Source organism: Amaranthus tricolor, chromosome 12 (genome assembly GCF_026212465.1).
Source record: "Amaranthus tricolor cultivar Red isolate AtriRed21 chromosome 12, ASM2621246v1, whole genome shotgun sequence".
NCBI classification, from domain to species: Eukaryota; Viridiplantae; Streptophyta; class Magnoliopsida; order Caryophyllales; family Amaranthaceae; genus Amaranthus; species Amaranthus tricolor.
This window is the reverse complement of record NC_080058.1, coordinates 8,211,561-8,283,649: the sequence shown is the minus strand read 5'-3', so window position 1 is coordinate 8,283,649 and position 72,089 is coordinate 8,211,561. Positions and strand designations below refer to the sequence as shown.

Here is a 72,089-nt window from a genome sequence, read left to right as displayed (position 1 = left end):
ATTCTTAATCTATGCTGATTCTTAAGTTTTAATTTAAAATACTATGATTATTATATGTTTTATCTTATAATTCATGTGTAATTTATGAATTCTAAATTTCATGTATGATTTTGGGATGTATTTTTCTATTTAAATTGATAAAGAACGTTTCTTTTTAGAGTTTTTAGATATGAATATATGTGAAGAATAGCATTGGTTTGTGTGATTGGTGATTTTGAAATTTATATATAAATATGAATGTTCATATAAAAAAAATGTGCGTGTTTTTTTTATATTTGGTGGAAAAGTAATTTATTTTATTGGCTAATATGAGAAATTTATAATTTTGCTAGGAAAAAAAAATATATACAAATATGTATAAAGAAATTATTGTTGAACAATGAATTTAATCTCAAAGATGGTTCATAAGAATTATATAAATTTGGTAATTGATATTTAATAGGCAATGTACCATTTGGAATTCATTTATTGGTGAATTTTGGTGAATTCCGTAGGGTTAGGAAAATGGTAAAAAAATTTGTTTTTGGAATACTTTTTGGCTTGAAAATAGGTTAAAAATACTTAGAGTACATTATGAATTATGAAAACTGGTACCCGGGGGTTTTGACGCCTTCCGGACGCAACGGTGAAGTCGGAATTTGAGTTTGACAGTGTTAACATACTGTTCTGGACAGAATACTAAATCTGAATTCTATTTGATGTTATGTTGTGATGAAGTATGTTGTGTGATCATGAATTGTTTGCAAGTGTGGCTTGATGTTAGACGTGTGTGTGTGTGTGTGTGCGCGTCTTGATTGTGGTTTGAGAAAGTGTGAATATATGCTTATTCCTGTATGTACGATTGAATCGTGTAGGAAGTCGATTCGTGACGGGAAGTTGATAGGTTCATTTAAGATTTGCTTTTGCTTTCTTAAGGTACGTACACGCAATAAAACTTTGTACATCGTGGATTGGTTATTGTAAAGGAATAATAATAATAATATATTCAATAAAGCGTGAAGGTGACGTTATGTTTTCTTAATCAAGAGATATGATTTCAATAACTTGATGAGTGGAGGTAGTATGACCTCACTGACTTTAAAGTAGACGTAGTATGACGTCAATTGGTGAAAAGATTTTACTCGCGGTTTATGGGGGCATTATGAGCCACCGCGGGGGTATGCATACTTAACCATAGGCACCGAAATAAGGCTTGTTGCCTATGGTAGAGACTTGCTTAGGGGTTAGCTCCCCCTAATGTATTGTCTCACTCTTGAAGTTTGGGGTTTGGTCCGGCAGTATGGCTAGGAAAGTACAGCAGTATGGTTGACTGAATCAATGAATCATTTGAAATTTATTTAAAATTAATTATTGAACTGTAGTCGAGATATGGTAGGTTGCCATTGTGCTTTATGTTATAATGTTAATCTTATAAGAGATGTTTTGCTGACGTGTACCTTTGATCTTAACGATCCTGCGATGATGCAGGCTGGAAAGTGAGGATTACACCTGAAGAATAAAGTAGATAGAGTACAGAAGGATTTTAGTTTTGAACTTTATTAGCTTTTTAGGAATGGATTTGTTTAAGAGGCGACTTCGCTCTCGAGATGTACTCCTTGGACTTTTGATTTCATATCTTTCATCCGCTGCTAAGACTATGTTATCACTAAATAATCTACAATAACTCTAGTAGAACTCGATCCGCAAGTTTTAACTTTAAAAATTTCGTTTTCTCGTCCCTTTATGACATCTTGGTTTAACTCGGGTCCTGCTTAGTTTTCTTTTAAAATATAAAAATCTCTTTTTACGATCTGAGTTTTTCCAGGATGTTACATGGACGATAAGCAATCGATTTTTTTAATAAATCGTGGGTTGAGCCCTAACGTGTAGGAGTATCTAATTACCATAAAATTTTTTTAGTTGATATTGGTCACATGATTTCTTATATCTTGTCTTTACCTGTCCAACTCTAAGCCACTTCACTATGTTTTTAATGGGATCTAATAAATCATTTAATTGTTTAATACTTGCTTGGCAAGATAAGTTTACTATATGAGCACAACAACGTACGTGTAATAATCTACCCCCAAGGATAATACAAAAGGCAGGTTTGTTATACAAAAGTTCGATGCATTTAATGTTGGCGGTTGCATTATCGGTAGAACAACAAAATATCTTATCTAACAAGTTCTATTCTTTACATAACTCTATTAATCTGTATTTTATGTTTTCACCCGTATGTCTTTCGAGCATTACCTCAAAAGCAATTATTCCTTTTTGAATAATTCAATTTTGATCTATCCAATGTGCTGTTACACACATATAAGCTTCTAAATGTGGGAGAGCAGACCAAATATCAGTTGTTATGCTAACCCCACTATTAAAAGATTTAAACATTTCTACTAATTCATAGCGCATTGATCCATATAATTTAATTATACGTCATTTAAGAGTGTTCCTAAGGATTGCTCTATATTGTAGTTGCAATGTTTTTCTAGTGTAATGCTCGTATGCCCTACTTTCACCATGGTTAAATGGCAATTCATCACAAATTACATATTTAAAAAATTCATCAATTATGTCATTACGATTATATTTAAAAGGCGTACCTCTGCTGGGAATGTCCCATTGTCGGCTTCCACTTGTGGTCCCGCTGCCACTTGCTGCATGAGTTTCTTTTGTGATTTTATGATTCTTTGTCAAATGTTTGTTAAAAGATCCTGTACCCCCACCTAACACGTATTCTCAAAACACAATAAATGAATTTTTAATACATTCTTGATTTAAAAAATATGAATATCATGTATGTATAAAAGCTTAAAAAGTATTCACCTCGGGTGAAATTGTATGAAACTAAGGGATTTGCTCCTTGACTTTCACAAATTTGACAAGTGCTTAAGAAAACATTTGTATTATTGGTTGGTTCTTTTGTAAAATACGACCACACATGTGAAACAACACTACCACTAGGAGGTGGCATTGCCGGATAAGGTTGTCAAACTGGTTCATCTTCATCTAAATTTAAATATAAAGACATACTCAAATACCACAATATATAAATAAATAATAATTGAAAATTTAATCAATTTGAAGAATAAAATTATAAACTAACCGATAGTTTGGAAATTGAATCGTTTACCACGAGCTTGTCTTTGTTGTTGTTATTGTAGTTGTTCTTCATGTGATCTTGTTGATGACTGTGGAGATCTATGTATCCAAATAGGGGTTGTCGGTTCCTCTTCTTCTTCTTCTTCTTCTTCTTCTTCATCAATTTGTATTTCTCTTTCCACTTCTTCTGCATAATCGTGTAATTCTTGGTCGTACCCTTCTAGATAATTTGGTTCATAATTATAATTACTAATCAAAGGTGTTGTTGATACTGACGGAGTTGAAGTGGCCTTTCTTTTGGAGCTACAACCTCCCAATGATTTTGCCACTTTAGTAACTTTTTAGAGGCTTTTTTCAAAAAAGAAGACATGATAATATTGACATAATAATTTCCATTAAGAAATAAATAATTAATTAATAGACTAATTATGTAATTAACTAAATTAAGAAACAATTAAAAGGCTAATTATGTAATTAAGAGAATAATTACGTAATTAAGTAGAGAGAGTAGGAGAAGAGATGAATTGTGAATGAAAATGATTGAAAGTGATGTGTATTTATAGTAAATATCACAACGGCTACTTTTTGGACGGTTCCAAAGAACCACTGGGCCGGTTCACCTGGCCGGTTCCGGTGGGTTGGTTCACCCGGACCGGTTCCGGTTACAAGGAACCATTGGGTTCGGGTGAACCGGCCCGCGGTTCTTAGGTCCTGTTCAAGCAATTTTTTCAGGCAGTTTCACATTTCCGGCAATTTTTATTCCGGTGGTTTCATGGTTCCGGGACGGTTTCGAACGGTTCGGGACCGGTTCGGTCCCGGGTCTCCCACTCCGTGGCCATCACTATGTACAACCATACATGTCATCAATGAATTAACATAAAGAACTCTTAGTTGAGAAAGTGCTAAACTATTTTCAAATCATGAAACAATAACAAATCTTTACATGACAATAAAAGATCCATCCCATTACATATAATCATCTATATTCTAATTAGTCAAACCTGCTGAGAATTTAACACCAGTTGCTGGCAACCATGACATGCCATCAATAAATTGTCCAACAGTAAAGAAAACAGCCTCATTTACATCTTTTAAGATATGAAACCCGGGCCACTTAACCCGGGTCACTAAAGATGCCCCAGGCCCATAATTCCTATACTCTCCATAATACAAAGTATTCAGTCCATAGTTTCCAGACCACTCCAACCAACCCCTAGGTTGAATTGTAGCACTCATAAAACAATTCATATACACCACTCTAGAAAAGGGCTTCCAAGGCCGGCCCAAATAAGCGGGCTCATTTGCATAAATATTACTGCTTTGGATTGAAAAGCCCGTACTTTGATGTGGGCTTTTTCGACCTTGGGCTGTGATGGTTACTTTTTGGAGTGGAAGTGGGGTCCGAGAATAGATATTACAATTTTGTAGCACGGCAGCTCCATTACCAAATATGAAATCGATGGTGCCATATATGTTGCAATCTCTATAGAACTGACGTAAGGAGTGAGCGTATAGTGTGTCTTGGTATCCTTCCATACTACACCTGTAAAATGCTGATTGGTCGGAATCGACTCGAAGGGCTACTGCTTGGTGGTTTTTTGGGCCTGCTGTGTTTCTAAATGTTATGTCTTTTGCTATGAACCCTTTTCCTGAGACAGCTGCATAATAACATAGATAATGTTACTAAGAAGATTAGTAAATTATCTACACTAGATTCAGTTATACAAAATATACTGAAAAAAAAAAAAAAACTTTTGACTTTTTTTAAGTATATTAAGGTTGGAGTAGAATTATTAGTATTAAAAAAATGATTTGCAAATTAAGCTCTAAAGTTTAGCACTTTTGCGAATTATAGTCTTAATGTTTATATTTTGCGAATTTCAGCTACAAAAGTATCAAAGTTTACAAGTTCAGGCCAAAAACACAGAACTCCGACCTAAAATTCCGACCACCAAAATGGTCAGAATTTGTTTTTTGGTTTGACCTGCAAACTTTGATACTTTGGTGGTTGTAATTCGCAAAAAATAAACATTGAAATTGGATTCGCAAAAGTGCTAAACTTTAAGGCTGGAATTCGCAAATTAGTCTTATTAAAATTGCAAAATCTAAGTCAGACCAATCGATTGGAATTGGTGTTAGCCAACATTGTTAGATTCGGTTAAAATACGATCCTACATTAATTATAACGATCATTTTTGTTGAATATATGAGTTCAGTTGATAACTAAAAAAGTGAAAAATAATTCTATTAACATTCAAGCGGATAACTATAACAAATAAACATAATAGCACATATTTATTAAACTTTATTATTTTTAAGGTTTTATTGACATTTACTTGTAAATAATTCTTCACTTGTGTCAAAATATAAATTATAAATAAAAATAATTCTCAGCTTGTGTTAAACTATAAATCTTTTTGCAGTCATTATCTATTTCAAACAGTTAAAATGTAAGTTGGATTTATCCAGGAACATCCAAATAATTCAATAAAGATTATATTTATTGATTTCAGAAAATAGAAATTGAAAATAAAAAAAAAATATTTATAATACAAAGAAATACTAACCAAAAGTAGCACTTCTGAAGGTTGTCCATCCTTGCATAAAATTTCTATTACTAGAAATGATAGTAGCTCCAATTCCATCACCAATGAGCATAATATTAGTCTTCTTTTTCTTCATATCAACATTTTCATTATAAATTCCCTTCTTTACATAAATAATATACCTTTTATTGCTATGATTTGGAGCATCATCAATTGCTTCATTAATTGTTCTATATTTCCCACTTCCATCTAATGCAACAATAGCATCTACTTGTATTCCCTTACTTGTACTTGAAGAAACCACATGTTCTCTATCACCCTCACTCATCCACTTTGGAAAATAATCTTGATCAATTATTTTTTTCCTATTATTATTATTATTATTATTATTGTTGTTGTTAAAGTAATTATGTCTAGGAGGTGTAAATGGCAAGGCATGTAATTGTGTATACAAAGTTAAAACATTACTTATAAGTTGTGTGACTTGTGTTAAACTACCCTTGATGTAGTTCTTAACATGTTGGTTTGTACCCTCAAACCCTTCTAAGCATGTATCTTGGTTACTAATAGCGGCACTTAACCATGCTTGAAGGTCTCCTCGAGAATCATGAATAGATCCATGACCTCGAAGCACTCTCATTTCAGAAAGAGACCAAGTAAGTTCCGTGACAGAGAAGTCAAGGAGCTCTTTACAATCCTCCACTGCTATCTGTTCACGTATAGTGGAGGAAGAAAGAGAACTAAAATCAAAAATCTTTTTTATAGCTTGTTGAACTTGATCAACAGAGGCTTCCAAGGCAGCCCTCAGAATAGTAGTAACATTCCTAGGGCCGTTTGGAAGCCTAGATTCAACATCAGAAAAACATGACATTTCATCTTCAATGTTGGCACATGCTTGAGATATCATATTTTCCAAAATTTTTTGTGGGAGTTGGTTATAATTAGTTTTTTGATTGTATAGGGCATCGTTAAGAGAAGGCAAAAGCAAGAGTAAAATGAAATATGTTAATATCTTAGACATTTTTGTTAAGGACAAGGTGAACCTTGGCAAGCTTATTGCATTGTGACCAAAATTATGGTACAATTATAGGCAAAAAGTGTTGGAAATTTAATTATGGTACGTGGGTGAAGTAAAAATATGGAGGAATGTTTGCCAACTAAGGAAAGTGATCCTAATAAGTGGGGTCATGATCATTGTAAAAAGTTATGCTTTTACCCATATCAAAGTTTAGTTTATTCGTTATATGCTTATATTAGCAAGGTAAAACTTTAAAGGTAGTCAATTTTATACTTTGCTTGATGCCTTGATGAGAATGGTTGCCTATATATTATTGGCTTCGTGCTCCTAGTAACTTTCAATATCATTCGTGTAGAACTTTCATTTCAATTTATTTTCTTTAATTAATTGTTTGACCGATATTATACTTCTTAATGAAATCGTCCCATTAATTGAAAATCGAATGTTTTCAATTTCAATGAATTTGTTATATTTACTATATCTAGCTTTCATGTTAAAAACGCAATTGTCGTAAATCTAATGTGATGAAGGAGTATTCCACATAAGGATTCAAAGAACTTTAAATTTCCTTTCCCAAACATATAAAGGAAGTTGATCATTGAAAAAAAAAATCGATCAAATATTCATGATCATATTGTTTTGTCGACCAGATATTGCGACCAAACGCAATTGTTCGCCATTAATTACGACTAAATCAAAATTAAAAATGGTTGGTCGGTTATAAGAATGTTGTGACATGTAAGTCAAACGAAAATAAAAAGAGGATAACCTAAAATTACTTAATTTTAAACCCTAATCCCATCTAATTTTACAACCTCTCAACCAAAGAAAATGAAGTAATTCAGGGGAAAGGGAGGATTTAAGAGATCCAAGTAACTTAAGTTTTTTAAGTTGAATGCAACATGCTCTTAGGGCTACCTCAAACCCTCTAGCTGATACATTATTAAGGTGAACTAACTTTGCATCTTGAAGACATGTTAGGTTACTTAGCATCATCCATAGGCCTGCATCTGAGATTCCACAATTGCAAAGGTTTATCTGATAACAACATTCGAACAATTATAACATTAGAGGATATCAAATAATTCAATTATATTATGTGAAACATTCAAATCAATACTTATGCCGTTGACTTTTGTTCTTCTTATTACTTTTATATGATTTTCAAAGCAAATTTATAGGTTCCATAAAATCATAAGAGAGTGAAGGTTTGGAGAAATAGCCTAAGACCCTAACAGGTGAAGGAAGGTTTAGAGAAATAGCCTAAGACCCTAACAGGTGAAGGAGGCAAATTATGAAGACATAACCTAGACGGCAAATCGTCTCATCAGACCCATACATCAAGAGCTAAACTCGCCGTCCAAGGAAAAATAGAATAAACAAGCAAAACATTAACATAAGCTACGAGACCCTGTTACATAAGCTACGAGACCCTGTTACATAAGCAATGACTCGTCGTCAATCTAATGAAGTCGACATTTTGAGGCAGAATATAAGCGACGATTCGCCGCTGTCTGAGCTGCGACTTGCCGCCCTTCTCTGAAAACCTCTATTTGGGTTTGCGAGCAAGCAACGAGTCACCGCTATTCTTATCGGCGGCTTTACGCGTCTTTTACCACGATTTAGTTAGTTTTTTATTTTCCTTTTTTATTTTTATTATTTTTTATTTTAGATTTTTGGGTTATTGGAATGATTATTTTCCATGTAACTTTCTTATATAAGAAGGGGAATTTTAGGCTTAGGAAAGAATAGTAGTTTTTCAAATTTAGAGGTTTTTAGCGACACTTTATTTTCTCGGTTTCTTAGTGAATTTTTTTTATTTTCAATCAGTTTTCCTTCACACGTTGTAGTTGATTTCTTCAGTTCAGTTAAGTTTATATTGTCGGTGATTCAAGTAAGTTTTCGTTATTGCTTTTATAATATATTCATGTTATTTAGATTAATAATTTATTAAATTTCTATATGCATACTAACAATTATGCCTAGGCTTTCATGTTATTAGATATTTTGAAATTGAGCTTTCATTTCTTCATGTTTCGTTCTATATTTTGTTATTTATATTAAATTGTAGACAAAATTAGTTTATGTTATTTATTCCTACTATTATTATTCAAATCTAGAAGCATGTTTAGGGTTTCATGTCTATTAGAATGATTAGTGAGTAGCTTAGGAAACTCTAATTAAATCTATATCTAGTGAACCTAGAAGTGAACATCTTTTATAACCTACTCAATATAACGAAAATTTGAGGTTAAGAGTAATTTAGGTTTAGGGACTATTTAGGTTAAATTCTATTAATTCGGCCAGTATAATAAAAATTTAAGGTTAACAAAGATCACATTTAGTTAAATTGATGAGAAATAGTCAATATCCGTTATGCAAATTATGTGATTATTAATGCCCTAGACGCTTTTAATAATTGTTAGAACCATAATTTCTACTTTAGTTTATTTTAATAGCAATCTGGCTAATTTTATCATATTGATAGTTTTTTTAAAACATTAACCGTTCAAATATTTCCGTTCTATATTATGTGATAATGTGAATAAGTAAATCAAATTGAACAAGTTTTATTGAGTTCGACCCGTTAACATACACCGCGCACTTGCTATAAATAAAATTTTCTATAATCAACGAATGAAACAAGGGACATTATTATTATTATAGAACATAAGACATGATACTTTAAATACCTCACGCATGTTCTTTGAGTTGTTAGCAAGCGCCCAAAATCCAGAATCTAGAATGTTCTGACAGTGCTTTAGATCTAACACTGATAGCTTCGTGCATCCAACCGCAACAGCTTGTAATCCAAAAGCAGTTACACTAAGTAGCCCTCGCATTTCTAGAACGTACAATTCTTCCAATTTTCCGATGTGTTGTACTCCCTTGTCAGTCAAACTAGTACAATATGACACATTAAGCTTCTTTAACTTTTTGCACCCATTTGATATTGTCTCCATTCCTTCATCTCCTATATTAGCACAACTGCATCTAATAGTTTTAGAAAATTTCTCAATTGAGACGATTTTATTGTAAAACAATTTCTATTAGATTTGTTCAATCTATACTTACTGTATTCAAGTGATCACTTATAATCTTAAAGTGATCAATTAAAAAATTGAGCTTACTATATGAGTTCGTATTACAGTGAGACGATCTCATACAAGAATTGCTGGTAGTTTTAAAATACCTGGTGTTATTAGCTAGACTAGGTAGGGATGATTTGAACTTTTCACCGATTTGTTTGAATTTGGATTTAGGAATTTCTAAACCGAAATTTTTTGATTTGGATTACGTTTAACCTTATCAAAGACCGAAAATTAAAACTTCGAACCGAACTAAAATAGAAACTCACTCTCACGTTAATAGCTAGGCGACATTAAAAAAACTTAAAAGCACTCTTACAAAAAAAAAAAAAAAGCCTTTAATCAACAATTTAAAATTTATTTTTTCATAACTACTTTTGCTACTATGACTTGTAATTTTTTAATTCATTATTTTGTTTTTCATATTTGATTTGCAATTGAGATTTTTTTTTAAAGAGCAAATTTTGTTTGGATATATTGAACTTAAAAAGTTTAGAGCGAATTAATTTGGTTTGGTTTGGTTTGCATTGTGACGAAAATTTAGTTTGAAAAAAAATCAAAAAGCGAATTAAATTTAGTTTTATTTGATTTTGCGTAAAAATCAAGTCTAGCTGGGGTTCAAACAGTAGTGACAGATCCAAAATTTTAACTATAGAATATAAAATATTATGAATCAACAAATTGCACGTCCTTGAAACTAATGTATATATATATGGACAAAAGTGAGAAGGGATTATACCGGTACAAATCAAGTTCAGATATCTTCTTACAATTAGAAGCAATATTGAACAATCCCTTGTCAGATATGTTGTCGCAAAGCCCTAGCTTTAGCAACCTTAGTTCTGAACACCTAGACAAGTAACCAAGTGCTGCAAAGGCAATACACACTAATGTTATAAACTTTGTGAAGCCATTTTGGTCTAAAATTTGTTATATAACGGAAAATAATTTTGAAGTGGACAAATTTTTATAAATTGTCCGTTATAGAAATGTACTCCCTCTGTTTTATTAAATTTGCATTATTTTTCATTTTGATCCGTTCTATTTAATTTGCATCAATTTTATTTTTGGACAATGGTCTGTCATTTTCTTTTAATCTCACCAATACATTTTAACTCTCTTTTAATTTCATTTACACAATTCATTCTCTCTTTTCATTTATTATCACTTTTTTAAAACTTACCCCACTTGCTCTTTGATGCAATTCAAAGAGGACAGATGAGTAGACAATAATAAGGAAACGAAAGAAATAAATAATTTGAGCAGTTTCGAACATCTGAATATAGGCAAACAAAAATTAATACCAGTGTCGTTAATGCCAGAGCAATCAGTGAGATCTAGTTCCTGAAGACCGACGCAGGAAGAGCCGAGAAGATGGAGATTTCTTTGAGTTATAGAATTACATGACTCCAAGTTCAGGCATTGTAGTTTCTTGCATGAAGTTGCTATTGCTTCAATAGCATCATCCGTAACAGCAGGACAACATGAAAGATTAAGGGTTTTTAAGTTGCCACAACCGGTTAGTAGGCGAGTGATATAAATGTCTTTTAATCCAATGCATTTACTAAGCCCGATTTCAGTAAGAGATGTGCAGTTTTTGGTGATGGTTTCGATTGTGGCTTGAGATACTCGAGTTCCATCTGCTTTGAACACTTTTAGTGATTTTAATCTCTTCAATGCACTAAGGACATCGGAAGTGAGATCCTGCGAAATTGTATTCAAAAGAGTTTCATTAGAGGATTATGTCAAGGAATCAACTCAACCAAAAGCTTAAGCTTACGATTAAGGCTCCACGTTTAAATACTCTAACATGCGCCTCACACAAGAGTCTTTGGGACTAAGTGTAGATACAACACAGGCGCTGCTCATACCTGGCGCTGAATTTTTCATTTTAAATGAGAGGTGATTGAGATTCGAACCCGTGATCTCTTGTCATGCCAGTTTCTGACACCGTGATAAGAGGTCAAGGGTTCGAATCTCAATTACCCTCATTTAAAGTAGAATATTCAACACCATGTATGATGAGGGTTTGTGTAGCATTCATACTTCTAGCTAGCCTAAAGAGCTTTCATGTAACGGGACGTGTTAGGATATATAACATATTTTAGGACTTCAACCATCAGCTTTATCTCTTGGTTAAGTTTGTTCCTTGATAATTTATAGTTAGAAGGGAAGGAAGAGTAACAAAGGATGTAGATTAGAAAGGTATCCCACAGTTTGTGTAGTGTACTTACGACCTTACAATGGCTTGCATTCAACTCTTGTAGTCGGTGATGTCCTTTAATTACTGAGCACAAGCCAGCTGAAGTAATGCCATCGCACCGTGACATATCTACTACCTAGAGAGACCATTGTAATGTAATTTGTCAGTTAATTCGCTTTTTGAATTTATAATTTACTCAAAATAACCATGAAATAGCCCAAAATCGACTATAATTCGCTTTTTCATTTGCGATTCGCAAGAGATTAGTAAATCTTGTGAAAGTAAGAGAAACCACAGCATCAAAAGCCTTGTTTTGATTTAAAGAATATAATTCTTTTAGTTGAAACACAATTAGTTCGAACTAGGATGTCATGACACTCTAAAGGTAAAAGTCTTCTATAGATTTGGTCTACGCTATTTTAGTGTTGACCAACCTAATAATAATAAGTATTTTTCAATAATTATGTACTTAATTATACTTTTTATGTAAAAATAAAATCGTTGGTTCATACAAAAATAATATGATCAATCAAGTGCATACAAGAAGTTCTTAACCTAGGTGTTTGATTAAAAATCTAAATATCTTCTTACCGGGATCACACCATAATTGTGGCAATCTTTGTTGATAAATTAAGTGAAACTTCAGTTGTACTTAATTTGTTTAAATATACTTTGATTTTTACGCAATTTAATATATTATTTTAATTATTTATATATTGATGGGATATTTTATATGGAGATAAATACGTTTAATCTCTATTAAGTTATGGTAAAAGTCATAAATGCCCCTAATAAATCCCAAATATAAAGTCTAACTTAACTGAAATGAAACTTAACGGAAATGTTATTGTAGCTAATTTTCTAAGAGTTGAGTATTATTTTGTGGAAAAAATTTAAGGCATTTATATAGCGAGTATTTTAGAACGAGAGAAGTAAAAAAAAGTATCAGATGCTAATAAATAAGCCTGATACAATGCAATATGCGGAACAGAAATAAGACTAACCTTGAGAGAAGGACATCCTTTAGCGATTGAATATAAGCCTGTATCATCCACCAAACCACATCCCACCATAACCAATGTCTCCAATTCATTTAACGCCGCTATTGAATGCAAGGACTCACTTGTTACCTGCTTAAACAACATTCCATTTACATCATTTAAAATCAATTCTCAATCTAATACTTATTTTTCCATTTGGTAGACATATAAACTAAATTTCAATGGGATTTTTTATTTCCTTGGAGCTTAATTTCTTGGTCAAATTCTTAAAAGTTGATTTTTTTTTTTTTTTTTAATTTGGTTGAAGATAGAAAGTTACAATATACACAAAAATTTAGATTTACTTATCCTTCTCTTTGAATTTATAAAGAATTTTTTTTATGTTTGGTCAAATTATGTCAACCAATCAACTACTTAATAAACAACCAAACAACCTTTAATTTGATTCTCAATCCATACTTATCAATCTACTAATTAAATTTCTATTTCTATAATTGTATATAAATTTTAAAAAATTAACATTAGAACAAATTAAACAAATCTCATTTGACTATAAGTCTTAAAATAAAAATAAGATTAATTGATCAACATTGTGATAGGAAAGAATATCATTTTGCAAAATATTCTATCCAATTTAGATCAATTGTTCCATTTAATTTTCTGACACCATGAGATAATCAAATTTTTATAATTTTTAATTATATACAATTTAAATATTTAGAATTGAATTAATATATTGAATAATGCGTCAAAATTAAATGGGACAATTAATGTGAATTGGAGAGAACATATTGAAAACACATTTAAAAAAAAAAAAAAAAAAAAAAAAAAAAAAAAAAAAAAAAAACCTTGAGGGAAGAAATGTCGAGAAATTTGAGGTGCAAGCACTTGTTAGCAAGAAGACGAATACCGAGATCAGTAATCTCCAAGCACCATTTCAAGCTAACCTTCTCCAATTTTACGCACCCAACAGCAATGTGCGCCAACCCCACATCGCCAACACTCAAACACTTATCCAATGTCACCTCCTTCAATCTCACCGCACATGATATCCCTAGCGCTTCTCTGTCCCCAAATCTATTGCACCAGTACGACACGTCCAGCCTCTCCAGCTTCTCGCACGCCCGTGCGAGTCTCTCGAGTCCCGCACATGTCAACCCGGACGCACGGCTGAGGGAAAGTGTTTTCACTTGGGTGCCCAGAAGTGGGGATAGGGCGGAAGCGAGGGAGTCATCCACACACGGGCACAGAGAGAGGTCAAGCGTGTGAAGAAGAGTGAGTTTAGGAAGGATAGAAGGAATGATGGATGGGTGAAGTGGGCGGAGGTGGGTTTGACTCAGTGAGTCAACTCGATAAAAGGTGCGGCAAACGAGTCGGAACGATTTCCGATCGGTGGGGTCCAGTAAGTGGGATTGGATTCGAGCTAGGAGGTCGTCGGTTAGTAGAGAGAGGAGTAAAGAAGAGCATTGTTGATGAAGGTATGAGTTGATCATTATTTGATTAATTATGCTAGGATTATAATATTGTTAATTAATTGTGAATTAATTTGATGGGAATTAAAATGGAAGAGTAGAGATAGTTTTTTTTTTTTTTTGGGGGGGGGGGGGGGGGGGGGGGGGGGAGTTCTTAATATGAAGAGAAGGTTGAAGAAATGAAAATAAGAAGCTAATTAATCATCCTATAAGCTAGTTGGAAGAAAAAAAAGAGATTAGTTGGAAGGTTGTATGACGTGGAACATGGTCATATTGGGTTTATAATTAATTAATTATGTACTTCTATGATGATGGTTTTGTTTAGTAGATTGTCAAAGTACATCAACACGCTTTTGCTTCATTTTGAAGATGATTAATTATACTCCCTCCAATTTTTTTTAGTTCCCCTATTTCTTTATTTAAGCAATTTATTTTTATTATTCCATTTCTATTTTAAGATCTATATTTATAAGTAGTTTTTTCATTTTCTTAATATAAAAAATACTTAATATTTTACATGGGTCTAGTATTTTAGGTAGTTCCCTCCAATTCTTTATATTAAAAACATGCAATATTGCACATGAGTCTACTATTTAGTTGGTCCCCTTATTCTTAATATTTGTGCCCAAACTAAATGAGACAACTAAATTAAATTGGAGACTGTATGATTCTTTTGTCATTTTTATTTAGCATTATTTTTTTTTTTAAATTAATATTGAAAAAGGAGAATCAGATTAGAGGATAAGATAAATAATAATTGGATTTCAAAATGAATTGCTAAGATTTAAAGAGAAAATGAGTATGCAAACAATGAGGGAGAAAACTGTTGAAATGATTATTATTACACATACATGAGATGCTTCACCTCCAAGGAAAAAGATGTCACTTAATAAACTTGAGAGTTAATCGACACTACTAGTAATTGATTTTTTGTAGTGAATCTCATGTTGAAAGCTCACAAAGTAGGGTTTAATTTTCCATTATTCCTCCTAAAAATGTATCTTACATTAATATATATGTACACTAAATAAAGACAAACACAACTATACTTAGGCTAAGCCCATATAATACGTTGGGGCTTAACACCTTTGGAGCATGCGAATCAAAAATGCCCAACTTGCTCAGAAGATAATGAAACTGTCAAATCCCTAGAGTTTTGGTAAAAATATCGACACATTGTTCAGTAGTAGAAACATGGAAACGTGAAATAAGACCATCTTTGAGAGCGTCTCGCACATAATGACAATCACCTTCAATGTGTTTAGTACGTTCATGGAAAATTGGATTTTGAGTAATGTGTAAAGCAGATTGAGTATCACAATACATGATCATAGGAGATAAAGAGGAAATGCCCAAGTCGGAGAGCACATTGCGCAACCACTTGAGTTCAAAGTAAGAGCAGCCATAGAACGATATTCAGCTTCGGCGGAAGAGTGAGAAACAATATGTTGTTTCTTAGTTTTCCATGAAATAGGTGAAGATCCTAGAAAAACTATCCAACTTGTGAGTGACCGGCGAGTTAAAGGACAACTTGTCCAATTAGAATCACACCAACTGAAAACTTGAAGAGCAGAAGATGCTGAAAGTAGAATTCCTTGACCTGGAGTACCTTTAAGATACGGAACGACAAGCAGAGCAGCATTCCAATAAGCATCAAGAGGTTGGTGCATAAATTGAGAAAGAATATGAACAACATAAGCCAAATCAGGACGAGTAAAAGATAGATAAAGGAGTCGACCAACTAAGTGGCGATATTGTTCTAGATTATCACAAGGAGCCCCACTTACTTGAGGAAGGCCATGATTCTGCTCAATAGGTGTAGGATATGGACGCGACTCTATCATACTTGTCTCCTTGAGAATATCAAGAGTATATTTTTGCTGACATGGAAAAATGCCATCGGGGCTCCGAGCCACCTCTACACCAAGGAAGTATTTAAGAAAACCAAGATCCTTTATGTGAAAACAAGTGCCAAGATAGCATTTAAAAGAGGAAATCGCCGCAGTATTGTTAACATAAATGATAAAGTCATCAACATACACAAGTACAGCCAAAAAAATGGAACACACATTGGATTGCGTAAAAAGTCATAATGTAGCAAGTATAGTGGAACAGATGAAGTAGTGGAAGATTTAATTTTCAAGTTTATACTTTGTTTTTTATGTTATTCTCATTTACTTTTTACATAGTTTTTAAAGTAAATTTTAAGCCTTTATATCTCTAAATACATAACATAAAAAATTATAAAAACTATACTCTATAATAAAAAAGTATATATTAAATCGAATCTAACGAGATTTTACATGGATATATTTTATCATCTATATATTTCCTAAAAATCTTAATCAAATTTCTCTCACCAAAGTACTAGAATATTTTAAATGGGAAGAACATTAGGAAACAGAGGGAGTAATATTTATTTGATTCTCATTATTTATATAAAAGATTCATTATCTCTTTTCTTATATGTAGAGATGCTCTAGCCTGACTCCGAAAAATAAAAAATATATGAAGTAACTAATTAGAGGTTTTTTTAATTGATTTAGTAGTACTTCCTCCGTTCTACTAAACTTGTTATATTTACTTTTTCCGTAATTCAATGTGTTGTTTTGATTATTTATATATTGAATTATACACATTTAAAAATTATAAAAACTAAATATTTAGAAAATATGCAATTAAACGATTCAAATAAAATCTCGTTTGACTATAATTTTGCTTACATATTAATCGTAATATATAAAATAAGTTTGAACGATGAATAGTATAAAAAATCGTAATATATAAATTAAGATTTGAATAATTATTAAAATAATGTAATTGAGGACCGTTTAGTTGGCGAGTGTGTTTGATACGGCAATGAGAAGGAAGCGGTCAAAGCAAGGGCCCACTAGCGTGTAAGGTACCGTACCTATCTTCGTGATTGATAACAATGTTTAAGATACGACGCGCATATGCCCTTCTTCAAATTCCCCTCTCTTAAATCAGACAAAACACATGACACCATATGCTCATCCATTTTAACGTACACTTGTACTATTTTATATTAGCTCCTAACTATTACAAATACAAACTAAGGAATTAGAGATGGGTTTCCCTCAAAAAAATTATATTCAATTTTGAAGTTTAATTTACAATAACAAGTAACCATGCAGAAACAATTATAATATGGATATAGACTAAAGTAGCAACTTAAACTTTTTCAAAAATATAGTAACTAAAATTGCTAACAATAAAACGAATCAAACTCTGACTTTATATCAATTTTAAAAATTCTAAGATAATGAATATTGCATATAATCATTAATCATGAAGAATTTCATCCACACATAACATAAATTAATCTAACATTAGCATAAAATAGATTAATCAAGCACATAAATTGCTCTAAAAAACAAATGACATAAATTTATTTTTTATGCGTCTTAAATTTCTGAGATAACCCTACTATTCACACAAGATGAACAGTTTAATAAATAAATTTGAAATATAAAAGGTATTTAGCAATTAATTTAACCAAAAACCCAAGATAATGGTTAAGTTCTTCGGAGTATACTCATTTAAAGCATGACTTTTTTGTCACGTTGACTTATGATACTAGGTAAAAAGACTAAATTAAAAATTTAAGCTAATGGTAAAGGCCTTACAATATAGAAGTATTACAGTTCTCCGTTCAGTCCATTATACATGTTACATTTGACTGTTTATACAATTTAATGCGTTATTTTGATTATTTATATATCAAATTATACATTACTAAAAATTATAAAAAGTTAATATTAAAAAGTTTACGATTAGACGATTCAAATAAGATTCCATTTGAGTATATTTTCTTGTATACTTTAACCGCAATGTATAAAATAAGTTTAAACGATAAATAATGTCAATAATCACAATGTAGCAAGTATTTAAAAAAGTATACTATGAAATATATGATGTAGTATGTAGAAAATTATACTGCATAATAAATTACATTTATTCCAATTATAGTGCAATTTAAGAATTACTAGAATTACATAATTGCCCTTATTCCAACAATTGTTTTTTAAAACTGAAATGACGTGAAATTTATTTAATAGATCATTAAAGTCAATTATTTATATTGTTAGACTACCATAATTATAGTTTTGAATTTTAGGAAAAAAGTCAAGAATATTGAACCGAATGGCAATTTGGAAACAAATAAATTAATGCAAAAAAGTAGCCAGTTGTAATCAGTCTATATGCAATCAAAATATCTCAATTCTCGGCTACTAAATATAGTGCAATAAAAATCAATCAACTAAAAACATTTTTTGATTTTCGGTAATGCAATTATTCCTTTTCAAAAATGTATTAACACTTTAATAACAGAAATTATTACAATATAAATAGTCTAAAATTTAATATTTTTATTAGTCTAAAAATTTATTAAATATTAACATATTTAAAAATTTATATATTACACAGATTTCTATCCTAATATATATTATATAGTAATAAGTCATGGTAATTTCAGCAAAATCATGGATCATTAAGACAAATAAGATTCTTCAATATATATTAAAATTTTTAGTTTAAAAAATTTTCTGACAGCATTACCTAGTTGCCTCATTAAAATCGCAAACCCAAGTTGATCAAGAATATGTTCAGCTGCAGCAATCTGTTACTCCCAATCAACCATACAATTTAGTAAATTTTTCTTTAAAAGTGTTACATAAAATTAACCTTTTTTTATATTGACCTATATTTTTTCTTTAATATTTTTACTTTTTCATCTCATTTTTATTTTTTTTTATTTTCTCATAAAATATTATTTTCTCATATTTTTTAACATTTTCACGAGACAGAGAGAGTAATTAGTTATATATTTCCTCTAGATTTTAATTGTTCTATATTTTTTTGTAGCAACCACTATTTACCAACTGATTTTATTTGGTATATATTTTCTCCATGTATAATGTAAAACATAGTCAAGTGAGATCTTATTTGATTCGTCTCAATGCATATTTTAATAATATTAACTTTTAAGAATTTTTATAATATGACATTAAAGATTAAAGATATTAAAGAATAAAATTGTGCATTAAATAGCATAAAAAACAGAAGTATAACAACTATTAAAATGCAGAAGAAATATAATATTTTTATTTGAACACATTATCTCTTTATTATCAAATTGATTTCTCTGATACACGGACACGCCATTTGACAGACGTGTCCCGTGTCGGACACGGACACGCGAAAATCCGTGTCCGACACGCCAAATGAAGTGTCCAATATTTTAATATTTTTCCGGACACGCGGACACGGCTAGGACACGCAAGGGACACGATAAGGGTGAAAGACACGTTTTAAAAAAAAAAAATTAAATTTTAAACGAAAGACACTCACTGTTTTCCTCTCTGTTTCCTCACTCAGTCACTCACTGTTTTCAATTCCTTCTCTTTCACTCACTCTAACCCTAAAAACTCTACTCAACTTTTCCTCCACCTCCACCGTCGCTCCGGCACTCCCACACCACGCCACCGCCGGTTGCTCCTCCATCACAGACGATTACGAACACTCGAACTTGGTGCTGCGTTGCTGCTGGCTGCTGCTGCTCCTAAAATCGAAATTTTTGATTTTGTTTAAGGTATTTTCACTCTTTATCCTAAATCCTAATATTAATTTTTTGAAATCTGCTCCTATCGTTTGGTATTTTGTTGCTTATATGTTGAAATCTGTATGGGTTTTACTTTGGGTGTTTGCTTTGCTTTGAAACCTATTTTATAAAATCGAAATCTGGGTTTTGATTTGTTTTCTTTGATCTCTGATAAACACATCTTCTTAAATCAAGATCTAGGTTTTACTTTGGGTTTTTGATTTGATTGAAACTCATTTCTGAAATCAAGAAAACAAAGGAGTTTTGGGTAAGTGGTGTGCCTGTGCCATTGAGTTCAAGAAAAACAAAACAAAGGAAGTATGATTTTGAGCACAGGTTTCACGAAAATCAAGAAAATTGATGGAGTTTTGGGTAAGTGGAGTAGAAAATGAATATGTTGGAGTAGAAAATGGATGCTGTGTGATGATTAAACTTAAATTTATCTATTTATTTGGTTTTCTTTGATTTGGTTTGTATGACTTATTTTAAATACTCATGTTGTTTATTTCGTACTTATTTGCATTTTATGTGATTTTTATGTTTTTAAAGTGTTTATTTACAAATATCAAATGAAAGATTGTAAAATTTTCTTTAATTTGATATATTTATTATATTACCATTTTCGTGTCCTCGTGTCCGCCATTTTTAAGTTGGCGTTTTTCCGTACCCGTGTCGTGTCCGTGTCCGTTTTAGTGCAACCTAGATTGATTTCCCATACCATATTAATTAAAAAATCATTCAATTAAAAATTTACAATGTGCTGGCGGATTGCGGATGGAGTAATATTCCGAGGACAGAGTGAGCAATTAATTAATTAATTAATGAGTGTAATAATATGTAATTATGAGAAAAGTGTAATGAGCAATCACATGGTTAGTTGCCTATCACTGAGCCTATCACACATTGGCTTATCACCTCCCCCAGATGATACAACATCACCGACATTGTCGCTCCCCATCTTTCTTATTTTAATCCCTGACATATTTGGTTGTTAATGCTCCTTATGACCTTTTAAAATTGTACTATTGACAATTTGTAAAAAAAAGTTTAATAAGTTGATAAAGTGATATTAAACAAGTGGATATAATTTTTTTTTAATTTGTAGTTTAAAAATAATTATTAAAATAATTTTTGTTTAAAACTTAATAGATGAAGTCAAATAAGTTTTTACTTATACCTTAAAACTTAAAAAAGAACAAATATAGATAATAATCAGTCATTCAAAGCACATCGATGCATATTTGTAGGATCACACGATCCTAAGATCCAATTCTACCGATATTGATCCTACCCCCTCAACGATCTTAGGTAGAATCCCGATCCTAATAACCTTGGTTTGTCCTACTGAAATTGTACAATTTGACTCGATAGCTTGAAAGTCTTTTGGAGTTAAATGATGCTATTTGAATAGGACACAAAGAGAATATTTTATGTCAAAATGGGAGAAGGATGTAGATAGAATGGAAAGATAAATTAAATTTTTAGATAAAAATGAAAAAAAGAGTGAGCCATGGCCTAAAATAAAAATAAGAAAGTGGAGTAAATTTCGTGGGAAGAGGGAGTAGTAAATGGTAGTACCACAGTATTAATGAAAATAAACCGTACTGTTAATAATTTTCATGAAATGCAATATGATATTCTCATTGTAATAAAACTTTGATTACTTTATTTTTTCACAATTTTTCATAACCATCAAATACTATATTTTTAAATAGTAATGCAAATTTTATAGGAAAATGAGATGGTTAAAGTATGTTCATCAAACTTTTTAAGAGATTTTATACCTATTAAAACTACAATAATTTTTTTTTAATCATTTTTACTGTTTAGTACCAAACTGGTAAATATGAAATTGAGATGGTGTGCTATGAGAGTTAGTTATGAGGTCAATTTTATACATGCAAGCCTACTGTATATGCTGTGTAAGTTTTATTTAACGGCTATTTGTTGCGGTCTAGGGCATCAACCGCAGCAATTAATGCTCCACATGTGTATTTTCATTTTGTTGTAACGTTATTTGTTGTGGGCCCCCTTGATAACCGCAACAATAAAGCTATTGTGTAAGGGTTATTTGCTGCGGTCCCTACCAAAACCGCAGCAATTAATGTTGGAATGGAATATTAGCTGCGGTCACACTTTAAAAACCGCAGCAATTAAGTGTTTTTTTTCAATTCTTTTTCCTATTTATTGCTGCGAATATACAAAAACCGCAGCAAATCATAAGCAGCAAATAAGTTTTTTTCCCTAGTGTAGCCTTTCAGAAGATACCTGCATAAGGGGGGAATCGACAAGTTGCTTACCACTTCGCGTGGTAACTGTATCCACGGACTGGTTGGGCTCCTTACCCTTGGGCTCTGGCTGGCTTGGGAATTAGTTTGCAGCGCGAGTGTTGATATGCTGTGTTACCTGAGTTATTTGTGTCTCGAGAAACTTCATGTGTGAGACACTGTTTTGGATGTGGGTCCGCAACAAGTTTTTTAGTTCATCAACCTAAGACCTGAGACTAGATTGGGCTGGCTAAGCGTATTGCTTGTACGACGGTCGGTATTGGTATGGAGCTTGCTGATGCTGTAGATTTAGCACATTCGTGCTTGAGTAAGACAAATTAGGATGCCTATAACCTGCATTATATCTGTTCGCGTGTGGGTCTCCAGGATGTTTACTGTACAGGGCGTTTGCCTCATCGTAAACTTAGAGGTAAGTGCTCGAACAGTGGCCTGGGACGCCACAAGTATCACATAAATTAGCAGAATTATTAGAACTAGAGGAGGAGCTTACCATGCTTACCTTAGCCATCTGTTCAGTGAGATTGACTATCTGTTTGGTGAGTGCCTTGATGGTCTCGGATTCCACATTATTACTTTGGGACACTGAACCTCTCTCATTGCTCTATGAGAAACCATTTTTAGCCATGTTCTCGAAGAGTCTCAAGAGGTCATCTAGGAGCTTGGAGTCCATGTCACCGCCACATGCGGTGTTAACCGACTACTTGTGCTCATCGAACAGTCCTCCATAGAAGGATTAGGCAAGCAACCAGTTGGGTATCTGATAGTGAGGACAGCTAAGCTGGAGGTCATTAAACCTCTACCATAACTCCCAGTTCTTCCCAAGTCCTATATATACCAGGGGGCTCGGACTTGAGCCAGGATTTAGCTTTAACCTTCAAGCTGAAGGGAAAAAGCTGCAAATGCACTGCTACCATGGAAAGATCCTTAGCAGTGATGGTGTCACACCTTTCTATAAAGACTTCGATATGGTCATAAGGACTCTTACTAGGGTGACCGCCGAATTGGTTCCTCTCAATCATTTGGATGAGGTGAGGCTTCAATTCAAAATTTTCTGTACCGAAATTGGGTTTGACGATACATGGAATGGAATTTTGGGTGAGCGTGGGCGCACCCAATTGGCCAAAGGATTGGTTAGCATTGTTGTCGCCTTAACCGCTTTAGGCGTTGGGCGTTCAGTCTACGGGCAGTAACTTCGATCTCTGGGTCGAATGGCTCTAGAGATCGAGCTCTTCTATGCATACAAAGAATTCAAACACAAAGGGGTCTAGGAGAGGGGACAACAAGTAAGTGGCAAGTAGCTCAATCAACAAAACAAAAGAATTACGCGTCGCCTCCCCGGCAATGGCGCCAAAAACATGATAAGGCAAATTTTAAATAACCGCAAGCGCACGGTTGACGTGTAGTCGCGGGTCGAACACAAGGAGGCGAGTTAATCAGTTTTTTTGTTTTATGACTATAAGACACGGATCAAGAAATAATGTGGTCGAGAAACTATTACTATGATGCAAAAACTAAAGCTAAAACAATGATCAATATGAAGATAAATATGAAATGACAAGCTCTAGGGTGTCGGGCATCACCTAACTGTAACATGGGAGTCGATCACTCTCATGATTGTATGAAATTGAGTCAATGGAATAATTAAATATGATCTAATTAATCTCAAGCTTCCGCTCTATTGATTAATATCGATTTATGACCAAACTAGTATTAATCATCAAACTTCCGTTTTATTGGCTAAACTAGTAGGAATTTAACTTAAATATATCTCAATTCTAAATTAGTCCTAATTTTAAACTTCCATTTTATTGAAAAGGTTAATAAATATGTTTAAACCAAGATTCATTAAGCGTAGATTTAATTATAGACCCAAAATTCACACAATCAATCGATAAAATGTCATCCCATGCTTCGAATTAAGGATTAGACCCTAACCCTAATGAAGAAAACTACTCACTAATTTTGATGATAAATATGCAATTCATAATGAATGATGACTTAATAGAAATACTAAACATAAAACGATGAATGATTTCAATGCAAGAGATAAATAATAAAGCAATTAACAAAGAAAAATTACTAATTACGAAGAACAATAATGTAAATTGCAAGAAGAATTAATGTAACGATGAAGTTTTGCAACAAAAGCTTAAAGAACCAAAAATAATTCTCTGGATTATCTCTAAAACTACTGCTAAAAAACTGATAAAAATTGAAACTTAAAATAAAGTAACTGCTGCTATTAAAACTGGCTGCAAAATAAGTGGTCGTCGCTTTGCTATTGCCTGGATTATGTGACTTTGGTGAATTGGCGACGAGTCGTGGCAATATTGGGGACAAGCCTTCGCTCAGTCTCTAGACTTCAATGTTGAGATCAGATTGTATGCGATGACTCGTGGCATGAGCGATGAGTCGTGGCTTTGGCACTGGACTACAATGCTGAGATTAGTAGGTATGCGACGAGTCATGGTATCTGTGGGACGACTCATCACTTTTTTTCTGGAATGTAATATTGAGCGACGAGCCGTGGCTTTTTGGCACGGTTTAACTACGACTCGTTTCTTCCCTTTGGAGCTTGTTTGGCTCGATCTCTTCACTTCTTTTAGGGATCTTAAACCATTTCTTCAGGCCTTCACCCTCTTATCACTCCCGGGACCTAATAAAACTTCGTTTCCGCCTCAATAATCAAATAAAATGCATTATTGAACATATGAGACGAAAATGTGAAATATCACCTACAACACTACCTAAAACTCACTAAAACATCACGTGAGGAGCATGAAATTAACATAAATGAGTGCAAATAATTGCACTCATCATGCGTCAACTCCACATTCATGTTGGGTGCAGTTTTTTCTTTCAATGCTCAAAGGAAAAAGGTTTGCTGGCAAAGGAGAGGCAATGGCTGCTCACTATGCTTTTGATCCTCATAAAGACGATGCCATTATAAAGCACAAACTTCTCACACGCATGACCACCACAAGACGGGATCCTCCATTGAAGAAGCTACAAAAGAAATTATAGTTTTTGTAACACCCCGATATTTTCCCGATATTTTCTTCCCGATATATTTAATAATTCACTAGTAATATTATTTCTATATATATATTTTATTTATTATTGGGCTTGGTCATGAGATTTGCAATCCTTTTTGGCAATTAGAATTATTTGGGCCCAAACTTTTCCTTAACCCATCTTTTCTTTTCAAAAAAAAAAAAAAAAAGAAAATAGGAGGGACTCTTGGTGGAGCTTGTAACTCCCTTAGGGTAATGAAGGATCAAGGCATTAATCCCATATAATTAACCCTTCTTAATTCCTAAATTATTTTCATATTGAGATCCTTTCAAAATTCCTCCTAATTCACATTCCTAACTCCATCACACTTCATCATTTGGTGTTTTCCTTTACAATTGTAAGTGTAATTCTTAATCTATGTTGAATCTTAAGTTTTAATTTAAAATTCTATGATTATTATATGTTTTATCTTATAATTCATGTTTACTTTATGAATTTAAAATTTCATGTATGATTTTGGGATGTATTTTTCTATCTAAATTGATGAAGAATGTTTCTTTTTAGGGTTTTAGATATGTTTATATGTGTGTGAAGGATTTGTTTGATGGATGATTGTAAAGTATATATATATATAAAAAAAATGGATGCTAATAGAAAAATGTATGTGGTGTTAGAAATTTATTTTATTGATTAATAGGAGGAATTTATAATGTTGTTAGAGAAATATATATAAATATATATGTGATGTGTGTGTGTGTGTGTACATTGTGTAAAAAGAATTATTTTTGAGGAATAAAAATTAATTTCATAGATGGTCATGAAAATTATGTAAATAGTCGTTCAGATTTAATAGGAAATAAAGCATTGAAATTTATATTTTTGTGATAAAAAAAAAATGAAATGACAAAATCCCGTAGGTTTGGAAAATGGTGAAAAAAGGTGTTTTTGGAACATTTTTGGCTTTGAAATTAGGTTAAAAATACTTATACTATGTTATAAATTATGGAAATTGATACCCGGGGGTTTTGACGCCTTCCGGACGCAACGGTGAAGTCGGATTTTCAGTTTGACAGTTTTAAGTTGTGTTTCTGGACAGATTATGTATGCTGTCCTGTTTTGTGTGTTTACCATGTTATAGTATGTGATGGATGTTCATGATGTGTGTGGTATTCTAGGTGTGGGTGTAATTGTATATGTGTGTTATGGATGATTTGAGGAAAATGTGTATGTGTGCTTATTTCCCGAATACGATTGAACCTTGTAGGAAGTCGATTCGTGACCGGGAATTGATTAAGACGCTTGTGAATTGGTTATCTTGCTTAAGGTATGTACACGCAGCGTGGTTCGCATTAGTCCGATGTATCATATAATAATGGTATACAAAAGTAAGGCATGGATATATAGTACGGATAATGTTATCTTTCGAATAAATAATTTTTATACATTGTTTTGATAAGCAGAGGTAGTATGACCTCACTAACCTTAAAGTGGACGTAGTATGACGTCAATTGGTGGAAATGAATTACTCGCGGTATATGGGGGCATTATGAGCCACCGCGGGGGTATGCATACTTAACCATAGGCACCGAAGTAAGGCGAGTGTCTATGGTAGAGACTTGCTTAGGGGTTAGCTCCCCCTAATGTATTGTCTCACTTATGGAGATTGGAGTGTACCGGCAGTATGGCTGGATAGTACAGCAGTATGGCTGATTAACCTTTATATGAAAATAATTATTCTTTATTAGCATGATCGAAGCGTACTTTTCTGCGAATTGACAGCTATTGAATTAAGTCTTTCTCTTGTAATTAATTATTTGTTATGCGACGTTAGCTGACGTGTACTTTTGGTCTTAACGACCCTGCGATGATGTTGTTTCCTATCTGGGCAATGACTAGCAGTAAGTTAAGTTGCAGGTCTGGGGAGTGAGGATTGTCCCTTGGAGAAATAAACCGTTAGGATACATAAGTCTTGATAAGAACTTCTAATAAAGTTTAAAGAATATTTGGTTTTATGAGGCGATTTTGTTCTCAAGTTGTAATAAGTTGATTTAATTTTTCATTCTTATCCGCTGCTAAGAATTTCTTATATCTAGTAGTTCATAATAACACTAATAAAACTCGATCCGCAAGCTTCCCTTAATTTCAAATCCGTTTTTAACTGCCTTCTAACATCCTAGTTTGACTCGGACGATATACACTTGTTTTTAAAAGGTCATCTTCTCTTTTCGTACGATCCGAGTTATTCCGAGATGTTACAGCTTTTGTTACCGATGTTGAGAAGAATGGAGATAATTTTAATGATTGCGAGATAATTGCAAAAGTATTCTTCATGAACTTTCTACTTTTGAGATTCCATTGTTGAAAAGCAAAGCAATTGTCGATGCAAACTTGAGGGAGAAGGAGCACTTTAATGAGTTGAAAGATGAGATAAATAGCCAGATTCTTCAGGTACAGTTAGAAATTGAAGATTTAAAGAAGGAACTTGAAGCTTGCAAGATTGAGAGAAAACACAAGGAACAGTGTGAGACGATACGGAAATTAATTGACATCCACCCCCTCGGTCAAAAACAGAGAAAACAATTGCAGAACTTGAGAACTAGATTGCAGCACTGGAAGCAGAAGATATGGCTAGCTCAAGACTACTAGATCTTCGAACAAAACAGTTTGCTCTTCTTTTACAAGTGGTACCTTTTTACTAATGACGCATATTTTTTGCTAATTGCTTTGTTGCAGCTAGGGATAGGGGTGTTAAATGGGCTGGATAAAAGTCGGGCCGGGCTTAAGTAATTATGAGGCTGAGTTGGATAAGGGCCCTTAAAATATAATATGGGCTTCAAAGCCCGACCCTGCCCGATCAGACCCAGTTTTAATACAATTTTTTTTCCATCTATCAATTTATAACAAATAATTTATCATTTATAATAATTAAATTGAAAAAATATTAATAATTCCCATTGACATTGTTATTTGTAATATTCAAATTATCATTAATTATGCTATTTACAAGGCCCTTTTTAAACCCTTATTGAGTTCTTTTATAGCCTACTTCATTTTAATTATAGCCTGGCTCGGCCCAGCCCATTTAATACCTTTAGTTGCAACCTAAAAATTTTCTCGATTGGAGACGTTTGTCTATGTGGGTATGGTCCCGAAAAGGTTAGATATGCACGACCAATATATACTGCACAAACTTTGATCGAGTAGCAAAAGGCAATACTTTTGAAAAAGACGAACATTTTTTTGACTGGTTCTATATGTGTAGGTGGATGAGTTGCAGATAACAATAGAGGATAGACTGTAATACCCCAAATTTAGCTTGAAAAACGATTGATAGACTACTCATATCAACAAGGTGCATTTTCTTTTCTAGGGAGCCCATTTGCTAAGAACTTCACAGTTAAGCGTGCTTGGTGGGGAGCAATCTTAGGATGGGTGACCTCCTGGGAAGTTTTCCCGGGTGCGCACGAGTGAGGCCAAAGTGCGCTGGAAAGACTTGTGTTGGTTTGTGGGGCTAGTCTACAGTCTCCATGAGTAGTCACCAGCGGTCCGAGGGGCCGGGATGTTACAAATGGTATCAGAGCAACCCTGCGACCGTGGCTGATAGTGTTCAGTGCACCTAGTGGGGGAAAAGATTCTGAAGTTACGGTCAAACGAGGACGTTGTATTCTTAAGTGGGGGTGAGTGTAATACCCCAAATTTAGCTTGAAAAACGATTGATAGACTACTCATATCAACAAGGTGCATTTTCTTTTCTAGGGAGCCCATTTGCTAAGAACTTCACAGTTAAGCGTGCTTGGTGGGGAGCAATCTTAGGATGGGTGACCTCCTGGGAAGTTTTCCCGGGTGCGCACGAGTGAGGCCAAAGTGGCGCTGGAAAGACTTGTGTTGGTTTGTGGGGCTAGTCTACAGTCTCCATGAGTAGTCACCAGCGGTCCGAGGGGCCGGGATGTTACATAGACAGAGAAGCTTAGTTGAAGAGATGAAAAATCAAACTGAAGAGCATAAGGTTGGTCCAGATATGAGCTAGCGGGAATGCTGAAAGCATGAACATTGATTACCAATTTTTTGTGTTGTTTTGAATCATAGGCTTTGTTAGTAATTTATGTAATATTGTGATTAATATTTATGATCTTTGTGATACGAGGATTCTTGGCTTCTTTTGTAGTAGATCTTTAGTGAGACGATCGAATATGCGCTACCACTCATGGGCATATAGATGTGCAAATTTTAAATTATCGCAAGCACACGGTGTACGTGTAGCAATACTGATCAAACTCGGGGAAGCGAGTTAACTAATTTTTTCGATTTATGACTACCAGACACGGATCAACAATTAGATGGGTTGAGAAACTAACACTACTGTGAGCAAATAACTAAATTAAAGTAAATCAAGCTAATAATTAAAGCTAAGACGATGATTAATACAAAGATAATAATAATATGACAAATCTAGGGCGTCGGGAATCACTTAATTCTAACATGGGAGTCAATTCCTCTCATAATTGTATGAATTTGAGACTTTGGCATAATTGAACATGATCTAATTAATCTCAAGCTTCCGCTCTATTGATCAATATTGGTTTAAGACCTTACTAGTGTTAATCCTCAAACTTTCGTTTTATTGAAAAGGTTAATAAAGATATTTAAACTAAGATTCATTAAGCATAGGGGAAACAACCCAAACCAGCGTAAACAATATAATAATATTGTCTACAAAGCATAGTGGAAGACTTATAGAAGTCTGGGCTGAATCCAACCTGTAGCTCGATAGCCGCAGTAAACCAATATCAGAGTATTCAAAACTTTTTACATAATTAAGTGAATATTATTTAAAAAGTATTATAAAATTATTACAATTTAATTTACAAATATCTAATTTACATTTGTATTTCGAAAAGAAGTCCTCGCCTCGCACATAACACACTATACAAGTAGGCATCGTCTCCACATCAGAGCTAGCCTAAAAATGGATCTATCCCCCATAAGGGATAGACCCCATCAATGACTGTCAACAATTGAATTGCTGAGTAATCCAACAAACTATTATAATTATATACAAGTCATTAACAAACATCTCCAATTAAATTCCTTGTTCAATTGGTAACTATTTATAAACATTATTTTATCCAAATCCAAACTCTTTTAAAAGACCGTTTGGTATCGACATAAATACGGCTTTGAACCTTTAGTTCATAACGAATCAAAATACGGCTATAACTTTACAAGTTAATAGCAAAATAATACGACAAATGAAACATATGCTTTCATTGCGAAACAAACAAAACTCTATATACCAAACATATTTATTCAAAACACATTAAAAACAATAATGTAACAATAGTTTAAAACGTGGGAATGTATGGACCATTAGGAAGTAAGCTTGATCTAAATCCTGAGAACACGGGTAATCGTCATCACCGAAAATACGACTCTTGCAAGAACGAAACGGGATCGGGGGCTCGAGACCAATCCGAATAACCATTACCTATTATCAAGCTATAGGATTTCACAATAATCCGGATATAAATATCCGTTGCCAATTCCCAAAAACAAACATTTTTATAATGTCGATTTCAATATAAAACAAAACAATAATTCACTAAATTTTCTTTTGAAATCAACAATCATTACTTAAAATATAAATCAATTCATCATCAACCATCAACATATAAGAACTTGAGTTACTATCAATGGAGTTTAATTAATTTTACACAAACCTTAAATCCCAATATCCAACTTATATCCTATCCAAATAATATCAACTAATCAAATACCCAATTGATACTTATATTCCCAAATTTGAAACTTGTACCAACACCCATAATAATCAATTAAGGATCATAACTCAACAATAACAATTAATAAAGAAAGAATAATTACCATAAATTGATCCCAATTTCAACAATTAATCTCATGATTGGTTATTCGCGATTTTTACGACAGTCTATTAGTATTTTGGACATAACTCTCTCATAAGAACTTATTCTGGGGCGATTCAAGTGGATACGCGACCCTGACTCAGAGCTTTACAATTCTTATCCAGACACTAAAACCCAGAAATGACTCTAACTGTCTCAAAAATAGCCAAACAGATTCGAACAGAACAAAACAGAAACCTCCACTAGTGGAAAAAACATTATTTGCTGCGTGTCATTTGCTGCGATTTTCCTTATACGCAGCATTAAATAGCAAAAAAAAAAAAAGAAAAAACAATATATAATACAAATGATGCGGTTTTCTTAGTGCCCGCAGCAAATAAGCATTATTTGCTACGGTTTTATTAAGTCCGCAGCAAATAAGTGCTTATAAAACGTTAAAAAAATAAAAATAAAAAAAATAAGCATTATTTGCTGCGGGTTTAAAGAAACCGCAGCAAATAAGTTATAAAAAGAAAAAAAATAAAAAATAAAATAAATTTTTTTTTAATACTTATTTGCTGCGGGCTTCTTAGAACCGCAGCAAATAATGCTTATTTGCTGCGGTTTTTTAAGAAGCCCGCAGCAAATAGCCAGTTCAAAAAATATAAAAACGCGTATTGACGTTCAATTGCTTAAAACCCTAAAATAACTTTCTTCAAAATCCTACGATGAAGACTGTCTTCTTCTTCAAGCTTATGAATTTCAGAAAATTTCTTCAAAAACTCAAGAAAAATCTCTTCAAGTTCTTCAAGTTTTTCAAATCATACGACTCCACTGTGTTTTCTCTTCATTTCGTTCATCATCTTCCAAACCCCACGACTTTGTTTAAGTTCTTCAAATTCCTGTGTTGTTGAAATTTGTTGCTTCAATAACCGCCCATTGCACGAATTTCCTTCTCCATCTTTGTTAAAGTTCTAAAACCCACCATTGTTGCTTTTATTTCAAAAGCCACGAAATTATGGCTAGTCTTGTTCTTTTTCATGTCATTGTGTTTTAATAAGGATTTAGTCTTTTTTTTATACTAATTTTGATTTGTTTTTTTCATTGTAGGTTATATAATCTTATTCTGGAAACAAAATTATCATATATATCTCATTATCAAGGTATGTATTTTATATTTGAATGTGAATAATTTACTTATGTATGTACATGAATATTTGAATGTGAATAATTTTAATTAATTAGGATTTTTAGGGTAGATTGAATGTGAATAATTTACTTATGTATATATGTAGTTGTATATTTGAATGTGAATAATTACTTATGTATGTGGTATCAATGGTTCAATGGGCAGTTGTTCTTGTAAACGACATCATGTAAGATTATAATCATGTAATTTAATTATATATCAATCTTTATTTAGTGATGATAATTTTTGCTGGTATTAAACCTGCTTTGCTTTATTATGTGTGTGAAGTAGAAATTTGGAAGTAGGATAGTGGCTTTTGCTTATCGACAACCGGCTAAAAAATTATAAAGATTTAAAGAACCTCAAAATGAAATGAGATTTATATACATTACTTATAAAATAATGTATTATTCATTTTCTATTTTTAGGATTAAGTTGGTATTCTAATGTACTTATTCTAGGATGTTAATTAATTATGTTTTTGGAATGGTTTAATGCTTATTTGTGTTTCGCTGGATTTGCAGATTGATAGTTTGCCATGTCGATGTTTATTTGAAGGACAAAAATTCTCAACTTGAGTCCGCTATTCACTTTCGATTTATTAGGACTTTAATTTGTATTTGTACATATTATTATATTATATTTTATATACGATCGAGAGTTTACAAAGACATTATTAGTGATTATCATTAGATTAATTATTGTTTATTACATTGTACATTATTGGATTATTTAATACTAATAAACAAAAAAAGCAAAAAAAAAAAATTCGTTTAATACACTTATTTGCTGCGGGCTTCTTAAAACCGCAGCAAATAATGCTTAATTGCTGCGGTTTTTTAAGAAGCCCGCAGAAAATAGTTTGTTTTTTTGCTACGGTTCAAAACCGCAGCATTTAAAGTAGGTTATTTGCTGCTATCACTATTGCTGCGGGCCAAAACCGCAGCATATTATGGCCCAAAAACCGCAGCAAATAAGATTTTTTCCACTAGTGCTCATTGTTGATTTTCATGACAGCCTATTAGTATTTTGGACATAACTCCCTCATACAAACTCATTTTGGGGCGACTCAAGTGCCCACTCGACCATGATTTGGAGCTCTACAATTCTTATGAAGACACCAGAACTCAAAACAATCACAACTGACCCGAAAATGGCCAAAACAGAACATTTAGTTTCTGAACAGAAATTTCAGTATCCAAAATACTAAATTTTATACTAGAAATCAAATAACCCAATAAACCAATACTAATCAACACTAAAAACAACCCAATTACTAATTGAATTCATATACTCATCTTAAATTTAAGTTGATACTTAAATTTGAATCAAAGACCCAAATTGAATCCACAAATACTAAACTACTTTAAAACATTCAATAAATACTTAAATAGAATAGTTTGTGGGTTACCTCAGCAATCACCATTGAGAATCCTCCAACTTTCAATCATGAACTTTAATTTGAGTCACAAAATCCCCAATTTGATCTAGTAGATGAATCCTAGTTCTCGTTTCTTCAATAAACCCAAATTTTACACTTGAATTGATATAAAACCTAACTTTTTCTTTACCCAATTTCATGAATATTACTATCAATCTTAAATCAAAACTCCAATATGAACCTTTACTTATACCAATAACCCATAAAGACTTAATTTTTTAGTTCAATACTTAGTTTTGATTTTTGATATCATAATAACAAAGATTCATAAATTTTAGAATGAAGATGGAATGGAAAGAAATGAAGTAGATGATGAACATTTTAAGTTTCTGATATTAAAATGATGTGGCTTTTTGATAAAGGTTTAGGAAGATAAGTTTGATGAGGAAGGAATTCATCCTCCTGATATGTATCAAGGAAAGGAGATTAGTGACATACTATTTTTTATCAACTAATGACACATATATGGGTTATGTGTCTCACACAACATTAATTCATCCATTTATATTATACCCAATTTCATCATATAACTTATTTTAATCCCAAATCTAATACAGCTAATATCCAAAAGTAATAGAAAATTTACTCAGTCCAAATAAATTATCGTATTTAAGATTCAATAATCCCAATCATACTTAATTAATTACAATTAAATATGCGGCTAATTTTTTTTGGCTATTTCAATAAGTTTAATCATAGACCCAAATTTCACACAATTAATCGATAAAATATCATTCCATGCTTTGAATTAGGGTTTATCCCTTAACCCTAGAGAGGAAAACTACTCACTAGACATGATTATGAATATGCAATTAATGATAAATGAAAACCTAATTGAGATTGTAACGAATTGTTCTTTCCTAAATATAGGTTTAATATAATATTATACTCCGTAATGCTAAAGCGGAAGTCTACTAATTTAAAAAAAACAAGTATATTCAAAAAAAACAAACAAAACTTAAAACATTAAAGTATAATTTTACATATTACATGTTGCTTTAATACATAATTATCGTTATTACATACCCATTATATAAATTACATACATAATATATCCTAATATCACATAGACGATACAATAGCTTCTTAATAACCACATGTAAAGTCACCTGCAACATCTGCTCCCATTATAAAGGAATAGCCGATGGGAATCGGTCAGCTAATAAGCCGAGTATAAAAACTTGCTAGCATAATACAAGTATAAAAATATATGCATCTCAATAAGTAATATGAAAAATGCTTTATGAAATATAGAGGATTCATCATTTTTTAATTAATTATGTATATATAACTTCTGGTTCTTCTGCTTGAGTACCAGGGCGTGATTTACTAACACTTCTGCTTGAGTTCATCATCACTCTTAGATACAGTTGCTGCAGTATTTTTATCGTCTCCATCTCCATGTGATTCTTGCCTTTTTCGCTCTCTCTTGAACTTGAAACAATACTTCTTAACATGGCCAGGTTTCTTACAATAGTGACAAGTCTTAGTCTTATTTCCCTTTCTTGACTTAGACCTACTATGTGAGTTACCACGCCCCTTAGGACCTTTGCTCTTGCTTCTTCCCTTGTTCTCAACAACTAACGCTTGTGAATTATCAACTCCCATCTCCTTTCTTCTCAACTCTTCATTGAACATTCTCTCTTTGATGACATCCAAAAAAAGTACATCGTTTGGAGCAGAGTTCCTGATAGTCACTACAAGGGTTTTCCAACTGTTTGGCAAAGAACTCAACAAGAATAAAGCTTGTAATTCATCATCAAGAACAATCTTCATCGTCTTCAGCTTATTAATGATGTCTTGAAAGTCATTGAGATGTTGGCATACTGATTTTCCACCTTTTAACTTCAAATTGACAAGTGTTTTGATTAAAGAAGCTTTGTTGTGAGCAGTCGTTCTTTCATAAAGACCCTCCAATTTCTTCCACAACTCATTAGGGTTAGTTTCCTTGGATACATGATTGAAGATACTAATGTCAATCCATTGTCTAATGGTACCCAAAGTCTTTCGCTTTAATTTTACCTAATCTTTTTCATCCATTTTTTCAGGTTTTGTGGGTTTAGCAATAGCACCATCATCACAAAAAGTGGTTAAAAAATCAATAGGATCAAACAAATCTCTACAATACAACAAGTCCTCCATCATGGTTCTCCATATGGAATAATTGGTTGATGTCAACTTAATCATGGAACCACTACTACTAGTACTAATCTCCATTTAGCCTAAATATACGTCCACACTGATACAAGTTGTTGGGCACAAAGGGTTGATAACAACTCCAACAACACCCACACTAAGATCAATTTAGGCAAAACAATCAACCAAACCAAGACTAAACCCTAACTCACTTCAATCACCAATAATAACCAACAATAAGCATCAAAAGACAAACCATAATGAACAATAGCCAATAACAACATGCAAGGATTTTTACGTGGAAAACCCCTTCGGTGTAAAGGATAAAAACCACGGGACTGGTCAAGGGAGTCCACCCAAGTCACTCTTATTATAATAAAATGAGAGTACAAGCACCAATTGCAATCCAACAAAGTGCACTACCCACCATCAACCATCAACTACAAGAGAAATACAATAAAAGAAGAAAAATAAAGAGAATTTCACCAAAAACAGGACAGCCACTCTCCAGTCGCGATTTTCGGCACACCGGACCACCAAACCCGATCACCACTGTTCAGATTGAAGCCTTATGTGTCCCCTACAACATACTCAAAAATGAGCCAAATCAGACCACGTTTGCCCCTCCATTAGATATGTTGATCCAAACTGTGCATGCTAATTTTTAATGAACAACCCACTTTCTCTCTGTCTTTTTCTACTGTTTTGTATACTGATTTTTTTTTTGGTGCCTATTGCTGCCCCCTTTTGTAGCTGTTCCAACATCATTTTTTTAAGCTCAAAGCTTCTAAGAGAAGCTAACCACATTATAATAAGTACACCAAAAAAAATATTATAAATAACAAAATGGGCTGGACACCCAACATCACAGACATGCCGGCGGCTATCAAACATACACCAAATCACTAAAAGTGTACGTTTCTTCTTCTTCTTCTTTGGCTTTCTTTTCTTTTTCAATTTAAAATTTTGGTGTTAATATGGTACTTTGGCATTGTGCTTCCTGTTTATTTATGTTAACTCAAAATAAGGTGTAGGGTTTAGGAATTTTATCTCCAATTTCTTTTTTACTCTCCTTTTTAAAAATTTTCTCAATATCTCCCAGATTGTTGTTGTAGTTTCATTGAGTTTTTGTTCTCTGATTTTCAAATTTCAAATTACCAGAGATAAATGTGTTTTTCGTCTGTTGGGTGCTTTTTCTGTCTTCACAAACAATTTTTATGCGTTGATGGAAATTGATATTATAGTTTTACATTGAAGGAAGCTTTCATTAGGATTCTAGTTTGATGATTTCAAATTTAGCTTACGGGAACTGGAGGTGACGGAAAGTAGAAAATTGAAAATTGGATTTTTGAGCTTCCATATTGATGACTACGATATAATAAAAAATCAAGAATCTTTACTTGAAACTTTTAACTCAAAGAAAAGAAACAATTTAGTTCTTTTTTAGTTCCATACTTCCATTTCATTCAATTCAATTTAGTCAAGCACAAAACTTTCACTCACATTTTCACTCTTTCGGTTGAATCCAACCCTGCTCCATTCAGTCCTAATCTCTTGGAGGAGAACAAGTTCTAGTAGCTTGTGCCAAAACAGAAATTTTAAAATTAGGGTTTTGAGTTTTGACTATTATTATAATGTCCATTGTTCTAGTTTTTATTTATGAGATATAGATAGCACATTCTTACACATGAATTAGACAGTCAGTACTATGTTTCTCTTTGCTTTGTTGTCCACAGTTTCAAGAAAGTTATTCCGATTAAGAACTTTAATTCATGCAAATTGATCAAAGGTTAAAATAATGCATTAAGTGGGTTGGCTTGACCATAGATGTAAAAAAAGAGAGAGATGTGGAGGAGGAGGAGGAGGTTAGTGGTTGATCAAGCATGAGTGGACAAGAAAAACATAATTGTACATGAGACGGGTTCTGAGTGTCTATGTATAGACCAATGTATCATACTATATACCAAATTGATCAAAGCTCAAACTATTGAATTAAGTTTTGGGAACGTGGAACGGAGAATAGATTCTAGTATTGGGTTTTCATGTTTAGACCAATGTATCATATTGTGTAGATGTTTGTGTGCTTCCTATACCTTTTTAAATCAAACGAGGGTCTTTACGAGTATTATAGTAGTCTAAATAGTCGTGTTAAATCTTATTAATATGAGTCATATCACATTTTCCTATGCTTTTTTTGCACCTTATGGTGTGAAAAAATATGTACATAATGGGGATAACTGGAACCGTTAACAAAATTTCATTAACCTTTTGTCATTTTGTAGCTATCACCTAGACGAGCTTTTAGAACTAGATGTACATGCTTTAACCCTTATAAAAATATCGAAGTTGTTTTTAATTGACCCTTGATAGATTAAATCTTTTGTTACTTATCATAAATAAGAATGATTAAGATCACATACATTAACACATAATAAATTCACAAGTCCCATAAGCTAAATGATGGTTGGTTAAAACTTTAGAGGTAAATTATTGTTGGACTTGTGTATGGATAATACAGGGCGTGTTTTATAACCGTGTGTGCTTTTTTTAAGGCTTATGGACTTTTTTGTTTCTTTTTTCTATTCTAGGCTCCATAGATAGGTTCAACCAATCACCAGAATTAAAGATAGGCTGTATGATTGTCTGTTTCCATTCTGAAAAAATTAAAATTTTTTAGAATATTCAATCTAAATTTATTCGGAAGGTAATATGAGTCTGGACTACTAATTAGATTTGGATCATGTTGCATATTTGGTTTTGATTCGAATAACTTTCACCCCTATCTATAACTCAAAGTCAATGTATTATTTTAATATTTGCATTCGAGTTGCTACCTTTTTATATCTTTCTGCCTATTACCTCTGTTTATGTGTTAACTCCACATTCATGTTGGGTGCAGTTTTTTCTTTCAATGCACAAAGGAAGATGGTTTGCTAGCAAAGGAGAGGCAATGATTGCTCACTATGCTTTTGGTCCTCATAAAGACGATGTCATTTTAAAACACATACTTCTCACACGCACGACCACCACAAGAGAGGAACCTCCATTGAAGAAGCTATAAAAGAAATTTACAGCTTTTGTTATTGAGGTTGAGAAGAATGGAAATAATTACAATGATTGCGAGCGAATTGCAAAAGCATTTCTTCGTGAACTTACTACTTTTGAGATTCCATTGTTGAAAAGCAAAGCATTTGTCGATGCAAACTTAAGGGAGAAGGAGCACTTTAATGAGTTGAAAGATGAGATAAATAGCCAGATTCTTCAGGTACAATAAGAAATTGAAGATTTAAAGAAAGAACTTTAAGCCTGCAAGATTGAGAGAAAACACAAGAAACAGTGTGAGACGATACGGAAATTAATTGCCATCCACCCCCTCGGTCAGAAACAGAGAAAACAATTGCAAAACTTGAGAACCAGATTGCAGTACTAGAAGCAGAAGATATAGCTAGCTCAAGACTGCTAGATCTTCGAAGAAAACAGTATGCTCTTCTTTTACACGTGGTAAGTTTTTACTAATGATGCATATTGTTTGCTAATTGCTTTGTTGCAACTAGGGGTAGGGTTGTTAAATCGGCCGAACAAAAGTCGGGCCGAGCTTAAGTAATTATGAGGCCGGGTTGGATAATGCCCTTAAAACATAATATGAGTTTCAAAGCCCAATTCCGCCCTATCAGACCCATTTTTAATACAAAAAATTATTTTATTTTCATTTATCAATTTATAATAATAATTTATCATTTATAATAATTAAATTGAAAATATTAATAATTCCCATTGACATTGTTATTTGTAATATTTAAATTATCATTAATTATGCTATTTACAAGGCCCTTTTGAACCCTTATTGAGCCCTTTTATAGCCCACTTCATTTTATTTTTATCCTGGCTCGGCCCATCCCATTAAGTACCTCTAGTTGCAACCTAAAAATTTGCTCGATTGGAGACATTTTCCTATGTGCATATGGTCCCGAAAAGGTTAGATATGCAGGGCCAAAATATACTGCCCAAACTTTGATCGATTAGGAAAGGCAATACTTTTGAAAAAGACGAACATTTTTTTGACTAGTTATATATGTGTAGTTGGATGAGTTGCAGATAACAATAAAGGATAGACAGAGAAGCTTAGTTAAAGATATGAAAAATCAAACTGAAGAGCATAAGGTTGGTCTGGATACGAGCGGGATTGCTGAAAGCATGAACATTGATTAGCAATTTTTTGTGTTGTTTTGAATCATAGGCTTTGTTAGTATTAATACGAAGATAATAAAAGAAAATAAGGCTAATAGTTAAAGCTAAGACAATGATTAATACGAAGATAATAAAAATATGATAAATCTAGGGCGTCAAGAATCACCTAATTCTAACATGGGAGTCAATTACTCTCATAATTGTATGAATTTGAGTCTTTGGCATAATTAAACGTGATCTAATTAATCTCAAGCTTCCGCTCTATTGATCGATATCGGTTTAAGACCTCAATAGTATTAATCCTCAAACTTCCGATTTATTGAAAAGGTTAATAAAGACATTTAAACTAAGATTCATTAAGTATAGGTTTAATCTTAGACCCAAATTTCACACAATTAATTGATAAAATATTATTCCATGCTTCGAATTAGGGTTTATCCTTTAACCCTAGAGAAGAAAACTACTCACTATACATGTTGATGAATATGCAATTAATGATAAATGAAAACCTAATTGAAATTGAACAAACTATTCGTTCCAAAATATAGGTTTAATATAATATTATAATAAGTAATGCCTACTAATTTAAAAAAAAACAGTATTTTCAAAAAAACAAACAAAACTTAAAACATTAAAATATAATTTTACATATTACATCTTGCTTTAATACATAATTATCGTTATTACATATACATTATATAAATTACATACATACTATATCCTAATATCACATAGACGATACAATAGCTTCTTAATAACCTCATGTAAAGTCACATGCAACATTTGCTCCTATTATAAAGGGAACAACTGAGGGGAATCGGTCAAATAATAAACCGAGTATGAAAACCTGCTAGCATAATATAAGTACAAAAATATGTGCATTTCAATAAGTAATATGCAAAATGATATATGCAATATAGAGGATTCATCATTTTTTTTAATTAATTATATATATATAACTTATGGTTCTTCTGCTTGAATACCAGGGCTTTATTTACTAACACTTCTGCTTGAGTGTTAGGGCATGGAATCCAATTACTTATTTAATGAATGCAACACATATGATCTTTGATATATGTAAGGGCCTGTTAGGGTAAGGTAAACCAAAAGCTCTAACTTAGTGGGAGTCATCACTCCTCCAGTACAATGTTGCTCAAGCCACAAGTAAGGTTAAATAATATTATTGTGTTCACCGTATTTTACGTGGCGGAAAACACATCCTATGTTTTTACATGCCGGAAGCATGATTCGACATTTCCTTACCATCAAGCCTTTTTATTATCATGTTACTGTTTTCAGATAAATGTAACAGTATAATAACATATAATAGATATAAAATTTATAAGAATTAAAATATAAATAATCATTTATTAGAAGACTAAACTGAAACTTAAATGGGACTTTAGTATTTATTTATAGATTAACTTTCAATTAGGTTATTAATTTCTTAATAATCAATTTCATAAATGTCTATTTATTATAAATGATAAAATAAATAGTTCCATCCTAAACAAATACTAAAAAATATCTTCAAAATGACATATTGGGTTTATTATATAACCTAGCCCATTTATACAAATTTTAAAAAATAAAATTTTATTTTATTTAATTTATATTCCAAGGTTACTTGGGGAACAATCTCCCCAAAATAACTGATTTCTTATATTCTAAGTTTACTTGCAAGTAGACATGGGAAAATTTGATCCGACCCGAAAATGAACCCGGGACCCGACCCGACAAAATCCGAACCCGACCGACCCGAAAGCGACTTAATCCGAAACATGACCGACCCGATAATTACCCGACCGAAAATGACCTGACCGGAAATCGACCCGTTTTGACAGATTTAATATCAATTTTTAGAGTAATTTCAATGTTAGAATTCATTTCAAATAAAATTTTAGTTTTCAAAGTATCTCAACATATTGAGTATATCACTTGAACCCTAAAACTCATCAATAGATCTCAAAAAACACGTATTTAACGTCTTTTTAGCCATCGTAATTATTTTTCTTTAAAAATAGGACGTTATAATCATCTTAATTGAATACATGTATCTTGTTAAATCAGTCAAATGAGTTTTTAATTCTTCTACATTTCAGTAAGCAAATCAATATAATTTATACGAACGTTTCGCACGTTTGAATGAGCTTTTCAAAAAACGAATGTCGCTACCCTAAATTATAAAACGCGTATCTTATAAGACGAAATAAGTACTTAGTTGTATATCTTTCCAACATGAAAATTGTGAAGATAATTTTAACGTCATTTTTATCTAACGTTACAATTATAATAAACAAAATAACTTTTATAAAGCGCGTATCTTACAAGTCTTTCAAAATAAGTATTAATTCCCCTATTTTTCTTGCACATAAATGAACCTGACATACCAACTATTTTTTGAAAATCGTACATGTAATTTCTCTAATGATTTTTTTTAGACATTTTAATGATTTTTTTTATGTTGAATTAGTCGATTGGATATTCTAATGTTTTATGGTAACCCGTTGGGTCAATCCGAACCTACCCGAAACCCAGAGTGATCCGACCTGAAACTGACCTGATCCGAAACTGACCCGACCCGAAAATGACCCGACTGAAATTGATCCGACCCAAAACCCGACCGACCGACCGTTTTCCCAGGTCTACTTGCAAGTGTCATATACAATATTAATCCAAAATTAACTTTAAAGTTTCTTTATCTGAACCCATCAAATTGCGCCAACTTTAATCCAAAATTTCTAAATTTCTAAAAAAATTTTAGGGCATCTTTTAAAAAATTTTAAGCCTCTTTATCCGAGCCCGTAAAAGTTTTTTAAAAATTGCTTCTTGTATGAGTCCGTTTCACGTGAGACAGGTTCATATAAGAAGTCAATTAGTCAAAAAATATAAAAAGAAAAAAAAAATTTACACTTATGTAGAAAATAATTTTTTTAATATAGTTTAGACTAACCCATTTAAAGTCATATCATGTTATGATTAGTTAATATTTCGTCTGTTTCAATTTACTTGTGACATTTGCTTTTTCACACGGTCCAATGCACTAATTCAATTCTTAATATCTCTGATTGCGTATGATAAAAAATTATAAAATTTAATATTAATAATCTTACAATGAAATAAATCAAACAAAATTTCAGTAGACTATATTTTAATTTATAAATTAAATACTAATCACAGTGATGAATGATTTAAGGTCATTTTTGTCAATAAATATCAACTCTCTATCGAAGTATCTGTTTTTTGTTTTCAGGTTTTTTTGTTCTTTCTCTGTGGTCATGGTGTCTACTCACATTTCTACTTTCCTTCTAAGTATGCAGTACCGCCATCTCCATTCCTTCCATCAAACTATAGACATGGCGCCTAGATAACAAAATTGAACTCCATACCAGTCTCTGGGAAACAAGATACTCTAACAATGAGGTTTACTACCAAATCTGGGTTTGATCTTATTTCTCTCTTTCCAATTGCTCTTCTCCTCCCTTCTAGATTTCCAGGTAATCTTAGATTTCATTTTTGTCATCGAAAAATCTCCACTTACGCTTCAGATGTTCATGTTGCTGATTCTAAATTATTCCTTGATTATGTTCGAAAACAATCCAAATTAGGGTTTAACAAAATTGATCATCCCCTTTCCCTCTTCATTCTATGAAATCCATTCGTCCTCTTCCATCTATTGTTGATTTTTGTATGTTATTTACTGCCATGTCTAAAATGAAACCCAATCCCCCTTTTTCCTCTATCATTACTCTTTTTAAGCAATTGCATTTCTCAGGTCTCCGTCCGGATGGTTATTCCCTTAATATTATGGCTAATTGTTATTGCCGCTTAGGTCGTGTTGATTTAGGGTTTGCGGTTCTTTCTTACTTGATTAAACTAGGTTATCAGCCTGACATTGTTACCTTTAATACACTTATCAATGGCTTTATTCATATCCATCGATTAGGGAACGCTATTCAATTATTGGATAAAATTGTAAAGCTTGGGTATGAACCCAATTTGTTTGTTTATGGGACCATGTTTAAAGGTTTATGTAGAATTGGAGACAATCTTGGTGCCCTTAAGCTCCTTAGAGACATGGAGTCTCATGCCCATTGTACGCCTAACATTGTCATCTATAACACCGTTATTGATAGTCTTTCTAAAGACGGGTTAATAAATGAGGCCGTTAATCTTTTTTCTGAGATGCAAGTTAAGGGAATTCGACCTGATGTCGTTACCTATCATATTTTGATCCGAGGAATGTGCACTTTAGGGAGGTGGAAAGAGGCGGAGGATATGTTAAGTGAGATGATGGCAAAAAACTTAATTCCTGATGTTTCGACTTACACCATGTTAATCGATATCTATTGTAAGGATGGTAGGATTGATGAGGCGGAAGCTGTATTTAGATTAATGACGGAAAAGGGTCAAGTCCCCGATTTAATCACTTACAATACGTTGATGGATGGATATTGTTTACGCGGTGACATGGACAAGGCAGAAGAGCTAATGATTTTGATGGGTAAAGAAGGTTGTAAACCTGATGTTATTTCCTACACCATTTTATTGAATGGATATTTTAGGTCTAAAAATAGTGATAAAGGTCCTATCCTTATGAATGAGATGGTTCTTCAAGGAATAACGCCTAATATTTTCACATACAACTCAATCATTAATGGTTTCTGCAAGGACAACCAGCTTGAAAGTGCACTAAAGTGTTTAAAGGAAATGGAATGTCATGGAGTCAAACCGGATGCGGTTACGTATGCGTCATTGTTGGATGGTCTATGTAAAAATAGACGGATGGATGAAGCAATGGATTTGTTAAAGAACATGAAGAAGAACGGAGTTCACCCAAATATGATCATGTATAATATCTTAATTAGTGGGTTGTGGGATGTTGGCGAACATGAAGAAGCTGTAAATCTCTTCTCATTTGTTGTAGCTAAGGGGTTACGACCAGATGTGCGTCTATATAATGTTATGATCAATGGTTTGTGTAAGAACGGGTTGTTAACTGATGCTAATGAACTATTTGAGAAAATGGATGGCATTAGATGTTCCCCGGATGAATTCACTTTCAATATAATTATTCAAGCATTTCTTGAGATTAAGGATGTTAAAAGGGCTGTGAAGCTTGTCTGCCTTATGCGAGATAAAAGTTTCGCCGCTTTTAACAAAACTATCTCGTCATTTGTGGACTTACTCACTGATCCAAATATTGGTGATGCGGACAAGGAGTTGCTTAAAAGATACTTTGACATCTAAGGGTTTGTTTGGCGAAGTATGAGTAGTGTTAGTAGTAAAGAGTCACTAGACATGATGACGTACATGTAATTAATGATAAATGAAAATCTAATTGAAATTGAACGAACTGTTCCTTCCTAAATATAGGTTTAATATAATATTATAGTAAGTAATGCTAAAGCAGAAGTCTACTAATTTTTTTAAAAAATACTCTCTTATTCACCTTAGGTGTCCCATTTACTTTTGAGACACTATTCATCTATCACTCTTAAATTGCATTTTATTATTAATGTATAAGTTAAAATATAGTCATGTGAGATCTTATTTGATTCGTTTTGATGTAAAAATTAGTAATATCAACTTTTTATAATTTTTAATTATACATAACTCGATATATTAAGGTTTGAATAAGTGCATTGGATAGAGTGCATAAAGTAAATGGGACACTTAAGATGAAAAAATTAGTAATATCAACTTTTTATAATTTTTAATTATACATAACTCGATATATTAAGGTTTGAATAAGTGCATTGGATAGAGTGCATAAAGTAAACTTAAAACATTAAAATATAATTTTATGTATTACATGATGCAATACAGCTCTACCCTCTAAAAATAGAAGTACCAACATATAACGATAGAAATATTTTTTTTTTCCATTTGATCTTGATATATAATGATAGAGCTATTTTATTTTATTTTTTTTCAAAAATTGTGACAAATATATAACTGAATCGAATAGACGTAATAAAAGAGAATGAGTTGTAAATGAGATTGAAAGAAAAAATATTAATGACATTGAATATACATGTTTATAAGGGTGTAAGTAATTTGATGTAAAACCAAACACTAAAACAAATAAAAACAAATAAGCAACTTGGTTTGACTATATTTTCATTTTGATTGGTTTGCACTGAATTTTAAATATAACTCAGTGTTTGGTTTGGACTCCAATTAGGCTCCCAAAAAACCAAAAAACCCAAAATTTCAAGGAATGTGTACTATTTTAGCCCAGTCCAAATAAAACCCTAAAACTAAATTAGAAAGCAAGAGAAAATTTGAACTAAATAAGACAAATAATATAAAAAAGTCAAATAATAAACAATGTTTTAAAATATTTTCTAAAGTAAGTATTTTTTTCCGATAGCTAAGGTTTGAGTTGTTCGCTATTAGTAACAGCGAACAAAAAAACTGGTAAAAAAGTCAAATTTTTTATTTATTGTTAGTAACAATGAATAAAATAAAATTATTCAAATAAAAGTGAATCTCAAATAATGGTGGAGAAATTTAAAAAAATATATACATAAACGCGTTCGCAGCGAAGTAGTAGCTTCAACATTTCAGGTCTGTAAATATTAGGCATTTAGGAGTACAAAATATTACTGCAATTATGTCCATGAATACTATCATTGTCATCATCATTAGGATTCAACACCATTATCATCTCCCTTCAGTGTCATCACCATCATCATTCATCATCACTATCATCTCCTGATCTCCTCTCCTTTATTATCTTCATCGTCACCATCATCTCCACGTACCATTTTCATCATTATACCATATCTCGATCAACATCATCAAAATTCGTCACCATCGTCCCTCTATCATTAATCATCATCATTCATGATGATGATTAATTGAGAGATAATGTTAATAATGAAAATGGTGCAGAGATGGTGATAATTAATGGTGATAATTAGTAAACTTAGTATTCTATGTATTAGACATTTTTTCTCGATCTGCTACTTCTTTTCATGGTTAAATACCATCTCTAATAGATGTGTGATCATAATAAATCATATAATGAGGGTCATTTACAGTTACGGACGATGATGATAATGATCCAGAGAACGATATATGGTCATTTAAAATTTCTCCACCATTATTTGAGATTGACTTTTATTTGAATAATTTTATTTTGTTCACTATTAAAAACTTTTTTTTACTAGCCTTTTTTTCACTGTTACTAACAGCGAACAATCCAAACTTCAACTATGGAAAAAAGTACTTATTTTAGAAAATATTTTAAAACATTGCTTATTGTTTGACTTTTTTATATTATTTTGCTTATTTAATTCAAATTTTCAAAGCAAGAAGACTAAAAGTCTAAAAATTGAGCGCATAAGTCGTCCCAACCCTAAAAGAATTCAGTATTTCTCGAGTCTCAATCTACTATCTCATTCCGCTATTGGGATTTGGTTTTTTGAGATTTTATTGTAAAATCATTTTTGAGTTAAAAAGATTAAGATATGAAGCCTCTTTCTTTTCGGAAATCATAAGCAGAGCCAGTATTTTCATCTGCAAAGAGAAAATGTTGTAATTGATTGTGCTATTTCAGTTCAACATTGTTGTTTTAGTTGGTTTTATTTTTTGAGGATCCCTTTGAATTTTATTTGGAAAAATTACCGTGAATAATACACTATTTCGTTAATTTTTCTACAATAATACCAATTTTATTAACTAATTTACCATTTATTTTGTCATATAATCTACTATAACTTGGTTTTTAACAAGGATATTCTAATAAAACACCCACTAAGTTGATAGTATTCATGATTAATTAAAAATTTATATTTTTGTAGAAAAATAAGCAAAAAGTTATTATACCTAATAATTTTTCGTTTTTATTATAAGGTATATTTATAATAGTATGTGAGCACGGTGAGGGATTAATGTACTTCAAGAGGCCTAAAATCTCCATCGTCTCTTCTTCAACCTTTTCTTTATCTCCTGATCTCTCCTCCATTGCCCTTAAGAAATGACAGTAGATAACTTATCCCATTTGTCTAATTTGGCTCAGCTAGAGGACCAGCAGCGGTATCAATATGAAACACAGGATCATAAGTGTTCTAATAGTGGCCAAAAAAGGTCTCTTCAGAATAATCAAAGTCTTAGCATTCTCGTCTATATTCATTCATAATCACAAAATTACATGAAAGAACAAATTTCCCAACCCTCAACGGCTACATCCATCAAAATTTCTACAGAATATACAACATTGTGATCAACAAGAAGCTCATTCACATTTCTCAACCTCTTATACATAAAAATATAAGTCTTTGGACTTAAGGCTGAGCAAACTCGAATATCCAATCCGGATCATGGGATCAGATCGGATATCTGATATATGAAAATTGATATTCTTGTTATTCATATCCAATTTGATTGAATCAGAATATTCGATATCCGAGTTTCCCCTAGCTAAAAACAAGCTTATTCAACTTCACAATTAATCAATTATATACAACCTCGCAAATGGTATTACAAATATGCAAAATTCCCCATTTTCTTTCGGATCTTCATTGTGTTTCAATTAAATATACACCATCAAAAAAATCAGAAGTGAGCATCTTTTGATCATGAGATAATACCCCTTTTGTACAATTTGTCACCACCTTCAGCCATAGAAAAACTCGGTTGGTTCAAAGTGTGTTCGGCACTAGGATCATGTGATATCACAGCTTTAGCATTCCAATACCAAGGTTGAAGATGAGGTGAGGGCGGATAAGATGTGATGCATGAAGGATGAAGTATAATAGAGCCCCAATCTCTATCCCCATGCTTGGCTTCTTTCAATCTTCTCCTAATCAACAATCCTCCGACGTCTTCCTTTCTCATCTCTGAAACGCTTCTGAGTATTGCAACACACAATAACAGCACAAAAACGGCATCCTCTTCTGGCAATAGCTCCACAGCTAAGAGCTTCCAGTTGAGAAGAGCAGTAGCTTTTCCATTTGGGGTCTCATCCGAAAATCTGACAATGGTCACAAATTCATCTTCTGATTCATCTGGTTTTCCCTCTTCCTTGCTTACCTCGTACTGCATTTTTCGGCCTTTCAACAACTTTACCTGTAAAATAGGTAAAAGTTTTGAGATCATAATATGGTTTGATACCTAAAACCCAGAATATTATGAGAATTCTGTGCAATGGTCCAAACTTTAAAGACTGATTAAAATGTGTTATTGCTTCTCTATTTTCACTACTTTTCATGCAGTATGGATTTAGATGTGTTGACTATTGCGTGCTCATGAAGATTTATAAAGGAAAATGATATGGGTAGAAGCTGAGAAGTATTACTATCAACGACGGCATAAAAATTCAAATTAACAATACAATCTCGATTATCACTACCAGATATTACTGCCTAGCTAACAAGCCATACTATATGTGTTAGAATAGGCTTAAGAAAAATTTGGAGACTTACTGAAGAATTTTGTTTGGTATTAAGAGTAAGCCTTAGAGTTTCCAAGGAAGATGTCGATTCCCACTCTATTGTCAGTTCATCCCCCGTTGAGAAGCACCAAGTAGTTCTCTCATTTGGTTCTTCTTTAGGCTTTGCTGATCCCACCACTTTATCTACAACCAAATAGAACTAGGATTTTCATCGAAGATATTTACATGATGAAATACCGTAACATACTACATGTTCTCTGTTCAGCTATTAAGGAAACAGTGTCGAACGCCCATAATGCATATGGCCAAGAGGAAATTACTTGAATGCAGTAGCATACCTGGAGCTGTTCCAATCGTAGAACCTGCCACATAGGACCATGGACCTTCTCGTATCTCAATAATCCGGTCTTCCCACCTCACCGTCTCTGGAGCCTCACCCCCTCTTCTCCAAAATCCTCCTCCAACTCTGTAAATTTGCTAGCAGACTGAGTCATTTCCCGCATAACCAGCACAATCTCAATCCTATTAAAGCTTCGGAGTAACAGTTAAATACATAGTACAAAATGTAGAAATTCGTTGCCACAAGCCCCAAACATCAACCTAACAGATCCCTTCAGTAATTTAACTTCAGTTGATTGACAGCCAGCATAGGTAAGTCAAAGTTTCTTTACTGGCTGCCGGCTGCAACTCACACCCAGCAGATAAAGACAACTCACTCAAATTCTCAGTTTCTCATAAAGTCACGAGTAAGAGTTGGTTTTACAATGAAAATAACCATCTTCACTAAAAGTACATGATTATCTTATTGTAAATGCAGTAATTGACCAAAATTAATAATAAGATGATCCTTCCAATATGGAAAGAGAAGACTCACCTTATGCGAACCACAAAGCATTCTCTTCCTGCATGATCCAAGACAGTCCGAGATAACCATCTTCCTTCCTGAGGCCGGTACTGATTCATCTTGAGCATTACATCAGAAATCATGGCACCGGAATCATCACTGACGCGATCCGGGACACATTTTAAAAGGTATGGAGCTTGGACTGGAGGAGTAATTGAGGTGAAGACCCTAATTTTCTGATCCACTTCGCTTCCAAACGCAAGAGATGGTGCACGAAGCAAGTCATTCCATGAAAATGATACAGTGTCCAGCACACCAGTGCCTGAGAAACAGAGGTTCCCTGGATGGCGAAGCTCAAGCCTAAGACCTTTGGTTCCAAACTCGGAATAGAAATTCCATGCCATTTGCCATGAATCTGGAGCGAAACTTGAGACAAGTTTATCAAACTTGAGTTCCTTGTGACATTTAAACATTCGTAGGCGCAAGAATTCACGTGTCTTCTCTGCCTGTGTTGCATCCATGTGTGACCTCAGTCTCGCAAAAACACATACCTGATCTCCAAGTTAGGAAATTTAATCAGCACAAAGGACTTCTAAGCACACTTTATTAGACTTGCATTTGTTACCAAGAGCTGTTCTTTGAACAATCTACAACAAAAAGATGCTGACTAGAATTCATTATTGTAGACTTTGTCTTAAGTTCTTCACTTTGCTGATTGAAAGTATCTCTATAAAAAAATTGAATTATATAATTACTAGAATTTTAGGTATCGGGTAAAATTTGCTAACCATTATATCTTATGAATCAGAAGCTACCTTAAGTATAAGAGAAATATTTTACACTTTTACTTCAACTTGTAGACAATCCAGAGCATAGAATGCACAGAGTGTAGATCAAATACTCACTCCATTTCATGTTAACTATGACCTTTGCTTTCCGAAGACAAACTTGCAAGATATTGACAAAAGTCATCAAATATATGCTCGCTCTATCCCTTGATTTTGCTATAATGGGACAGTGTGTCAATGTTGCTTTAGTAACTTTTAGTGGAGGAATAAGACAAAGAAAATGGAAAAAAAATATGCGGATGGAAATAAATATGTGGATCAGATAATGAGAGAGAATGAATATGCTAAAGAGATGATAAAAAAGAATAAGTTGTGGATAAGATCAAAAGAGAAAACATTAAACTATTACCACAAATACAAATATAAAATTATATAGAATCGGGAAATTTGCAAAGAAACACCTTTTAAAACCCCTTTTATAATTTTTTTTGTAAAAAAACACCTTTTAAGAGACTTTTTATAAAAAAAACACCTTAAATCACTTTTCGGTGACTTTTGTCAACTTTCAGGCATTGACTATGCCATCTGAGCTCAAAAGTCAACGCTTGAAAGTTGACAAATGGCATAGTCAACGCCTGAAAGTTGACAAAAGTCACCGGAAAGTGATTTAAGGTGTTTTTTTTTATAAAAAGTCTCTTAAAAGGTGTTTTTTTACAAAAAAGTTTATAAAAGGTGTTTTTATACAAAAAAGGGTTTTAAAAGGTGTTTCTTTACAATTTTCCCTATAGAATTAAAAATCTAACAATACATAGTGAAAGAAATCAACAGTCAAAATTGAAATTTAAAAAACACAAGTGATTAATACGGAGTAGAGGGAGTTAAGATGTTAAGTAAGAGTGCAAGACTATGAATATCATAAAATGTTAATCTTTAGTTAGCTATATGGTCAGAATCTCATGAGACGTCATCTACTATGGTATCTTATTGGTCAAAGACCCTAACTTCCATTTTGTCTTATAGTGTTGAAACAATAATATGCTCCATTGAACATTTTTAACCACCATTTCTATGGAATCATCCGCCTTACTTTAAATCCCATATTAAAAACTATGATAGATAACTTTTCTTAGCAATCTATACAAAAAAAGATAGAAATGACTGTAGGATTTTCAAAATGCTGACAAAGCAATCATAGTCAACATGTACAGATTCGATGATCTTTGATAATCTCCTATTAACTAATAAAATAAATAATTTAATGAGTTACAATATGACTAACCTCTAGTAAGAATCTTGGGTGCAATGACTTGTATTTAATATTAACATCAGAGTCTGAAAGCACCCAGTAAAATGGTGTTTGGACGGCAAAACCGCCTCGAAACTCAACAGCTAGCTTTCCACCAGCTTTCTCATAAGGCTGATCAAAAGTGTCCTCCCAGAGCACCTTCATCTGCTCTATGTCTTCTTCCTGCACTGAATGATCCCATGGGCCCACCACCTTTAAAAGCAGCTCATCTTCCATGTGCTTGGTGTCAGCTGCATATACCGTTGGGTAGCTCTAGTTCATGTGAATTATTTTGGATGAATGAGATAATGACTATATAATATAAAGATATTTCAGGTCATTCCTACACAGTTGGGCAGTTTTTTGTAAATAAAGTAAACCAGAAGTCAGTAAAATTTTATCGTCAAAAACAGTCAATAATTTTATTGATTCATTTGAATTTATCAGTTTTGAGCCCTTGAAACATCCTTCAATAATCCCAATCCCATAAGCAGTAATGGAAATTAAGTACCCCTTCCATACTTGATACTACCTTCAATAGCAGCTGAATGATATGCATTCATGCATAAATCCCAGGAAAAACCATAAATTTCAAACCCTTTTTAATTAATGTCCATAGGCTATGTGGTCAAGTGTAATTATTTCCATGGGGTCATGAATAGATGCTCACTTATTTCCAAATTCCAAATTGCGAATCCAAAATAGTGGGGGACCAAGAGTTTTAGTAATCAAGGATTAAATAAATATATTTTGGCCAAGAGTCAGTTAATCAGTTACATTTGTACAAGTTCAATTCATCATGAATTTAATAAAACTTCAATAATCCCCCTGTTTTCATATGTTTTTCTCATTTACTTTCTGTACAGATCCCAATGCAAATTTAAAAGTCAAATAATTTTAATTGTGAGTTTTTAAAAATTCTAAAATGTTAGATATTTAGAAAATATATATTGAGACGAATTTATCAAAACCCCACATGAATATGCTTTTTCATTTAGATTGATGAGAAATCATAGTGAAAGTTTGACACTAAAATTGGTAAATTCTATTTGATAAGAATATATGAAAACAGGAGTATAATACTAGTCTTTTGCTCTCTTTCCCATCCTCCCTCAGCCACCGTTTACATATATTTGGAATTTAGTCATATATCTTCGGTTATGTAATGTGAATTTTCATTTCAATTATCTGAGTGTCATTAATGGTCTCATTTCTCATTGGTTGTGGCTTTGATAGACTCAAATGTATTCAACCATATTCATGCTAGTGATAATGTACAAAAGGATTATTTTCGGTTGATCCTTGGTTTAAGAAATGAAAACCGTAATAATTTTTTCTGGTCTACCCATAATATACAATTTTGACAATATTGTATGCATGCAAAGGAGATCTAAAAGGCAACCCAATGGATGCCAACACATTCCACCCAAGTTTATTTTAGGTAAAGCACCAGCATTAGGTGAAACTTTACTATATCAAATTATAGGACTCCACCTTTGTATATTAATACCTATACCATATTGTTTTTATCATTTCTGAATATCCAATGCACTACTAGATCATTCATATCTTGAATATTAAATTGATATGACATGTTATGGTTATTTAGATGGTCAACTATAATACACAATAATGAGGTATATATTTACTAGGAGTTTAATAAAAAAATTGATTCGATTTCATCACAGCACTTTATGACATCTAAAATAGGAAAACATCATATCTAATGCTGGTAATTGTGTACTAGTGGCGTCCTGTGTTTATGAATTAGATTCCATGAACTAGTTCCAAACTCCCGATTATTATTTCTCCAACTATTTGTAGGAAACCCTTTATGAGAAATTGGAAACTTTAGCATAAAATTAAGTTCTAGGATAAATATATGACTTAAATAATGTTGAGAGGTGCCAACTTATGAAGCATAAATTCATACACAAAATAACAAAAGTGGACCTTAAAGTAGCAACTAACCTGATGAGTGAACCACATGAGCAAGATATCAACAGTGGGAACCAAAACACATGAACATCCATCCCCATCACCATCATTTTGTTGCATTATCACCAATTGCAAGAATTTTTTGTATCTCCTCTTTGCTGCAATTAGGTACACTATTTCTCCCATGTAAGGTTCCCTAAAAAATCTATCATATGAATCTCTTTGCTTTCTCATCTCACCCAACAATATTACCTCATTGTCACTTTTCTTTCCACCTCCCATAGACACTTCAGAGTCTACTTCATTCTCAAATGGCTCATTTGGGTACCTTTTGATCCATATATCCCTGCACAATTTTACAGCATACTCCTCATTGACCTCATCAAATATTGTAGCCCTTCCTATAACTTTTGAAAACCTTGCTTTACAGTACTCTCTATAGTGTGCCTGTCCCAAAACCATTTTTTTACTTTAAATGAGGAAAAGGAAAAACTAAAACATGATAATAAACAATAACTCCAAGAATCTACTTTTAACAGGGGTAAAATGCTTTTTAGTTACCGGTTTAAGGGTGTGGCAGTACCAAATCCACTCAATATCGAAAGGAGGGAGGATCATAGGTGGCCTGTGGTTCTGCCCTACCGTTAGATCAGCAATCAATGGCATCCAGAGATCCTCATACCTAACCAAAAAACATTTAATCATAATAATATGGAACTAAAAAGCATTTCTAAATATACTTGTGAAAAAGTAGCAAGGCAATTTCACATTGAAGAGTTAAAATATTTTAAAAAAACAATGCTACAACTTGATATTGTTTAACTTGTACAAAAATTTAAGAATTATGGAAACAAAGTAGGGGCCTTGTAATTCTTCTACGCAAATGTAAGATACCTCGGTAGAGTTTAGTAGAGTTTAGGAGTGTTTAAAACGATTGTTGATTAATTGAATAAAAGTAGCATCCTATCTATAATACCAAATTATTCTAGAAAATACATGAAAATAATAATATAAAAGATAGACCAAACAATTCAAGATGACAATAATAAAGATTACATAACATATTATCTGTAAATAATTATAAGATAATATAGTAATATTCACAAGACAATCAATATATCAATTAAGAGTTATCATTATTGATTTTTTGAGCTTATTAATCAACTATCATTCCCCCCTTAAGATGGACGACCAAGAGGAAAGTCCAACCTTGGAGAATCATAAGTAGCGATGACCAACATGAGCATAGTTAGAGGAGAAGTTTGTCATGGCATGGACTCTTTTGGTGGGTGCAGTGGTTGGCAGGGTAGCAATTAGGAGTTGCTACAAATGATGGTCAAAGTTGAAGGTTGAAGGGTATATTGGAGTGTTAGAAGGTTTGATTTAAAAAATAAATAAATATAAGTTTTATAATGAGAAATAAGTTTATCGATCTCGTGTGGTTATAAAATAGGAAAAATTGACATGAATAATCCAACCTTTCACCCATGCGCTGTGAATAATCCCACCTTTGGATTATTTTATAATAACTTAACCTTTGCCATATATTTGCCAACAACATATGGTATTACTAATAATGGGTAATAATAGGATATGTGCCAGCAAATTAAAACAAAGGTTGGATAATTCACAACGAACTAAGGGAAAATGTTGAATTATTAGAAAATAATCTAAAGGTGGTACTATAATAGCGGACGAGCAAAAGGTTGGATTATTAAATTGAATTTTTCCTATAAAATAAGGTGACCAGAGTAATACATTAAAATCACTAGAATTTCTTCATCACAAAAGAAAACTGATGACTTTTTTGTTAGGTTTTTTTACACTCAATTTTACTCGAGACTTGAGGATTTGAGTATAATAGTATTCAAATCGATAAGAATAAAATATAAATAGAAGTTCTAGGAAAAAGGTACCAAATGTGGTTTAAGTCTTTTAGAATTTGTTAACTTTGAAGTATAATTTATACTACCTCTATCAAGAAAGGAGATTGATTAATAATCAATTTAGGTAAATTAAAAAATATACTCTCTTCGTCCCACTCATTTTGCAACAATTGACATTTTGGTTCGTTCCACTCATTTTGCATCATTTTTATTTTTGGACAATGGTCCACCGCTTTCTTTTAATCTCATCCATACATTTTAATTTTCTTTTAATTTCATGCACACAATTCATTCTCTCTTTATTATTATCAATATTTACTTTTTTCTTAAATAACACTCTATTTCTCTTTGATCCAAAATGAGTTGTGACAAAAAGAGTATGTTGTATGGACACCAACCATTTGTTAGTGTTGACAACAATTTTTGATGATGTATCCATGAAGATTAGTGAAAGCTAAAAAAATTGATGTTTGGTTTGGGAGTGAGGTTACATAATCAACATCAATGGGTGAAATAAGGGTTTGAACAATCATTTTGGAGTGTTTGAGAAGAAACGGTTAAGTTGAGATTACTAGAATCACTACCCATCATTATAAGAAGCATGGAAAAAAAATCAAAGCACTTGATACCATGTAGAGTTTAGAGTTTAGGAGAGTTTAGAAAAGTGTTTAAAATGATTGTTGATTAATTGAATAGTTATTACATCCTAATTGATCAATGGTCATCCACATTGCTTCTTGTTTTGTATTTATTCTGATTTTCTACCATTTCAATTTGTAAGTTTAGATCCTTTATTTATTTCTCATCTCTTGTCCTCCACGTGCCCTTTTTTGATGTTACATGAACTCTAACTTTCTATCTTCCTTACCAAGTCGCTAATACACAGTCTTTGCACATGTTTAAACCATCTTAAACAATTTTGTATCCTCTTTTCCTCGATAATTGCAACACCCAAGCCCATTTTATGTTTACGTTTTGAGTTTTATCCCTGAAGGTATGCTCATTCATCAATGCTTTCGCTTTTCTGCTACTCCCATCTTTTTAACTATGAGCCTTTATAAATTCCCAACATTATAATCCATATAGTAGTGTCGATTAAATGGTTGTTCGATAATTTGTCTTTTAACTTTAAAAGCACACCTCGATAACATTATTTCGGTATTCACTTTTCATTTTTTTCACCTACACTTAATTCTACGGGTTACATCTTCGCATTACTCCAAAATGTGGACCCAAGGTATTAGAAACATCCACTTGAAGTGATTTCTTTCTCTTTAACCTTTATAGCGTCTCTTGTTACGTAGTTTGTGCTAAAATTACATTCCATATACCCTGTCTTGCTCTAACTTAATTTAAAACCTCATAACTCAAACTTTTGTTCTCCACCATTCTAACTTACCCATTCCTAATCTCATCTATTAAAATAATGTCATGAGCAAACAACAAGCACCAAGGCCAATTGTGATTGTTAAATCCTCTATTGTTCCTTCACATGTCCAAACATTCGTTATTGCTTCTCAATACAAATGTTGCATTATAGTATTGTATTTCTTGGAAATGCCCTCTTATTTCATTGCCCACCAAAATACTTTTTTGGATAACTTGTCAGAAGCTTTTTCAAGTCAATAAAAATCATGTGTAAGTCTCTTAGCCCTACGGCACTCCTATATGCTATTTTTCTTTTTTTCTGACTTAAAGAGTATATATCAAAAAATGTACTTTTATATGGAGTAAGATTAATGCAAGACTTCAATGGTGAAACAAGAAAACAGAAGTTTAATTCTGATTTAGGTTTCACTTTTCATTCCAACAATCCAATCACCCCACAAGGATAAAAAATTGCAACACATTCGTAAAAGTCTTGTATAGACTTAGTCTATACTATTTGAGTGTACATCAACCTAATAATAGCAATTATTTCCCGGTAATTGTACTTGATTGTAATTGTTAAGTAAAAAATACTTACTATTTTAATAGTTGATTTACACTAAAATAGCTTGGACCAATTTCATAGGAAGACTTCTCAGATATACTCAACTATTTTATTTCCAAAAGAAAAACAAAAAGCGACATCATTTTGAAAGTGATTTGACAATAACATATAGTATAATAGTAGCTTTCAATATACTAACATCAGCAATTCAGCATTGTAAAGAAAGTATAATAACTGCAATTAATGCAATAGTGGAACACCCACCTAAACGAGGAATATCTTAGTATACAATATAGGAGTGGTTTTTGACAACACTTTAATAATTCATTGCCCCACGGAAACTTCCACTTACTTAAAACCTTGATTATTGATAATGTCCATTAAGAAATCAGCTTGATAAATAATAAAAAAAACAAAACAACAAATTTATGCAGCTACTAAATTCTAATTCCAAGCTATTGGATGAAATCCATACCATCTTTCAAAACATTCATCGTTTAAGTTAGTTAAGAATGGAGAAAAATTTACAAATAATTTAAAATTATTGTGCACTTTTAAAGGCATAATTTGATTACTTTGGTATTGAAATACAATTCTCCATGCGAACAATTAGATTAAGACATTAATATTGTTGTGTTTCCAATCGGTCACGGATCCTCCCTAATCTTGGTTTTGATAATTACCAGCGTCGTTTTGTTTTTTAATTATTCCAAATTCCAATAAAACTAATGCGACGTTTCTTTTGGATTAACGATGAAAAGTTGAAATCAACACAATTATCAAAATATAATCTTTTTCTTTGCATTGCAGCTGATTAAAATTAAAATTGAGATTTGTAGAGGTGCAATCGCCCATGATCTATAACTCGTAAAGGACTAAAATTGAGTTAATTTTTATTATTAAAAATTTATTTTTTAATTATATTTTTGTACCTTTATTATCGTACGATCTTAAATTCGTATATTAACCTTAATGTGATGGAAAAGAAGAATTATGTGATGGATAGTTAAAGATAAAAATACCCAAAACTTTACTTGGGCCCTTTTTTTAGTATTGGCCTAGGGTCAACTTGTAACTGCACTGCATTAGTTTCAGGGACCAGTTTTTGAAAAAAAAAATGAAAATAGGACAAAAATTAACTTATTTCTAAATATAATTGTAAATATGAGGTTAAGTACTGCTTGCAGTTTGTACTATGAACAACATCGAGCAGATTATCATATTATGCTTTGTTAGTGACCATGAACAGAGTCAAAAAAAGTCAACAACTCTGTTCATTGCTATGTTTTTGTTCACAGCTACTAAATGTCAACAGAACCAAACCTTTTACTTTTTGAAAGAAGTTGATTTTCGTCTTATATTATACTTTTTTTTATAATTTATCATATCTATTTCAATAATTCCCGGTTTTTAGGCTTGGAATCTTATAATACTCCAGATATAAGATAAAAATAACAGTCAACAACTTGTCAATAATGTAAATCACAATTATGTACTATAATAATCCCTCCATTCCCAAATAAAAGCTAGTTAACGTTTTAAATTATTCCAATAATTATATACTATAAAAAAATTTTAAAAATTAAAAGTACTCCGCTAGGCGCTAACTACCGAGTATTATATAAGTTTTTGGAGTAATCAACTCCAAAATCATCGTAATTAAGTTAGATTATAATATAAAAAAATTGAATATTTCATAGAAGATTTTTCTGAATTTTATCAACTAAAAATTTAGGTTGGAACATTCTAAAAGACCAGGTGTAACTGTAACTGTAACCATGGTGTATAATTTATACCATTTCAAAATATAAAGAAACTGAAATTAATACGGAGATTAAAGTAGAATTCGATCGAGACCTGCGAATAGCTTCAAGAAGAGTAGGGAGGTGATGAAGCCAATCAGAATCCGCTACGTAACGAAGGAACTTGAGGTTTCGTCTAGCAGCGGACACCAGATCTAAACTGACTAGAATAGCTTCTTCTTCAGATATTTGACTGGTTAGACTTCTGGTAGAAGGATATTCAGAACTTCCGCCATTAATGTCCGACATGTTTTTGCAGTAAAATGGGCGAGAATGTAAAGATGGAGGAGAGAGAAGGGAGGTGGAGAAATTAGACGGAGAACAAAAAGGAGGGAGGAACGACTGAGAATTGTGAAGGGGTAAAAGGGGAATAAATCAACGAGGAATAATAAGCCTGGTTGACACGTGGGAACTGCATTTTTTTGAGTGAATATGGAATTTTTTTACGGTTCCTTTTGTTTGTCATTTTTAGTTTTTCATTTCATGGAAAAGAAATTTAAATTAGCTTTTTGAAGCGTATAAAATATAGTAGTATTTATGTAGAATTTTACTATTAAATTTGTTTTAATGTTAAATTTTTTACGGATATTTCATGATATACCACTGAGTTTCTTCGAAATTCACCATATATCACACGAAATGTTTTAATTCACCATAATCCATTGAGTTTACGTCCGTTAGCACAGAATACCATTAATGACAACTGCCGTCAGTGTGCCGTCAACACTACCTTCCTCTAGGGTTCTCTCCATTGAATTCCTCCATTTCTCTCTCTCTCCTCATCGAGAAGGTACTAATTTCTCTTTAATTTCTGAATACCATTAAAGTTTAATGCATATTCTTACTCTATATTTTTCTTTATGGGTCAACTTAACTAAAAGTGATTTCTCAAAGAGACCGTCTTACACAGGAATTTGTATAAAATTAAAGGGGGAAAATTGACAACACTATGGGTTTACTAGAACTAATACGATCATTCCACGCCCCTTTTGTCCTTTTAAAATATTGATATTAGGTGGTAGGATGTATGGTGAATTTGCTAGGGTGGTAAGACTGGTATGTTTTATTTCTATTGAATTGGAGTTGTTAATTATTCTTTCTACTTCTCCAAAGGCTCCCTTTTAACTTTTATTATTATTTAGTTGGTAAAATAGGATTATATGTGAATGAGAAAGAGTGTAGAATTTTTAAATTTTTATAAGGGTAAAGTGTGGTTAATAAAATAAGAAAATAGAACATTTATTAGGATGAATAGGAGAAATTAATTTATTTGGACTTTTTATTCGGGTGTTTGAAAAATGGTTAAAATCTGTTAGATTGTTATTGTCAATTGGTAGCTAGTAGTATTAGTAACTGATTCGAATGACCAATTTATCTTGTTGATTTTGAACTTGCTAGTAAAAACAACTTTTTCAAAAATGAAATACATATAACAAGATGTTTTAATAAGTTAATTTATCAATCACTAATATTAGATAGTTGACTACCTAACCATATGTTTGTAAAAAATAACCTAAAATTATTGAATATACAATTTTACTAACCAGCATGATTGCATAACTTTTTCACTTTTGTTTCGGTAATGAAACGAGGAAGTGCAAAAACCACTTAAAATACCTGGAGATGGGTGGAAGTGTGATCAAGAGGAGCGACTCGTAGAAGGAAGCAGCTTGGATTCCTACAACACAACACGTTAGCCTTGTCCGGGGGGTGATCTCCCGGAAAACCCCTCCGACGCTCAAGTCAGAACGTAAATCGGAAATTAATGAATGAACGATTGTAGAATGAATGCAAGAGGAAATGTCGGGATTGAGATTGCTAGTGTTAGTGTTAGTGTTTGGGTAGGCTAAGGAAGTAATGTAAGCAAGGATACTAGGAAAGCTATATTTTTTTTTAGATCATCCTCCCTCCTTGATGGTAGCCCCTATTTATAATGGTGAGGAAGGGAAGTTGTATCTGAGAAGAAGTGAAGTATCATGGGAATAGTGGGAGTAATGGGAGGTGGACTGGTCATGGGAAGAATGGACAGTTATTCATCTTAAAACAAGGAGAGCCATACATTGTGGGAAAGTGGGGAGTTAGGGTTTTTTAGAGGTAATTGGCCCATGGGCCATTCAAGGAAAATGGTAATTCCAGAAAAAGCCCATTGACCGAAAGTCAAAGTCAACTGAAAAGGTCAAAGGGTATTTTAGTAATATGATGCTAATTATTAAATAAATAAATTAATAGAATAAACAGTACCATGACATTTAGCCCCACGAATGAAGGATGATGTGAGGAAATAGCCCCAACGATCGGAAACATCTTTTTTTATGCGGAAAAAATACGTGTCCGTCGGACTTGGTTTAATGAAGAAACATGATCGTAGAGAATACTCGAAAGCCCATGAGGAGTAATACGTCCACAATTTGGCAGACCTTCTGACGGATTATGAAAATTTGGCTCGTAAGCTTCGAATCGACAGTTCACACGTCGAATTCCTAGTTATAACGAAAAAGTTATGACCATTTCAAAATAGCCATGCAAGACGCCTTGAATCCAAGAGACAACCAAACAAATCGAGCCGTGGCTCATGGCACACCGCGGAGTAGCCCCAGTCATATGTACCATGCAGTAGCAAAAAGGCAAGTGGGAGGGTTTGATACTGCAACCTTTAGAATAGCATGCAGTACTCAAGACCAACTGAGACAACTATCCACTTGTGTAATATATTGCGCGAATGTTTTATAATTTGATGCATCCAGTTCAGCTTTTAATACTTGGATGCCGTGACTATTCTCAATACTTAGAATATTTTCGAGATTGTACCCACGCAATGGGGTCCGACTTGTCGACCTTGCGGTCTACATGATATTTCGGAGTATATTGTACCCGAAGACGCGGCTTGTAGCGTGTTGCGGCCTTGCGGGATTGGCTTAGCCATCGATATTCAGTAGCAAAAATGTTGGCAAGAAGTTTCAAAGCCACGACCTCCAATACACAAGGCAACACTTCAAACCAACTGAAACAACTAGCTCCTTGTGTGGCATATCGCACGACTTTGAATATCAATACTCCTAGCTCAGCTTCCACTATCACCATGCCGCGGGAATTGCAACACTTGAATATTTTTTAAACTTTGGAACAAGATAGCCCCCAAAGGGGGTCCGACTTGTCTACTACGCGGATCAGAATAATTTTTTTTTTTTTTTTTTTTTTAACAAATCCGAGGGGAAAATGAATAAAGTAGCTAAAGCCGCGGATGTTTATAATGCCGCGGAGTACCCTCAGCTAGCAGCAAAATGCAAATAGGAGGGTTTGATCCCGCGACCTCTGGGATAGAGTGCAGCACATCAGACCAACTGAGACACCTTACCATCTATGAAGCATTTCACGCGAACTTTGTTTTTATTTTGATACTTTCAGCTACACTACCCATTTACCATGGAAATTTAATGACTTAGAATATTTTTTAGAGTTTGCTTACCAAAGGGGGGTCCGACTTGTTGACCCCACGGACAAGATAGCAACCTTATCATTAAATCTTCCTTGCTTTTATGTGCTGTGGAATTTTAGGAGGATAATATGTCGCGGAATGAGTTTGTCTCAGCTAGAGTAATAAATCACGTGAGAATTTGACGACGCGGCTTGGACTTCTTCCCAAAATATTTCCGCGCCTTCGATTTAACCATGACACGTACTAATAGTCCGCGTCTTCAACTGTGCATTCAACATGAAAATTCTTCCATACTTGGAATATTTCAAAAATGATAGGGAGCACCTGGGGGTCCGACTTATTGATTTCACGGATTGATAAGAATCTTTGAAAAATTTGAAGTTGCTCATGACGCTAAGGAGGATGACGCGTCCTTGTTGTATTCCGCGGCTATCTTGGATGACGCGGAATAAGGATTCACCAGATCTATAAATCGGACGGTAGAATGGGTAATCTCCATACTTAGAATTTTTTATATTTCCCTTGGAGTGTAATTTTGGGTCCGACTTATCGACTCTACGGCGTCGATAGGAAATTTGATAACCTAGAGAAATTATCAGTATTTTCATACACTTTCGGTGTCCGACTTATCGACATCGCGGAATAATAAAAATACTCGCAATTTTTCTCGTCTTAACAAGCCCCTTACCTTTCTATGACGCGGAATAAGCAAATACTTTTTATGCTGCGGAATGAAAGTAGTGTCTTCACCCATACGATACGGACAATACGAAAATCCTTCCATACTTAGAATATATCACAAAATTATTAGGGCACTTGGGAGTCCGACTCATCGACCATACGGACACCTTACACAATGAGTACGGATTTATTGGAACTTTAAAAAATTGGAAGCTGATCATGTAGGGATTTGTAACAATGAGGAGGATGACGCGGCTTCATTTTTATTCTGCGGCTATCACGAGTGACGCGGCAAAAGATCCGCCACATCTATAAGTCAGATGGTAGAATAAGTAATCCTTATACTTATATTTTTCCCAACGTTTTTACCTTTTGGGGTCCAAATTAGGGTCTGACTTATCGATCCTCCGGCTTCATGAGGAAGCCTGATAACTTAGAGAAAATATCGACATCTTCACACACCTTGGGAGTCCGACTTATCGACTCCCCGGAAACATTCAAGTGTATAGGTACTTAGAAAAATTGTCTATATTTCCATTCTAATCGATATCCGACTTATCGACTCCACGGATGCAGCTAAATAAATACTTGGAAAAATTATGCATATTGACCCTCTCTTTGAGGGTCCGACTTATCGATGACACGGACATCTTTCACAATAATTTTTCATGCCTTATAGGAATTGTAGGGCAACACCAAGGCAATTGAACTCAGCTATATAGAACATTGCCGTGGAATAAATAATACCTGCATGGATTCATTGCGGAATCTTCATAACTTAGAAAAATTGCAAGAAAGTTGGTCATATATAGAGTCCGACTTATAGACTCTGCAGACACGACCAATATTCTCGAAAATCTATAGCCACCGCGGCTCCTTCGTGATATCTTCCACAAGTTTTAAAGATTCAATTCAGAAGCCTCAACTACTTTTTGCATTTGTCGGGCAGTTCGTGGAAAATAGAATACTTCCGCGGATGTGTGGTGAACGCTTCCGTTAGCAAATGAATTCAAGACTAGAAAACGATTCACAAATGCCGCTGATTTCTGCCGAGTTTATAGAAAACGATGATTTTAACAAGATTTGCAATAAGGAAGTTTAGTGGGCATTTGATACTTGATAACTTAAGGCTGTGTAAACGGATGTCGAGTACGTCCGACAACTCTACATTTTGAAGACTAGATAATTACGAGAAAGTAGAATATAACACCGAATAATTGGAAACATTGGAATTTGACGTTGGATGATGAATGAATTGTTGAAACTTCTGCTATATTGAAATTGAAATTGTGACGGACAAAAGATTGTAACTGATGAATGAGAGCTATTGTCTAATTCGACTAACGCTGCTTTTAGTTGAAATTGAGACTGATGAATGAGGGCTATTGTCCATATATACTCATGACGGAAGGAGACTTTTCTCCCCTTCCTCTTTTAGAAGGGATGACGGAAGTTCCTTGTTTCATGGTGTTGATGAGGCATTGGCGGGCCATTACCTGGTCTCCCTTGAGGATGCCCACTTGTCTGTCGTCCTGCTCGAATTGTAGGAGGAGTTGATGAGGGAAGATCGCGGCTTTGATTTTGTTGATGAGCGGAAGCCACATGATAGCGTTGTAGGGAAAGGTTAGATCCACCATCGTGAAACGTATAGGCATGGTTCTTTTTCCGTTTCTTTCCCCCACCCGCACGGGAAGGATTATCGTGCCCAGTGGGATGACTTGACTTCCCCCAAACCCAATCAGCGGTTTGTCTAGGGGTTGTAAGTGCTTTTCCTCGAACTTCATTTTTCTCAGGCACTCCATTGTTATGAGATCAGCCGTGCTCCCGGTATCCACCAATACTCGCCTCACCATCATTTGCCCAATCTTGATGGTAACCACTAAAGGATCAGTGTGTGGTTGTTGCAACGGTTGGGAAGTAGTGGCATCAAATCTCATGATCGGCCCACTTGAGGTGGTTTTTAGGGGTCCTTTGAACAAAGTATGGACGCTGTCTTTCGCGGCGCAGATTGTAGGATATTCCTCGGTGTAGCCGCTGAAAATCATATTGATGGTTCCTTGTGTGTTGGAACTTTCGCGCCTAGCCTCGTTTCTTTTCTGGTTCCAAGGCCTTCTTTCCGCGTCGCCTCTCGTGCCATAGTCTTTTCGATTGATGAACCTTGATAGCTCCCCCTCGTCGGCTAGCTGATGTAGGATACGCTTGAGTTCGCGACATTGGGCCAAAGTGCGGCCGTGTTCTTTATGGTAATCACACCACAAATTGTAGTTGCGTCGATCAGAGGGGGTGGTAGTAGGAGGTGGAGTTGGCAACTGATCCCGGATGGCGAAGAATATGTCCTTCCTGTTCCGGTTGAACAGCGGATCGTTACCTCCATCTAGTAGATTTCGCGTTCTGGACTCCCCTTCAGCGACATATATGTGTCTGGATCGTGGAGGCCCCATATCTGACGGAGGTTCTGGACGACGCGGCAAGTAGTTTCTATCCCTCCTTGATGAATGTTCCTCTCTGCTCCTTGAGGAATGATTGGAGGATATTGTATCCTTTTTTTCTGACCTTCGTTTTTTGGGGTCATGTGCCTGACATATCTCGGAAGCCGTGACGTAGCTTTGGCACTGCTTCATGGCCTCCGCGTATGTCTTCACTTGACTCTCGACCAACTGGAACTTGAGCCTTTGAGCCTACATTCCGTTGATTAGGGCGTTTAAGGCGACTAGTTCTTCCAAATCCGTTACCTCCAGCACTGCCTCGTGGAATTTCCTCAGATACGATGATATGGATTCCTCTTCCAGTTGCGTTATGCTAAGCAAATGGAAGTTCGATTTCTCCTGCCTTCTGGATGCCACAAAGTGACCCAGGAATTTGCTCTCTAATTGGGCAAAGGTGTGGATACTTCTCCCTGGAAGAGAGGTGTACCACGTCAAGGCTACTCCTGTGAGAGTAGTTGGGAAGAATTTGCACCACAATGTTGGGTTGGTGGTGTACAGCAACATCAAGTTTTTGTATGCCATCAAGTGTTCCTCGGGGCAGGATGTTCCATCGAAGGCCGCCATATTTGGGATCTTTATTTTTCCGAGGTTGGGAGTATTCAGTATCTCCGGAGCCAACGGAGAGATTATTGGCATAAGATCTTCGGGGAGGCTACTCTTGCCGGTCTCATTCCGCGGCATTATGACGGGGCTGGTGGGATGGCTAGATCCCGTGAGTTGCGCTTTCTTCCTTTCTTCCCTCCTTTTGTCCACCAATGATTGAACACTTTCGAACGCCCTTTGCTTCTTGTTTTCTAGGTAAGTACGGGCATCTCGAGAGGCGGTTTTGGATTCCCCGTTTTGGGATTCACTTCTGTTGAGGCTTGTATGTGTCCTCGATCTCTCCCTTCTTTTCTTATTGCGTTTACTAGAGTAGGAAGTCCTCGAGTTCCCATCTTGAGATTCATGAGACTTTGGTATCTCCTGGTGGGGTTCGATTCGTTCCCGCAAGTTTTTCATTTGATCCGCCATGTCTTCTAATACTCTTTGTTGAGTAGGAGTATTATTTATAACGGCGCGGAGTTGTTCAGAGAAAGCGGCAGTGAGGTTTCGTGCTAGCATGTCCAGATCACGGCGAGTCACGACTTGATTATTAGCGTGACCTGCAGAAGTGTCTGTATCTGTGCTATGCACAGTGGCGGTTTGAGTCGGATTTTTCTTGGGAGCCATGACTTCTTATCCTATCCCCACAGACGGCGCCAAACTGTTTCGGTAATGAAACGAGGAAGTGCAAAAAACACTTAAAATACCTGGAGATGGGTGGAAGTGTGATCAAGAGGAGCGACTCGTAGAAGGAAGCAGCTTGGATTCCTACAACACAACACGTTAGCCTTGTCCGGGGGGTGATCTCCCGGAAAACCCCTCCGACGCTCAAGTCAGAACGTAAATCGGAAATTAATGAATGAACGATTGTAGAATGAATGCAAGAGGAAATGTCGGGATTGAGATTGCTAGTGTTAGTGTTAGTGTTTGGGTAGGCTAAGGAAGTAATGTAAGCAAGGATACTAGGAAAGCTATATTTTTTTTTAGATCATCCTCCCTCCTTGATGGTAGCCCCTATTTATAATGGTGAGGAAGGGAAGTTGTATCTGAGAAGAAGTGAAGTATCATGGGAATAGTGGGAGTAATGGGAGGTGGACTGGTCATGGGAAGAATGGACAGTTATTCATCTTGAAACAAGGAGAGCCATACATTGTGGGAAAGTGGGGAGTTAGGGTTTTTTAGAGGTAATTGGCCCATGGGCCATTCAAGGAAAATGGTAATTCCAGAAAAAGCCCATTGACCGAAAGTCAAAGTCAACTGAAAAGGTCAAAGGGTATTTTAGTAATATGATGCTAATTATTAAATAAATAAATTAATGGAATAAACAGTACCATGACAACTTTAATTAATGATAATTTGTAATTTTTTTGTATGTTTTTAGCTCATGAGTATAGGATAATGTTGGACCCAATCAAACCAACTCATACTTCATATGTGAGATAATATTTCATATTAATAAAATAGTGAGTTGTTGACTTGTATATATATTGATTGAGCTAATTCTTCTATTACCATATGATACTGGGATGAAATTATGTGATAAATTATCACGACATAATATATTGTAAGGGATTGAGTGAAATAATAATACAGGTACAGGGTACAGCTCAGGAACCTTTCTTTAGCTAAGAATACTTGAGCGACAATAAGCAAATGCAGAGCGCAAAGGCATTAAGCCGACGATGCTACAGACTTGTTGCCTTATGTTAGACAAATCTGACATCTAATTAGAATCTCTTTTAAGTAATAAATTTTTTTAATCGGAAATTTCATAATATACCACTGTGTTTCTCCAAAATTCACCATATACCACAAAAATTTTTTTAATTCACCATATACCATTGAATTTTTGTACGTTAGCACAGAATACCATTAATGACAACTGCCGTCAGTGTGTCGTTTGTGGTAAATTATTAATTCACCATATACCATTACTTTTTTTTTTGCGTCAAATACCATTTTTTTTTAAATATAGCCGTTGGAAGAGTGTAAGGGCTAGTTTGTGCATATATATGTGATTTTTGAGGGAGTCAAGTAACAAGACACACCTCTAACCTCTGAAAGCATTTGCAAAGATGTCCACAAACTCAAGATCATCATCATCATCATCATCGTCTTCTTTTAGTTCTTCGTATGCAAATGCAGACCACCTACGCAAAGGAGAAGAGCTGCTCAATGAAGCAAAAAAAGGAAAGAGGCACAAGAACAACAAACGCAGTCTATGCAAAGAACATACAAGGCAAGAAAGGCATCAGCAAAGAAGACAGAACATGCAGCTTCCTCTTCACAGCAAGGCAACACAAGGGGGAAGAAGAGAAAGGCTGCTACTTAACATTGTTTAGTGTCATTTTATGGTGACAGTGTTTAGTGTCAAGTTGTTTTTGAACAAAATGTTAACTACTTGGTTTGTATGACACTTCTTTTGTCTATCACAATTCCAATATATGTAATGTAAGTACTTACCGATTATGTAGGCATATATTCTTGACAAACAATGTTACCAATTTCAGTACAACTTATTTAAGCAACGAAATATTTTGTTTTACATTTTTCATTTCAAGGCAAGAAATACAATAACAAAAAACAAAATTGCTCCTATTTTAATTGCTCCATTCACTATCTTTTGTTGTTTTGCTACTCTTTCTTTAGCTCCTTTAACTCATGCTTCAATACGGTCTCACTTCCATGCGTGATATTCCCTCCCTTGCTTTGATTTTCATAACCCACGAGACATTTTTATCAACATTTCCCTTGCACCATTTGAATGTATCCCATACATCACACTTGTAGTACAATCTTTGTGGATTTTCTGCCGAATCGGAGCTTCTTATTGCAAACTTCCTACCACACAACATGCTTTGTTCGGCACCCTTACATACGAAGAACTAAAATAAGACGATGATGATGATGATCTTGAGTTTGTGAATATCTTTGCAAATGCTTTCAGAGGTTAGCTTGTTACGTGACTCCCTCAAAAATCACATATATATGAACAAACTAGCCCTTACACTCTTCCAACGGCTATATTTTTTTAAAAAAATGGTATTTGACGCAAAAAAAAGTAATGGCATATGGTAAATTAATAATTTACCACAAACGGCACACTGACAACAGTTGTCATTAATGATATTTTGTGCTAACGTATGAAAACTCAATGGTATATGGTGTATTAATAAATATGATAGTGGTGAATTTTGGAAAAACTCAGTGGTATATCATGAAATTTCCGTTTTTTAATTATTATTTAGGGATAAGTCATAGGTTTAGAAAATGAGACTATATGGGAATTGAATCTATATGTAATTATAAAAATTGGTAGTTACTTTTCAATTGAAACAAAATTCGATTCTCAAGAAATGGAGAGTTTATTTCCGCAATATTGTATTTTTACAAAATAATTTTCATTTTACGTAAGAGGAAACATATTTCGCTTTATACCATCCATATTTAAAAAAAAAAATTCGATAGCAAAACTTTAACACAGATAAAGGTTCAACCCTTACTAAAATGACGAAATTAAAAATTTTAAGCTGCTACCTTACTCTCCAGATTATGGACAACTTCCCTACCAATTACACTCTCAAACATTTCAATGAAGCAATTATTTGCCTTTAATTTTTAACTAAATTAATATTCAATATTGTAATTTTAGCACATGACCTCTCACGGAGCCTAGAATTTTTTTCAAAATTATAGTTTGGATTAAATTGTCATCTCATATAGCAGATTACTAAATAAAATAATGTCAAATCATCATTTAAGATAACGGTTTGATCTAAAAAATAAATTAATTAATATTTTATTTTCTATCTTATGTGAATATCATTAAAAATAAGTTTTTCTTAAGTGTAGGATGAAAAATAAGTTCCCTAAAAAAATAAAAATAACTTTAAGAAGAAGTTAAACTACAATAAAATGATAATCCAAACATTGAAGGCTATAACAAATTAACGACAAAAATAAATATCCCCAAAATGATGACAAAGGCGAAAACCTATCATAACTAATTAAAATTTCAACAACAAACCCACAAATAGCTTCATCTATGTTGCCCAAAGGAAAGCTGGGGCCAATAATACAAGATTTTGAGACCCGATCCATTTAAAATCCACCTACATTTTATAATCGAACTCCTTACCCGATACTTACTTAAGCACCCATATGTAATAATGTAAATACTCCATAACAAAACAAAACTCATGTCTTGTAGCTTATGATGATAAATTTTCAAAAATAAAAATGAGTTTGAGCAACCTTTTAAATTAGATAAAAAAAGGATCGTCTTTTGAGAGACCGTCTTTGAGATGGCTCTCAAGAACCCAAACCATTTGCGTGGCATTTTTTTTTAAAAAAAAATTGGCTTTTCAAATAAATCAACGCGCATAAAGGATTCTGAAAGATCTAATTGATAATTGTCTCTCTTCCTCTTCCTACATATTATACATCCTCGAAAAATGACAAAATCAGTTTTTCATATCTTCTCAAATCATACTAGAGTGGAAGAATTAATGATTGAATTCGATTGTGGTTCTTTTTTTTAAATAAAGCTTCATCAATGATGGAAAAATAGTGATGTTGAAGAAGACAACAATATCTACTGTTTGGGGCAGCTAATAAAAGCGGTTGTGGTTCTTCTGATTTTTTTTTAAATTAAGTTTCATCAATGGTGGAAAATAGTGATGCTGAAGAAGACAACAATAACTAATTTTTGAGATGGGTGATAAAAGCAATTGTGTTATAAATTCATATATTTGAGGATATAACTAATATAATTGGTATTATAAATATGAACGTTTGATATAGGTTGACGTGGTTGGTTATATAACATTGTGTATTGTGGGTTATATCAATTTTAGTTGGGGTTCTAACAT

At 33.4% G+C, this 72,089-nt stretch overlaps 4 protein-coding genes and 3 pseudogenes across 8 annotated transcripts in view; 3 read left to right on the top strand and 4 right to left on the bottom strand.

Moving 5' to 3' along the window:
* LOC130828519 (peptide-N4-(N-acetyl-beta-glucosaminyl)asparagine amidase A-like) overlaps positions 1 to 2,608 on the bottom strand; it is a 6,969-nt gene extending 4,361 nt beyond the window's left edge. The window contains exons 1-2 of the mRNA XM_057694486.1: positions 2,589 to 2,608; positions 1,437 to 1,488 (exon numbers count right to left, since the gene is read on the bottom strand). Coding sequence (XP_057550469.1) covers positions 1,437 to 1,488; positions 2,589 to 2,608 — 72 coding nt within the window. The remainder of the gene's footprint in view (positions 1 to 1,436; positions 1,489 to 2,588) is intronic.
* A 1,370-nt stretch (positions 2,609 to 3,978) lies between these two features.
* Positions 3,979 to 6,709, bottom strand: LOC130828773 (putative pectinesterase/pectinesterase inhibitor 22). The gene is made up of 2 exons (XM_057694762.1): positions 5,655 to 6,709; positions 3,979 to 4,745 (listed from the first exon to the last, which is right to left on the bottom strand). Exons 1-2 carry the CDS (start codon positions 6,652 to 6,654, stop codon positions 4,075 to 4,077), a joined length of 1,671 nt encoding a protein of 556 aa, XP_057550745.1. The 5' UTR covers positions 6,655 to 6,709; the 3' UTR covers positions 3,979 to 4,074.
* A 519-nt stretch (positions 6,710 to 7,228) lies between these two features.
* On the bottom strand, positions 7,229 to 14,531 carry LOC130828772 (F-box/LRR-repeat protein 3). 4 transcript variants are annotated; one of them, XM_057694757.1, is made up of 7 exons: positions 13,793 to 14,531; positions 12,948 to 13,073; positions 11,975 to 12,079; positions 11,045 to 11,444; positions 10,480 to 10,609; positions 9,345 to 9,645; positions 7,229 to 7,689 (listed from the first exon to the last, which is right to left on the bottom strand). In XM_057694757.1, exons 1-7 carry the CDS (start codon positions 14,435 to 14,437, stop codon positions 7,444 to 7,446), a joined length of 1,953 nt encoding a protein of 650 aa, XP_057550740.1. In that variant the 5' UTR covers positions 14,438 to 14,531; the 3' UTR covers positions 7,229 to 7,443. The 4 variants fall into 4 exon arrangements, with proteins under 4 accessions (XP_057550740.1, XP_057550742.1, XP_057550741.1 ...); XM_057694759.1 differs by having other exon boundaries at positions 9,345 to 9,639; XM_057694758.1 differs by having other exon boundaries at positions 11,978 to 12,079.
* A 10,589-nt stretch (positions 14,532 to 25,120) lies between these two features.
* LOC130828517 (THO complex subunit 7A-like) lies at positions 25,121 to 29,421 on the top strand (annotated as a pseudogene).
* Positions 29,422 to 36,346: 6,925 nt separating this feature from the next.
* On the top strand, positions 36,347 to 40,175 carry LOC130828516 (THO complex subunit 7A-like; annotated as a pseudogene).
* Positions 40,176 to 43,572: 3,397 nt separating this feature from the next.
* Positions 43,573 to 45,404, top strand: LOC130828515 (putative pentatricopeptide repeat-containing protein At1g12700, mitochondrial; annotated as a pseudogene).
* Positions 45,405 to 48,259: 2,855 nt separating this feature from the next.
* Positions 48,260 to 60,491, bottom strand: LOC130828770 (glycine-rich domain-containing protein 1). 2 transcript variants are annotated; one of them, XM_057694755.1, is made up of 8 exons: positions 60,089 to 60,491; positions 54,974 to 55,094; positions 54,446 to 54,859; positions 52,469 to 52,747; positions 50,432 to 50,952; positions 49,896 to 50,023; positions 49,589 to 49,740; positions 48,260 to 49,232 (listed from the first exon to the last, which is right to left on the bottom strand). In XM_057694755.1, exons 1-8 carry the CDS (start codon positions 60,280 to 60,282, stop codon positions 48,741 to 48,743), a joined length of 2,301 nt encoding a protein of 766 aa, XP_057550738.1. In that variant the 5' UTR covers positions 60,283 to 60,491; the 3' UTR covers positions 48,260 to 48,740. The 2 variants fall into 2 exon arrangements, with proteins under 2 accessions (XP_057550738.1, XP_057550739.1); XM_057694756.1 differs by lacking the exon at positions 54,974 to 55,094 and having other exon boundaries at positions 54,446 to 54,758; positions 60,089 to 60,398.
* Positions 60,492 to 72,089: the final 11,598 nt, after the last annotated feature.

What these genes read in the sequence shown, in the direction of transcription:
- LOC130828773 (XM_057694762.1), bottom strand. Translation starts at nt 6,654, where the DNA reads ATGTCTAAGATATTAACATATTTCATTTTACTCTTGCTTTTGCCTTCT. An exon ending in CTTCAGAAGTGCTACTTTTG is followed by an intron (nt 4,746 to 5,654) that starts GTTAGTATTTCT and finishes GTTATTATGCAG; the next exon opens with CTGTCTCAGGAAAAGGGTTC.
- LOC130828772 (XM_057694757.1), bottom strand. Translation starts at nt 14,437, where the DNA reads ATGATCAACTCATACCTTCATCAACAATGCTCTTCTTTACTCCTCTCT. An exon ending in TCGACATTTCTTCCCTCAAG is followed by an intron (nt 13,074 to 13,792) that starts GTTTTTTTTTTT and finishes TTGTTTAAGCAG; the next exon opens with GTAACAAGTGAGTCCTTGCA. An exon ending in ATGCAAGCCATTGTAAGGTC is followed by an intron (nt 11,445 to 11,974) that starts GTAAGTACACTA and finishes ACAATTTCGCAG; the next exon opens with GATCTCACTTCCGATGTCCT.
- LOC130828770 (XM_057694755.1), bottom strand. Translation starts at nt 60,282, where the DNA reads ATGTCGGACATTAATGGCGGAAGTTCTGAATATCCTTCTACCAGAAGT. An exon ending in CTTCTTGAAGCTATTCGCAG is followed by an intron (nt 55,095 to 60,088) that starts GTCTCGATCGAA and finishes TTTTTTGGTTAG; the next exon opens with GTATGAGGATCTCTGGATGC. An exon ending in ATACCAAACAAAATTCTTCA is followed by an intron (nt 49,233 to 49,588) that starts GTAAGTCTCCAA and finishes CCTATTTTACAG; the next exon opens with GTAAAGTTGTTGAAAGGCCG.